General features: G+C 41.4%; 1 protein-coding gene across 1 annotated transcript; it reads right to left on the minus strand.

The window, feature by feature from the left end:
• Positions 1–1,498: 1,498 nt before the first annotated feature.
• greb1 (growth regulating estrogen receptor binding 1) lies at positions 1,499–28,548 on the minus strand. The gene is made up of 34 exons (XM_050043726.1): positions 28,402–28,548; positions 22,676–22,836; positions 22,439–22,546; positions 21,563–21,739; positions 20,979–21,161; positions 19,072–19,185; positions 18,725–18,862; positions 16,578–16,739; positions 16,302–16,424; positions 14,383–14,568; positions 12,950–13,086; positions 12,347–12,623; positions 12,110–12,238; positions 11,794–12,003; positions 10,727–10,924; positions 10,413–10,596; positions 10,071–10,254; positions 9,800–9,936; positions 9,326–9,677; positions 9,085–9,200; positions 8,704–8,909; positions 7,968–8,583; positions 7,670–7,826; positions 7,479–7,581; positions 7,080–7,235; positions 6,806–6,942; positions 6,542–6,703; positions 5,440–5,644; positions 4,974–5,136; positions 4,720–4,838; positions 3,742–3,974; positions 3,230–3,430; positions 2,929–3,067; positions 1,499–2,051 (listed from the first exon to the last, which is right to left on the minus strand). Exons 2-34 carry the CDS (start codon positions 22,827–22,829, stop codon positions 1,888–1,890), a joined length of 6,030 nt encoding a protein of 2,009 aa, XP_049899683.1. The 5' UTR covers positions 22,830–22,836; positions 28,402–28,548; the 3' UTR covers positions 1,499–1,887.
• Positions 28,549–72,089: the final 43,541 nt, after the last annotated feature.

Raw genomic sequence — 72,089 nt, forward strand, 5'->3', positions numbered from 1 at the left:
CAATACAAAGCTCATTTGGCATAAAAGAGAAAACAAACATTCTGTGTCCACAAAATCAGTCTCCCATTTATTGTCTATGGAGCTACTCCAGACTTTATACCCTATGACATCACAAGTTTGAGGACTTCCCTCTCTTGTTTCTGGCTTTAAGAGAGTAACTCATGTTCACAAATATTCCTAGGCTGGAAATAACTTATCAGAATTCTTAATGCAGGTGATGTTCCCCTTTAACCCTTACTGACACAAAACTGTTAAACATACAGTACATATTATTTTAGTTACCCAGGACCAGCTGTCGTTGAGGCTGTCATCCCCACTGTGGCTGCTGAAGTCTTGCTCTTCCTCGAGGGTCATGGCTCCATGTCTTGACAGACGCAGAGTGCGATCTGAGGTTCCTGTTCTCTTAATACTGGTTAAATCTCTTCAAGATGGTAAATGCTCTTCTGGTTAGCTCTGGACGAGTCCTTGACTCTTAACTTGAGTAGCTGGTACTTTTGCGACATGCAGTGTGTGTTTTAGACTAAATTTATCAACAAGCGTGTTCTTGGAATGGAGTACTCGGAGGAAATCTGAGAGGGTCCAGTGCTGCTGGACTCTACGTCTGGTCCATGTGCCCATCTGACGCCACTGTGTCCACATACACAAAGTCCAGCAAACAATCATAGATTGCGGATTTGTGCCACTGGTAACATATGAAAGTAACATTATACAGTAAATAACGCATCAATTATTTTTTTTCAGTACTTAAATACTATATTTGCATGTACTCTGTAGCCTATCTGTCAGTCAGAAATAATTATGAGCAACTCCAGTAAGACTGGTCATGACAGTCATAAAATATTACTTTGAGCACACATCAACTTTGTTTATGCCCTGTTTTTGATTTTAAGTTACAGTTAAAGTTAAAGTCCAGACTGAGGGACAAACAAACACAGAAACACACAAGAAATTCAAAATGTCTGTACATTTATACAATTAAAGGCATACAAAACTGTACATTGCAAAATGCTTCCAACACACAGTGGATTTGTGTTACTTCAGCAGTTACAAATAAAGTCATCGTACAGGCTACAGAGCATAAAGCATAGCAAATGTTGAACATCCAAACACAACACTGTTACTTGTACACACAGTGGATAAGTACTTTTTTTTTTTGTTTTTTACAAAATGCAAATCTGACAAAAATATATTCAAAATACAGAATTTCAATATGTAAAAAGAGACATGCAAAACAAACTTCTACAAAAATCACCCAATTAAAACGTTTGTTGCCAAAAACCGGCTACCATTGCACACAAATGATTGTGTCGACCCTTTTTTAAAAGCTTCTCATATTCACAAGGTGGTGTGCAGGACACTGTGAGATTGCAACACAAACGTGAACACAGCTGAAACTGCAAACACAAATAAAATACAAAAGCAGTTTATCATTTCCAGTTTTGTTTACATCCCCTCCTTCAAAAATACAATCAAGATTTTGTGTTTTGATCAGGAGGACTTTCTTTTTTTTTTTTTTACAATTTTACTATTTATCACTACATTTCTCTACAATGTACAATCAAAACAAAATAAATTCAAGAAAACCAACTGTAGTGGATCAAAAAGATGACTCTTCTAAGGTTACTGTGAAAGTGATTTATGAAGTGGTGCATTAACCACAATAATGGTAAACAATCTTTTGCTAACTCAGATAAAAAACGACTCAATAAAGTCCACATAACAAAAAAAAAAAATTGCAAAATTATTTCCTTGTTTCCTTGGCCATGTCACATCATGTTAGTGCGTAGTGTCATGCTACAAAAACACTATATTTTTTCTCTTTGGCAATTTAAGTGATTTCAGTCCTGACTGTGACTCGTTGCAGCTCACTGTATCCGTGTGTTTCAGTCAAATATGTTTCCCTGTCAGGAAGAAGAGCGGTCGGTCCTCCTTGGCGTTGGCAGTCTGGAACTCATCGCTGAGCCTGAACCTCCACTCCTCCTCCAGCTCCAGCCTGCCCACCGTCTGCCTCAAGGAGCTACGGTCTGCACTGATGACACACAGAGTCGCACCTGGAGGGAAGTACACAGAAGGGAGGGACATAGTGACTTAAACATCAAATAATTTTCTGACTTAATTGAATAGACAGTAGGGGTCGTTGGCTGGAACTGATCCGATGACACTGCAGTTATATGGTAATGCCTCTCAGCCACTTTTCCACAGGGGCTTCGATATGTGTTTTTCTGACTTAAACGTTGCATGTAGCTCTTTTAGAAATTCAGAATGAGATTCAAGAATTATAGCTTGCTCTTTACAATACATTATTGCATATGCACCATCTGTAAGGGCCCTGACACATCGAGTCAAGTCAATATTGGGCTGTAGGAGAGCATCCGTTACCCAAGTCTTGGTGGTGTCCCACAGCTATGACCCTTGTTGGCTTTATTTTAGCCGATTCAACATGTTGAATCGACATTCAAAATTTGGATCAATGGTGGGGACAGCAGAACACGCTGATGAAAGAAATCACTCTGATTGGCAGTTCAGTTCAATGCAGGAGAAGAGAAACTAAAGTGAGTACAATAAACAAACAGTAAAGTCAAGATAGAGTGAGATCATAACATAATGTAAGGTTTAAATAAAAACTTTTTAGCCACTGAGCTCTCTAACAGAAATGTTTCCTGATGGTTTGTGTTATTGTTCACTGGCTGTCTGCTGGTGTGGGGAGTTATTTCCTTTTCCGCAGTCGCAGAACCTACATGCTGGTTGGCTGTCAGCAATGGTCTTTGTGGTGTGTTCATGTGCAACTTTTTGGCCTAGACACAGGCAACCTAACCTGACAGTTGGCTTTCATTGCTGCTAGTTCTTTAAAGTCAGTTTGGTGTGTCTGGGCCTTAACACACATACCAGTATATGTTTTCATCGTCTTTATTTAGTCTGCGTTTGTACCTTTGAGAAAGGTGAACTTCTTGAGGAACCCAGGAGTCACAAAGGAGTCTGTGAAACAGAGAAGAAGGCCGCTGAACAGCAGGCCTGTGGTGCTGATGTTGACTGAGTGAGGTCTGGAACTCACGAAACACACCGTCACCTGCAGGAAGCAAGAAGAGGGTGACTACTGGAATGTATGGGTATAAGAACCTATACATCTGTTCAGAGGTTAATCATTTATCATGAACAAACAGACAATAATATGTGTGTGTGTGTGTGTGTGTGTGTGTGTGTGTGTGTGTGTGTGTGTGTGTGTGTGTACCTCAGGTCCCAGATTAAGATAACAGTCCACAGAAAGTACAGGGTGTGTGTAGTTCTTGGTGCTGAGGGGAAACAGCTTCTGGCTGGTGTGTTGAAGGTACTTTTCCAGGAGGAGCTGAGCTGGTGTCGCCAAGAAAAGGTGCTTGCTGTCCGGGGCACAGATGTACTGCGAGGGCCCCACTGAGGTGGGAACATCTGTCATCTGGAGACATTTCAAACTTTTGTTTAATAACCTTTGTTGCCATTAAGTTTTGTGACTAAAATATCTGTCATTAACTGATACATACTTACACAAATTCATATTTAGATTGATTAGTCGACAATGTATCAGTTTCCAAACAAAGTAAAGCCTATAGTCAAATTCAATATTTTTATAGATTTCTTTTTTGTTCCTGTGTAGCTGCAAATGTGGCATTCATAAAGTAATAATCATCAAGTATTCTACAAATCTGTGTCTTTATTCTGCTCCTTGAGAGATACGTGGTCGTGTTCTTGTGTGTTTTCAGCATTTACCTTGGTCTTGATAATAAACGTCCTGTATCCTCCTATGGCGATCTGCTTCTTCATGACACTGAAGCTGTTAAAGCGGCACACGAGCAACCCGGCACTGTGTAGCCTCAGGGTGAAGTCCACATCGTGACAGGTGAAGCGGTTTTGGTCGTATTGGACATTCTGGCTCCGGTCGACATTGAGAAGTAGAAAGTCATGAAGCTGACCTCTGGAGAAGGGCTCGCTCTGTTTATGACCTGGATGGATCAAAATAAATGCATGTTGGTGCACAACAGACTCCTCATTAGAGTCTGGCTCCGACTGAGGTTAAAACGTATCCCTCCTACGTTCCCTCTAATGTTAGTGTTAGCCATCTTTATGAGCGCTGCTCTTTTACCAAAAGAATTTTCATTCAGAATTTTCTGCATGAGGGAGAAAGAGTGGACCTGCTTCCAGACCCTTTATCCTTTTAAAATAAAACCTTTTCATATGGGAGACCATGTTTCAAAATATTAATCATAACAGAGTATTTCACATGAAAACGTATCTGGAGGGGGACCTGAAAGACCTGAGATATAGCCAGACATATAGTAATTATACTTTAAAATGATATTTGTAAAATCTTTAAGGTAAACAAGCTTACACTGAAAAGATAGGATCGTAACAATTTGTATCCACAGTCGAGACATGAGGCATCTACAGAAAGCACAGTCTGCCCTGAATGTTTCATAGCAACTTAATGAGCAGAAACAGGAGTAGCTCATTATTTTGAAGTATCCTCTGCAGTCCAATACAACAGCCTTACAATACTTACTGTACTATGTTTGTAGAGCTTATACTGTTCCATTGTGTGTGTCATTACACTGTATTGCAATATTTTGAGATTGTAGTTTGTTAAAATAAGTCAAGTTAAGTCAATTTGATTAGTATTTACAAAGACTGAAAATACAGTCTGACTATGATTCTTGACTTTTTCAGGTTGCTGACATCACGACCCCTAACCTGCAAATCCACGGCTGCTCCACTTCCTGATCCCGCACAGTCCAAAGTGGGCCAGGTCTGGACAGGCCTCCATGTGCTGTAAGATCTGCTTCAGTGACACAGTGTGTTCCGCTGGACCACTGACCACAGCAGAAAGGAAACAGAAACTATATCAAAACCTACTCATAAAATGAATTAGCAAATCCTTACTTCTAATAAAGGTGACAGTCATTTCATCCAACACAGTTTTTCATATAAATATTGTTTGTATGTACTTGCGTGCGTCGAGGTCCACTGTGTTCCACATAACACAGGAGTCATCTGCCAGGATGATGAAGGGCCATACATCGCCTGCCGGACCCCCTCCCTCCAAACGCCGACTGCGCTCCAGCTCCAAGTTGTGATACGACAGCTCTTTAATCAGGAAGTGAGCAGCACCTGCAGAAGAACGGGAAGAGGTTATAAAGGTGGTATAAAGACAGTATGAAGACAATTAATACCGACTTTTCAGTAATGTATGAGTCAGTGTAACTGCTAAGCATGCCTATAATAAAAACCTATGAAATAAAATTTCTAATAAAATTTACTAAAATTTTTTATTCCCAGATAATATCAAGCAACTTTGGGTAGAATTATTATCTGTTTCTACCGAATTATTTGTGCTTTCCTGATGAACGTATTCAGATCCCAGTGCATCCCTAGTCCCTACATAGGGCTCTAACGGCAGTTATAGTAAAATACCTATTCCAGCTCCGTTGAAGACAGTGGGCAGCACAAGCATGATGTGATTGGGCCAGTACTTCTTATACACAGCCATCTCATACTCTTTGACCACCAGGATATGCAGATGTGAGGCTCCATCCATAGCGTGGTACAGGTTAAACAGACCATGCTCATGACGTCCGGTGGTTGGGGTGAAGATTGGACTCTTGATACAGTCTGGGCTCTGGGGAAGGTGAAATGAATAATGAAAACATTTAAGTAGTATCAACAATGAAAAAATGTGTTCAGATGTTATCTGGCTGGTGTGCTGGTCAGAGGTTGTGATTTTAGATCTTTACTAAATTTACAAAATATCCTCTCAAACAGAAATCTGCTCTGCACATATTTTTTTAACCAACCAATGGGCTATGGCAATCCATTTCCCATAAGAACAGTTTAAGGCATAGTCTACCCTGTAGCACCACCTAGTGGAGCTCAAGGATGTTACACTGTGGTTACCCTGCAAATCACCTCTAATGTGTTGAGGTATGTGCATCTGTACCTAAAAGGGATTAACCAAAACACAGACTCTTTCTAAACTAGAATTTAAATATTTCATAATATCAGCATTCTTTTGTTATGTGAGGAAGGGTCAATCAATGATACACATCACTTTTTATCTAGTTTAATTTTTTATTTTTAACATTTCTATACATGTTTTCTATATCGTAAGATTAGCAGTAACAGGACAATCTTAGCACCACCACCTGATGTCGGAATTTGAGGGGCTGTATCTAACAATTTCTGCAAGTTCCTAAAACCGACAATCCAACATTCACACTCACATCATGCAGCAATTGGCCAGCTGTATGGAGTTGAGAAACTAAGATGGGTTTGAAGTTCTCTCTCGTGCTCTTTTGACATATGTTACACAACTGTTTCTGTCACTGTCTTGTGTGTTACACTAAGACTGCTAGTGACAGAGACACTGTATGAAATTTAGCTCCCTTCTACCCAAATTTAAGCGGTTATCTCACCCCTCTCTCTACAACTATCAGCCTCTGAGTGTGGCTGTTTTTAACAGTTTGTAATGCTAGTATTCAAGGTTCAGTCATTTAGGTTCCACTCAGGAAGGACTCACCCAATCAGAGGTGAGAGGCAGCCGCATGCTCTCCAGCTGACCTCCCGGTTGGCTGAAGCTGAAGTAGTGCTCTTTAGACTTTGGGATGATGAAGTAGAGCTGGATCTCTTCACCGAGCAGTAGATGGGTGAATGTGAAGGCATGCAGTGTTGACTCATACATCTGAATATAACATTAGAGAGGACATACATTATCACCTGTGACATTTACACTTCAAAAGCAGTGTGTGAGATTGTCTGTGTGTGTTTGTTGTGTTCTGCTGACCTGGTATCTGGGGTTGAAGCCCAAGTACTGATGACACTGTTCACAGTGGTGGTAGGTGTTATAGGCTGCGTATTTAGACAGCTTGATCCTAGATGTCCGCCGACGTAGGTAAACATCCTCCTGGCGCACAGGGTTTCCTTGGAGAGACAACAGGGGCAAACAACAATATCATAATTTACGGGTTACTTCTGATGATTTGTTTTACAAGATGAATGTTCTGTGAACACAATTGGCTGTGTTAAATTATTGACGTCTATTTTCTGACTGTGCCTACCCTCAGTGCTGGGTTTATATCCAGGGTTGTAGACAGAGCTGATGTCATCATATTTGGGGTCATGGATGGTGTAGTCGAAGGGCATCGTCCTCAGAATGTCTGGATTGGGCCAGGAAGCATTGGGTGGGTGGTACTGCACCCCCTCCGCCTGTGCACCTAAATAAACACATTACAAGTGAATGCATTACACAGGAGTTTACAACTGGTGAATATTTAACATCAGAACCTATTCTGGACTAGGGATGCTGATTTTCACACAGATTAATTACCTCATGGCAGTAATGTAATCGGTGTGTGCCTGAACACTGCAACACCAGAAACACCAACTACTACAGCACGCCTATTCTGGATGCATTCTGACAAAATCCTAGATACGCTAGAATACTGTTAGGTACTGACTGTAGTTGATCTCTTCTTCATCGTAGATATCCACCTCCATCAGCCTGATCAGCATCCGAGACAGAATACCCAGGAAGTGCAGGTACGCTCCTGTCTTACCCACCTGACCATAGAAAAAACAAAAGGGACATTATTGTAAATATACAGCATGGCATGAGCTTGAACAAAAGATAGAGATAAGAAGAAATTACCTGTGGGGGTCCACTGAGCAGCAGTCTGCGAGGGTGAAAGTTGTCACTTCGTCCTTCAGTGCGATTGCTGCTGTCCATGTGGTAGGAGCGGGGGACTGTCCACTGGCGATAGTACAGTGACTGTTCTGTACATGTCATCATCTTACTCAGCAAGGGCCTGCACACAAAAGAGACAGTTATAAAATCCCCCTATGATGGATGAAGATGTACTAATTCAGCTTAATACATCAAGCCCACTGTTCAGAGTTTGATTCATATGATCATGGTTGGGTACCATTCACATTTAAATCGGTTTTACCTGAAGCTGCTTGCCCACGCGACAGACATGTGTGGCAGGAATGAGGTACATCGTGGAAGCCCGCTGCTGTCACTGGCTGTGATAATATCGTACAGGGCACGAGGGAGGAGCACAGAAGGCGGGCGACTCACTCCACGTGCCCAGGAGCAGCTCAGATGAGGAGAGGAGGCTCGCGGGGACAAGGAGCCAGAGGAGGTGGATTTGGAGTGTTGGCGACGAGACTGGGGAGGGGGAGGAGGCTGAGGTTGAGGGTGAGGCATCTGCATCTGGGAGAGGGACTGATGATGGGGGAGTGTTTGAGCGTAAGGTTGGGAACTTGTTTGCGGTAATAGCTGATTTGGATTCTGGGGTTGTGGCTGCAGCTGGGAGATCGGTTGGGCCTGGGAATAACTCTGCGCTTGAAGTTGGATTTGTTGGTGTAGCGCAGGCTGAGGATATGGAAAAGGCTGAAACGGGGCCAATGGTTGAAGTTGAGTCTGTGATTGTGAGGAAGATGGTGTGGTGTCGATGGTCCCTTTCTGGACATTTGGAGAGGTGGTGCTTTGGGCAGGGAAGGGATCTACAGCACCACTGTCTGACTGCTGGAGCGGCTGACTGCATGACAGAGGGGAGTCCCCTGGAAATGAAAGGAAGAAAAATAGAGTAAGAAAACAATCAGTTGAGCTATCCCTTCAGAGTATGAACATTAAACGAATTTTTGAATCTCAAAGAACAGCTCATGTGCATCTCATCTCACCATTCTCCTGTCCCTCCTCCTCCTCATTGTCAGTGCTGCTGAGTTTCTCTGCATCACTCTCCAGCAGGTCACTTCCTGGTCCAGGGTTGTGTGGGGGTCGTGACTCTGCCCTCACTAGATAAGCAGCTAGTCCTAACTCTTGTTCAAGTGTGGTTCGCTGAAGGTAGGAGCAGCTTATCACTCTGAGATCACAATACTTCAGTGACCTGTGGAGAGAATGAATTCACTGTTTTAACTCCAGTTTGCAAGTCTCAATGTTACACATCAAACCTATTTTCATTCCTATAAAGTTAACACTTGGTGGTGAAACTGCAGTACAGCGAGGGTTGGGGACAAAGGGTCAGTGTTTTAGGTCAGAAGTTAGGAGCTCAGTGTCTGTACCTGGGCAGTGATTCCCCCAGTGGCTCTGCTCCTGACAGGATCAAGATGCAAGGAAGGGCCTCTAGCTCCAGGTACGTCCTAGGAACCCAGTCAGCATCCTGGATCTTCAGCCATGTCTGCAGGACACACAAATACAGAACACATACAATTTTCACAGTCAGTAAGTTTCTCTACTTGTAAGCTCATCCATCTATAAACTCATTTATCCTGTGTTTTATGATATTATGAACTACTACCCCACCTTGAGCTGATCAATGAAGCTCTGTCCAATATTTAAAGCTTGATTTGGATTCCCGAGTATGATTTCAAAACTCTCCTCCAGACCCAGCTGCCTCCTCACTCTGGACAGCCGTCGGTGGGCCCATGCTGCCAGAGCCAAAGACGGGATCCTCAGCAGGACCATGTGACCATGGTGGGCGGGACATTGCTGGGCAGCAGTGAGCAGTGATTGCACGATCTCTAAGGTCTCCACAGAGGTGTGTTTGTGGAGATTGTGGGAGCTGCCGATTCTGCCAGATGCAGCCATCAGAGCCACACAGTAGTGCTGGATCAAAACTGTAGTCCGGATCACAGCACTGTGCAGCTTGGGGAACCTGGGACGGAGAGATTGTTAGGGCTTCTTTCTCTATATATTATGTAGGCCTGCAAGTAATTCAATCTTGCTTGTTAGGAATAGGATATTTGAGTAGACTAAGCATGTATGTGTTTGTGCTACCTTTCTTCCAGGGCAGATGCCATGCTTTCAAAGGAGGAATCATATCGCATCAGAGGCAGGCTGCTCCCTGAACGGGTCGACTCTAAGAGCTCTGACACACCAAAATAGCGCGTCTTCTCATGATACAGGTCCACATCCTGCACACACACACACACACAAACACACAATGTCACAGGTGTACACTCCCAATCATTTTTTGTCAACTTCTAGATATAAGTCATCAGTGTGTGTTGAATACAGAGTGTTTATCACACACAGACTTCCATCTTACGTTACTGTATGCAGAGGGCCAGTGGATCTCGTTGTACGGGCTGATGCGGGTAAACTGTGTCTGCAGAGCGAAGGGGAAGGAGGTGACGTGGAGAATTAGGATGTTTGGAGCGTCTCTGACATGTCGGGAGTTTAACAGCTGGTCCACCAGACCCAAATCACTGTCTGAGCTGCTGCGGGGTGCACTGAATAAGAGAAAGTGACAGAGAGTCAGAAAAAGAAAGAATACATGCCTCATTGCTTAGTTGATGCTTTTGTTGTGCCAGGTTGCTTTGATGAACGATAAAAAGTGAATGGAGTGATTGTCTGATCTCTTTCTCATTCTCACACACCAAACACACACCTGTTGATGTCCCAGTGGGCGTGGTCATGGACCAGGATGTAGAGTGTGTAGGAGTTGCTTTGTGCTTCCTGGATTAGGCTGTCAATTCGTGCCTGAGCGCTCTGATCCATCTTGACCACATAACGCTCAGCCTCCCGCTGAGACCCACACTCCTGGTCTGAACCTCCAAGCTCCTGAAGGACACCTGAGGTACGCAGCCAAAGAAAAAGAGGGTCAACATAAAAACCTATCATGTTGTGGGCATACACACAAATTAAAAAGATTCTTCTTGTCTTTCCTTTTAAGGCGACACAAATAAAAGACATGTAACTAACCAGAGCTCCAGAGGTGGAGAACAGTCTGCTGAAATGTGACCTCAGAGGGCGGTACCAGGATGAGGAAGCTGACCCTGTCGAAGGAACCAAGGTCCAGGTTCTGTGTGCTGGAGTCTGCGATGGCACAAACATGGGACAGCAGCTTTCTGGCTACTGCCAGCTGAATGGGACGAACCACACGCCACTCAACGAAGTATTCTACACAAAAAACCCCACAAATTCTTATCATCATATTCAACAAAAGATTTGTTTCACATATAACGATTGTCCTGATATCAGCTGTGCACAGTTACTGGCAAAAAGAGTAAAGAATTTGAAAATACATGCAGACTACTCTTCTATGTCTTAAAGCAAATCAAATGAATCCCAGGGAAAAGTTGCATCAGCAGTAAGTCAAAAGGCAAACTGAAGAAACATACAAAGTAAGACTGGGGCAAATAGGAAGTTCTCAATTTAGGAAATTAGTTCAAACACAGGATACAGTATGAATTAACCTGGCAGAACCTGTACAGGGTAAGATTACTTTACTTTTACTCGGAAGTAGATTTGGTTTGCAGTAGATGAGGGATCCATCTTGACACACATTTTACAAACAACACAGATAACAGACTGACATGATAAAAGTTCTCAAAGCTCCAATAATCACTGAACCACTTAAATAAAATAAATAAATACAGCAATGTTGCTTATGAGGCACATGTGCATTGTTGTTGCAAATCTTTCATCTCAGTAATGACTGAAAAGCAATACACAATACACATCATTCAATCAGTCACTCCCTCAGTGATGGACAGACCTTTGCATTTATAGGGCTGGCCTTGCATGCTGTGGTCTGGCCAAGATAAAACTGATGCAGTAAAAGATACAACAGAATAGATTCATCATGGTTTTGTCAATGTGGAAAAAGGACAGCCCAATTTTGAGTCAATAATTGTCCCAAGATATTTGTAAGACTGCTCACTGTCTGACTCTTAATGGATGACATCTGCCTGAAGCATTTTCACACTAAGGTGAGGTAAACAAATGCATTCATACACAATGTACACATCAAGCTGTCTGTGTCTCACCTGAACAGGTGTCTTTGGCACTTAAAGCTCTCTCTTTAGGGCTGGGCGAGTCTTTTGACTGTGTGTGTGAATCCTTTGGACTGCTTGTGTCTTTAGGACTGTGTGTGGTTTTAAGGCTCCTCTCTTCAGCTGATTCCTGACTACTGGATAAGGGAGATGGCTCGTTGCTGTCCACAGTGGCATTATCCAGCAGGGAATCCAAATCACCATCTGAGAAACAGAGAGGAACACTAGATGTTGGTAAACTATGAATAAAACACACAACAGTATGCCTGCACTGCACACACAAATGTGCATGTAAAAAGGGCAGACAGACCTTGTCCGAGGGAGTTGCAGTAGTGGATGAGTTCCTGGGCGACACCAGTGGAGAGCTGGTGATTGATTTCTTTCAGACCTTCACTGGGTGAGAACATATTTTCTGCCAAGGCACGACACTGGTGTTTACCTAAAACACACACAAATACACTGAATTAAAATCTGCTTTATTCTTTTAGTTTAATGTTCAGGACAATTTCACAACATTCGCACATACATAAAAAAACACAACTCCTACCTGTGACTACCACACAGGACTGCGTTTCCTGTCCTGGTGCAGTGACAATAATCACCACATAGTTGGTGTTTTCAAGCCGTCCTTCCATTAACCTGCTAAACGTTTGCTGGAGGCCTTGAGCCAAAGATCCAATCTGCTCCCCTAACACCACCACGCCCTCTCCACAGGACGAGGCAGCCAGCTGGGCGAGCCAAGGAAGCTGGCTGGGGGTCAGGGGTTGTTGGCTATGGGGAGGTAGGGAGAGATGCTGAGGGAGTCCAGGCAGGGTGGATTGGGTCTGGAGACAGAGTAGAAAAAGATGAGCAATTTGTGCATTTATTAAGTCTACTCTGCCTTGTCATCAGTTTTTGTTTCTGCAATATGCTGCAAGAAGATGGCTGCATGTTAAGCTAGATGGGAAGAGAGTAGCGCTTTCTGTGATGTTAAAAGGTGTGAATTGGTAATGTGTACAGCTTTACATGACTAAGGTTTCCTAAAACCCTGGGGCATAAATTTCACTTGTAAATGTGTTTGCTTATTTGAATTCTAAACTTTCTGTCAAGTTATTTTTTTTTAAGACTCAAACATTTGCCAACAGGACAATTCTAAGAAACCCTGTCTTACCTCTATGCCATAGTGCCTCCCTTGGGTGGCCGGTGTTTGAGGCTGCTGGTACTGTCTGATCTCACTGAGGTGGGACTCCCTCCATGACCTCATGAATATCTGCTCCAAGTCCTCTATCAGGGGCACCTGGTCAGGACCTTGGGTGAATATAGGTGAGAGAGAAAGAAACAAGTAAGTGCCAGTAGCTTTTTATGAAATATGTTTTTATTTAGAGGACTAACAATAGCAAGAGTGAGAAGACCTCAGCTTGATTCACATTTTCAATGTAGAAACTTTCCAAAACCACTTTATCACCATTTTATAAGAAATTTTCCCAATTCAAATTTGTATAGGATTAACCACCTGACCCAGTTCAATGGGTTCACTTAGGAGTTAGCATTACCAGGGCAACCTTTCATCGCTGCGGGACAGACTGAGATGTAATGTGTGCTTCAGCTAAATTTCTCTGAAGTTGACTGTTTGACCCAGGACTCACTCACCAATCTAACCTTTGATCACAGTTGAAGACACACAGGTGATTTAGATCAGCTATTAAGTACAGTTTGTCACACACAGACAAATGAACAAGACTTTCAGAAAATTTCAGTCTTTTGAAAAGCATTTTCATGTATTTTCCACTTATTCATACTTTTAGCTAGAAGCTCAAGTCAAACCTTACAGTGGTCCATATCTTTAAAACATCATGGACATTATTCAGCTTTTAAGGCCAGCAACTGAGGTCCACATCTTTTAATACATTATGGCTATCATTTAACTTTTCAATGACATTTATACTAATTAGAGCCATTCCCACTTTTTCAGCTATTCCTCCCTATTACTTCACCTTATTCTAACACATTTGCACCAGCAATTCAGTGTAGTGTAAGCCTCTACACAAATCTTAAATTATTTGACAGTATTGGTATCATTTAACTTTTCAGTAACATTCATATTACTTTGACCTGCTTCCACGTTTCAATCTAGTCCTACTGATTCATCTTATTCCTACAAATTTAAGTCAACATTTCAGTGTTGCGCCAGCTTTTCAAAAAGACTTAATATATTTCACAGTATTGATATCATGCAACTTTTCAATGACATTCATGCTAATTAGACCCATTATAACCTTTTCAACTATTCCTATCACTTTACCTTATTCTTACACATTAAAACCAGCAATTCAGTGTGGCATCAGTTTTTCATAAAAACTTAAATGTTATAACATATTCCACATCATTCATACATTAATTGTATTATTCAACATTTAGAGACAGCATTGCAGTGTAGCGTCAGCTTTTGAGCATGCAGCTTTCTATTTCTTAACTGTTATCCTGTCTGCCCCCCAGTGGTCATTATGAGACACAGCACTGATATCATCAAAAGGTCAATGAGTTGCCTCCTCTCTGGCTGCGTATGATTGAAGACTTTATGCAGGAAGAAGGTTTTAGACTGACCTAGCTGAACAAGGTAGTAGACTGTGAGTAGAATCTGCATCTCAGCCGACAATGGCTGAATGGGTGACGGGCCATAGTGCTGGTAGACTCTAGGGAGTGTCTGGGAGCTCAGGTAACAACTCTGAAGCAGAGAACTGACGAGCACTTCGCTGACATTTCCAGTCAGCTGGGGGAGTGAGCCATGACCTGTATCAATGAGAGGGAGACAGAGGAAACAGATGAACCCAGTGAGGAGGCTGAGATTATAACTTGGAGTGGGGGTAGTGGCTGAGGTGGTGGATTTGGCCATTAACCTTAAGGGTTAATGCTGATGTCATTCTGCAGATCCCCTCCTCCTCTTTTCCGCATGTTGATAGTGTGCAATATACCATAGCTTTTGAGAGAGACAACTTTTTTTAAAGGGGCATTTTGGGCCTGACTGTAACTCTTGTTGCAAAGAAACATTTCTAGCTGCAAGCTTGTGTTGAGTGAAGTTTATGACATTGGGCCACCCCAATTTGACGGTGATGGTAAGAATAATATAAAGCATATAGTGAATGATGAATTAACCCTCATGCATGAATCGTACATCAATTAAAGCCAGATTTTACGCAAGATCCATGATGATTAAAGCCCCGTAATGCGCATGTGCGAAAAGTCTCCGTTTTCAGAGGAACTGCATATTGCAAGTTTACATGACAATGGAGACGCTGCCGTTTCCAAAAAGTTGCACTCTGGAACCTATTTTCGAATCGTTGCGTTTTCAGGCACCCAAAACGCTGCTGTCGTGTAAACGATCGGCCAAAACGCAACTAAAGTTTACCGTTTTCAGTTGAAATCGTTGTCGTATAAACGGGGCGTGGCAAAAATACTGTCAATATTTTAATTTTAATTTTTGAGACCCCTCAAAGTTTCATAAACCATGTTTTCAGGGGAGCTAATGTCTTCTTCTTCTTAAGAAGAGCCAACTTCCCCTGGCTCCCCTGTAGTTTGCATCCTGCATGCTGAAGTGTCTTTGGACAAGATACAAAACCCAAAACTGCTCCTGATGTAAATGGATGGGAAAGTTCCCTTTTGGACGAAAGAATCTGCCAAATGAATGTAATGTAATACATGGATGGAAAAGCACGAGGCTTTGGCTAACAGCTGGATGGAAAAACGGTCGAACACTTTATGAAATTATGTAATGTGATAATCACAATGGACACGATGCACACAATTTCATCTGAGTCATAAAGGCTATCACCTGCTGTTTTATGACAAGAAAAGGACACATACATTTTATCATGAACTTTGTTAGATTTTATTTTATGGTTTGTGTTTCTTTGAGTTACTACATGAAAAGCTTCCACTGCAACAAACCCAAATAGAGACCAGTTGTTGTACAGGAGTGGTGGGAAAATGCAGTTCTTTCCACTCCCAAGGGAGAGAGAGGATAATAGTAGGGGTAGGGATGTACAATATAAGGCACAAAGAGCAGCTAAAGTGAAGGACAGGAACTGACAAGGTGGGTGGTTGGTGGGGTGAAGGGCAGATAGATGATGAATATGAAGTGAACACATAAAAGAAAATAAAAGGATGAAAGTACATACACCAGATATAAGAGGCAGTTTAGGACAAAGAGGATGGAGAAGGAAGGTGGATGATTTGACAGTTGATACAAAGGGGTGAAAGGTTGGAAGGGGAGGACAAAGAAGAGAAACAGCCTCAGGAGTAAGCCGACCTCTAACCTGTGAGGAGAAGCAAGCTAAACTGGCCATCTGTTGGGTAGTGACTGAAAACCTCACCTGTTCACCTGCCTGAGAAAGTCCAGTACTGACAGCTGGGTGGAAAAATGTTCACCAAACACCAGCTAGTCAATATTTACTTTGACTGATGAGTTAGGCAACACTGTAACAGGTACACATAATATTGTACAGAGTGAGTGTGCTCCATCTGACCTTTGAAGATGACAGGTTGCAGTCTGCAGGTGTGTAGGAGCTGATCAGGGATTGTCACTGACAGGCCTGGGGGGGATAGAGGGGTTAAGGACCCTTGTGATGAAGTCAGCGGGGCTGCAGTCTCTGGAGAAAGCACAAAAAAATATTTAAACACTGCAAGCAACACACAACTGTTTTATTTACACATATAACAATAAATAAATATCTCAAATTTCCTGATACATTTCTCCCTTTATCTTTTCTGTCTATATGCTGTGTCTCTTCTCCTCTTTTTACCTGATCTGGATCCATTTGTGATTACAGAAGGCACTGATAATGCTGATGAGGCTGATGAAGATGGTGGTGTCTTCACAGTGCTCTCTGGCAGATTGTTGGCAGCTGACTCAGGCGACCAGCCCTTGTGCCTCTTTTTTGGAGGACCAGCATTTGCATGGGACCCTGCAGGATAAAGAACAGGATCACATAGAGTATTAGCTTAAAAGTTTGTATTTTATATTTTTAATGTTTACAATGTAGTCAGTGAGCTTGCCACCAAGATAGTTTTTCACAATTTTTTTATATTTACAGTCTGAACTTACAAGAACTGAAATACTTATTTATTTTGTCATCGGTACATTTATTATAAAAAATGTTTTATTTTTTCTTCCTATTTTACAGTTTTCTACTTTGTCCCCAGCTACGGGATGTTGTTGCTGCTTTAATATGCTTTAGGAAAGATTTACTGTACCGCAGATGAGTCACTTTTCTTATTCTAATAACCCCCAAATCAACAGAACATCCACTATGTTGATGTTTTAGAATGGCCCGCTGTTGATACTGTAATGAAAACAGTTGTATTTTAGTCATACATTAACCTGTCTCTTCCTCTTCCTCTCAAACTCTGTTGAAATGCAGTAATAGGGAGACACATAAAAGGTCCACTTGTTAAAAGGGACCATGAAAAAAACAACATCGACAGGAAGGAAGCTTTTCATTCAGCGGGAAGGCAGGGAAAGAGACGAGACAGAGAGGGAATTTTACAACCCTGGTTAATGGAGGTGACAGACAGAGGGAGAGGGAGAAAGACAAAGGACAACCCCCAACACACAATGCAGCTGCCTGTATGGCAAGGGTGTTATAACACACACACACACACACACACACACACAAACACACACACACACACACACACACAGTGTGGGCTGCTGGTGGTAGGGGCGCTGCCTTTTAGAGGCGTGAAGAAACCCAGGGGAGGGGCTTAATGACAACAGACACAAACTGACCATGCTTACATGCACACAAGAGGCCACAACAGTGAGAAATTATGCTACACTTTAGATGAGCTACACCATCCTGATAGCAATAAACACCAGTTTACATGCAGGTAGTCACTGTGTTATCAGATTCCATAAGTAACTTTTCAGTTTTGCCTTTTTCTTTTAGATGATCTCTGCTGCTGTCTCTTTGCTGCTGAAATATCCCAGCTGTGGGACGAATAAAAGATAATCTTCTCTATTGTATCTTCACAAGCATTGTTAATTAATATTGAGGAACTTTTACTGTCATGTTGAAAACTGACATTATTTGGGGTCATGAAATAGATCTTCTGTCCTTGCGTTCAAGAAAAAAGATAGATTTACATCCACATAGGTGGAACAAAATGTTCAGTTTAAGGTCCGATACGTAGGATTTAGTGGCATCTAGCGATGTGGTTGCAGAGCCTCAACTTATCCAGTATGCCAAGACTATAGGAGAACGACTGTCGCTGACACAAAAACGTGAATGTCCCCATAGTTCCCATCTCTTTGGAAGAGGACCTGCTCCCTATATAGATAGAAACCGCTCATTCTAAGGTAACAAAAACAGATTCTGAGTTTCAGGTCATTATAAACTAATGAAAACATAGTTATGAATATTATATACCATTTCTGCTAATAGATGCCTCTGAATGATACCCACTGGACCTTTACTATCTCTCCCTGGTATAACATTTATGGTAAAATGACACAGGATATTTAAAAAAGTTATGTAAAATGTTAATGTAGAAGTGCCAGGACATTTGTGGAGTGAAGTGCATATCTGAGAGGGACTTGGGTTTCTCATTTACACAGTGTTTCAGCAATCAGGATGCTGCACAAAGCCAGAGATAATCTGACTGCAGATGTTTAGAAATCTCACTTTCTGTAGTGAAGAAAGTGAAAAAAGTGCAGAAATAAGGTGCATTTGATATAGTTTCTGTTCAGTATAGAGATTTTATGTTTTTTGTGTAGTACTGTAGGATGTGAAAGACGTAAGGGCTAGCAAAACTGTTTCTACTTTTTCTACACAAACATAACATACACATGAAATAACAACTGTTCAAATGACATGTCATACAGGACAGGACATACACTTCCTTCTGGATATCAACTGGATTATAGAGCTGAAGTCTGCACAATCTGTACCTGTAGCCGTGGGTCTCCCAGGCCCTGACTGATTTAAAGGTGGCTGGGCGATGGAGGGAACAGCATGGTTGCCATTTGTCAGCGAGTGGGGGACGTCAGCTATTTGTGGTAGACCTGTTGGGTCTACATTTGATCCTGCTGTTCCCAGATAGATAGACAGACAAAGATAAATCAGTAATATTGATAACTGAAACTTTTCATAACAAATATGTCTGTGATTATGGCGTATTGTGTCCATCTTTCTGTTACAAGTGAGAACACAAACAAACCACCAAGACAACAGAACAATTTTTGATGAGAACATCAACTCTGCAACAAATCTCTGTGTTTGCATTAGTGTGTGTTACCTGTGTAGCTGCCAGGTGTGAGTGTTGGATGAGTCAGTGACATGTTTGGTGGCTGTTCATCTGATGTCGCATGGCCTTCTGAGAGGCTGGGCCCCAACGGTCTCATCCTGCCATCTGAAACACACACAGATGCATTGACAAAGTCATTTCATATCCATGGAGATAGAAACTTTCCAGTGGCTAGGATTTTGCTACTGGACTGTTGGGACACTTCTGACTAATAACAGAGGCTGTTCCAAAAAGTAAGTTCACCAACTTTTCTGAGTAAAGCCAGGAAGTCACTCAGATTTAGAACCATGATCTGATCCAGATAACTCAGCAAACCTGCTTCTTAAAACAGGCTGGACTTAATAATACAACACTGCTCTGGAGTGAGTAAATGGCCCTGCAGCAGAGGAGGAGACAGTGAATGACTGGTATGGAGGTATTCAGGAATGAGTGTGTGTGATAGATGGATATTGTTTCTGTTTCTAACTGCATGTCACACACTGTATGCTTCTCCCTCTCTCCTATTTCATACTCCTCTCATACCAAAGCAAGGGTCCAGGAAAATAGTGTGTTTTCTTTTCGTGAGAAATGAGCCAAGACAAGTTATCCAACCTATGTCACTGACGGTGAACAGACACTGGGTTCCAAGTCTGACGCTGCTCAGCTTCAGTATTGAAAACATTAAGAACAACTTGTTCATTAGTTTCTATGGTAACTTTAGGGCAACAGTGGGATCACTGTAGGATTACTATGGTAACCTTTCAGTATTAAGCAGACAACAGGATGTGGTTAGAAACACTAAGAGAACATAATATCCACGTGGTTGGTGTTCTTTCTCGGAGGCCTTTTCACCAGGTGGTGTCCGATCACACCATTTTAATTTGATGGGTTACCTCCAGATTGTGGCCTCTGTGTATACTGTGTAGTCTCACCTTTCACCTGTCCTTAAGGCCGGACCTGTCCTCGAGGCTTTGCTACCTGTCCATCTGGTCAGACCCGTACACTCATTGTTTCCCAATCAATACAAGTCAGACTTTTGGACATTTGTAAGACAATAAAAGAGCTAATGGTAAAGGCCCTTTAACCTAATGCATGTGTTGTGCCTGTTAAGGGTAAGGAACAACCTCTGGGACTGAAAAATGAAGCCAACATGCAGGTGCCAAAAACTGCAGTTCTTCGAATGGCCACTTGAGGCTGGCCATCCACAAGAACCCCATGATAGAATGCCCAACTTTACAGCTGAAATAAGCATGTTTACAGCCTGGTACAAAACATGTTTTGGTCTCTATAGCTAATTTTCCCTTTCATGACAACTGTACAGGTGGTGAATTTCAATATAACTCACCTGTTGACATTTTATTAAGGAGTAATTAAAATGACGCATAATTCAGGGCAGAGTGACAGGTGACAGGTTATCTGCCGATAGCGTCCTCTGCTTCTCAGTTACTTAAATCCATCCCTGACTCCCCCACAGCACCAGCCTCCCCACCAAACATAGCCTCTTCTGACCAAAAAAACATGATGGCAACAGCCGTATTGCCAAACTTGAGGCTTTAAAACATGAGTCCACAAACCAATTGGTGACATCATGGTAGTTATGTCCATTATTTTTACAGTCTATGGTTAGGGGAAGGGGAAAAATTCGTTACAGCTTAGTATTACGATATTTTACGTGGCAATACTGTACTGATACACAGATGGCAAGTAACACTTTTGTCATTGTAGCAAACCATCTGGCTTGTTAAGTTATGCACTTATACCTCTCACCTAAACCATTTTATTCATGCTTTGTTCATCTTCATCTTCAATGAACCTCTCCACTGCTGAGCCATCAGTGCAACACAGAAGGGACAGCACTGCCTTTAATGTGAACATACAAGTAAGTTTCAAAAAACAAATCACTCCAGTCCATTTCCTACCGTGTCCTCTCCAGCAGATGGGAGCTCCTTTGACCAGCACACCCTGGTTGTTTCGGTATAGATGGTACTTCAAGTGCTTCTGTTTCTTGGGCTGGGTGCTAAGCTTTAGGTTAATGTGGTTGGAGAACTCTGTGAAGTAGCGAAAGCCTTTCTCTCCACAGCCCATACAGTTCCCCGAGAAGCCTGGATGGAGCACATGAACAGAAAATGTACTATTACGACAGGCTTCATTTTATCTTTCTTCATTCACACATCATGCAACCATCTCGATCATGTCAAAAATGCACTGTCATCAACTTTAAAGCAATTGTTCAACATTTGTATTATATGTGAGAGTGTTTTTTAAATTTGGACAGAGCCTGTGTTGCTGTTCCCCTTTGTCTTCAGTAGTCACGTTAAGGTAGGCTTAGACACAAGATGAATTTTATCACCTCACTCTTGGAAAGAAAGAAAATGAAAGTATGTCCCAAAAATGGTGAACTATTCCTTTAAAACAAGTCCTGAAAGTTGATATTTTCAGAGTTTTTGACTTTTCAACAAGAGTGATGATATTTTTTTGTTTCTCTGTGAATCTCCTGCCTCACCCAGCAGTGCGTTGTGACCCCGTTCGTCAGGCAGGAAGCGACGGTCTACAGCACACACCAGCAGGGTCTCAGAGAGGGAGGGGGACTTCACCCCAACCAACATGAACCCAGGGGGCACATCCAGGGGATCTGATGCCAGTGAGGACAGACGCAGGTCCCTGCCTGCCTGACAGAAGCCTGTGGGGATGAAAAGACAAGATGGGACAACTATTTAAACAAAATGATCTGGAAGCTTTTCTATGACTTTTAGATAACTTTATCTTACTGTAGCATAAATAAGAACAGCCCTGACAGACACTATGTAAACAGCTGATGTGGATACTTTTCTGCTGCTTTTTCGTCATTGAGATTTCTAGTACAGGCAAATTCAAAACTCATTCAAAACTGTTTTTCTTTGGTTTTAACACTGCAAAGTCATCCATTGGTTTGTGGATGGCATTTTGGTGGTTGTCATCTTGTTTGTTTGGAGCCAAGAGTGATGATATTTAGATGAGAGGGTGGAGCGGTGAAGGTGCGAGGGGTGGATCTGGCTGAGAATCCGACGACACCAGCAGCACTCAGTCTTTTTCATTTTAACCCAAAGCACGCTCTTCTTCCTAAACCTAACCAACAAAGGGCTTTTGGGCACACAACGTTGCTTTGAAGATGATGTCATGGCAGTTTTTCGTGACATTGCTATGACGCTATGATGGTCAGCTTAGGGTCTTGCCTACACTGACGGGGTACTATCTGCAGTGGAAAATGAAACTGAGAAAAAAAAAAAAAAAGTGGTACCAAAAGTGAGTAGAATAGAGTCAAAGACAAAAGTAAATGTGGCCCTTTGTGTGATGTTTTTTAGATTTCTTTGAGCACACATATATGTGTATGTGTACAAACCATCTGTGGTGCAGCAGCCCTCAGGTGGGGGCTTCATCTGATAGGGTATTGGGGGGCTGTTAGACTCTGAGCCATCTTCATCGTCTTCATCATCATTCTCTGTGCGGCCTGTCGGGGACATACATAAAGAAATATGCAATTTTAATGGTGAACGAGAATGAAAAAATTATACCTATGCAATTTAGTCAGAGGAGATAGGCACTTCAGCTGAACCCGTCAGCACACCCTGCAACCCACCATCATGTGCCAATGGCTGCTCTGTCTCAAGGTACAGCTGTGAGAAGACAGGTCGAGGAACTACAGTGTTCGACCTCAGCGATGCCTCAATGGAGTTATGGAGGACCTCCTCAAAGCGCGTGGTCCGCAGCTGGCCTGCATAGGAGTTCCCCATTGGTGTCCTGCAAAGACACAGGAGCCTTGTGTTGGACAATCAAGATATACGTGTTAACTGATGTAATTTGTTTTTGTTTGCATTAATAATTTACTAATGTAATGTTTTTTCTGTCCAGTTAAACTTTTACTACACGGATAGTCACACTTTGGTTCTTTTTCAGGATCTCTAAGTACAGATTTACCAGCTGCTCCATTACACTGTAAAACTGAGTATCTAAGTTGCTTTCTTAAGTTTAATCTTGAGAAAGTAACATGAAATATAGAATTCATTCCTGTGATATGTGACCGACAAGATCCTTTGGAAAAAGAAAGGGATAATAAAAGAAAAAACTAGGAAAAATATTATGAAAAAGACAGGATACTAAGACACACACACACACACACACACACACACACACACTCTACAAATGAGTAACTGACAAACCTAGTAGCATGTGACTCACTGACAGGTCATCTTAATGAAAAGACTAGCCTGTCAGATTACAGGCTTAACGCTGTGTTTTACACTACAGGTTAGCAGGACTACAGCTTCCCATAGATGTTCTTGTAAACAACAGAACCAAAGACAGTATGAAACAAACAACAGCAATTTGATAAGACCTTAAAAATATTAACTTTCACTGTCTCTGTAAGCACGCTTCACAAAACAATGCACCCTAGACAGCAAAAACATTTATGCAATTTAATTTAAACTTTTTTGTAACCTGGTTCGCCATCCTTTTTCATGAAACGTCCCTGAAGAAGCAAACACAACAATAAAAATAGTCCTAATTTTTTAACTCTCTACATGGCTCCACATTTGTATGACTTCACAATTATTTCCCCACATCCCATTGTCATAAAAATGGGGGCAAACTCAGGGTGAACAAATGTAAAACAGCAGCCGTGACACAGTTTTAGCTTAAAAACTAACCTGAAACTATAAAAAATATCATTATTATTGCCACTGCCAGTGGAAAAAACATGCTGACCAAAACAAGAAAAGAGGAGCAACAACAAATATAACAAACAAACAAAACTTTTTTTTACAGTTACAATCACACCACCCTGCTTATAAAAAAAAGACATGTACTTTGATAATAATAAGGGACCCTTCTGTAAGTGAAGCATTAGCTACAGATGCTACCAGCTACACGAGTTTAGATTTTCTCTAGTTGTCTGCATGTTGTCAAATAATGTTCCACATGCTGATGTAAACAGGCCAAGTCCTGTGAAAGTGCTCTCAGTTTACGTAATATTTTCCTCTTGAAATTCATGTTGGAGATGGAAACACACACAAACACACTCTCTCCCTCTCTGTCCCTATCTCTCTCTCTCTCACACACACACACACCTTACGAGCCACCTTCTGCTTCCACACTTTCATATGTAAAGAAGCAGCGCAGACTTTTAATGCCTTGCACCACTTTGTAGGGAGACAGAGGACGGAAGACAAAAAGCCCTGTCATAACACAGCCGGCGCTGAGAGGAAGTAATCACACCTTCTACCAAAGAACAGACTGATCTTTTTACAACCAGAGGAAGAGGAGACAGGGAGGAGATGAAAGCTAGGAGGTGTATTCCACCTTTTATTGAATCTCGACCAAAATCCTTTACTACTGACCAACTGTGATTCAGATAACCAAGTACTGTAAATGTTAACCTGAAGGCATTTTACATGCTTAATTACATGGTTACTGTTGCTCTACATTTAAGAGGTTAACATAAAATTTAAAAAAATTGTAAAACATCAAAGAGTGAATTGTCTGCAGGTACTGATGCAGGTGTGTCTACTGTAATGTTTAACACTGTGCTTTAAAATCTAAGGGCTGTGAGGAAGCACATGAGCCATGCTGCGCATTTGTACATTTTAATCTCTGCTTGGCACAGCGTTATACACATCCCACATTTATTTTTAAAGAATATCTGTTCCTAACGAAACCCGAAACACCTGTGATGCATAAAAGAAGACATGTAGCAGAGATGAGAGATTCTTTTACCCCCCATTTAAGGGTTTTTTTGGGGAAGGGATTTTTTTCCTTATCCACTGTGAGGGTCTAAAGACAGAGGGTGCTGAATGCTGTACAGATTTTAAAGCCCCCTGAGCCAAACTGTGATTTGTGATTAAGGCTATATAAATAAAACTGACTTGACATGACAGAAATAAGCGGAATGATAAAACTTTTAACGAAGCTTTGTTGATCTTTTCTCCTCCCATCTCCCCCTCCTTCCTCTCTCCCTGACATGGAAGTGGGAGATCCTTTCATCTCCCCCCTCCTCTTTTTCTCTGCTCCTCTTTCTTTCACCCTGGGGAGAGAGACACTATTGTGGTGTTTTATGACCTCTTGGACCCCCTCTACACCACCACCACCACCACCACCATCCCCAAACACCCAATGTTACACATACAAACCTGTAGTTAGGATCCCTTTAAAGTTTGAGCCCCATGCAACCCAAGGATAACACTATCACATCATAGCTTTTCCAAGTATTTTAACACTTTAAAGGAGTTCTTAAATTTTTTGGATAATAATTCATGGCAAGATAAATAAGGCTGATCTGCAAATACTTTCTAAGACAGCCTTAACCTTCTGTGAGTCTTTGTAATTCTGGAAATGATGAAGTAAAATCCGTTGTTAGCATCTTATTGTTTGGAACCAAAGATATTTTGTATGAAAAAGTATTTGAATTTACTGCTAAATGTCACTACACATCACCTGTCAGGACTTAACACTGCTCAGCGCCTTGCTAATATATGCAAACCCTCATATACATGCTCTCTGCTTTTAAGGCACTGATGTATTAGTTTGAGGGATATCTCATGACCGCAAGGTCAAAGGTGAGACCTGATGACAATGTTTAAGCAAGACTTTGATGTGGCTTATACTTCCAACATGTGCACACACACATATGTGGATGTGCACACACACATACACACCCACACACACGCTCTCCCATGGGCTCAGGCTCAGTGGACACAAAGGGCTTGTCTTGAGGGGTGAAAGGTCATTCTGGGAGAGGTCAGATAAGAACCCCAGGCTCTCTCTCTGTTGATCAGGCCCACATACTAGTCTCTCACACACACACACACACACACACACACACACACACGGCATCACTGCTATCCTTTCTTTCTGTTCGGACTGACAAGCAGAGTTGGGGTCTCCAACCTTCACCCTTGCACCTTCAGTAGCGGATCATGTTACACAGTTACACACACAAAGGCAGACATGCACAGTTAAGTGAATGTGTGCATACGAATATGCATAATATGTACAAACACACATCAGCAGAAACTGTGCTTGTGTGTGTGTGTGTGTGTGTCAGTGTGAGTGAGAGATAAGGCTGAGGAATGTCGAGCAGTGTCAGCTGGTCAGTGCAGCATCTCTTTCAGCCATGAAAAGTAGAATTGGGACAGAAAAAGTTCCAGCTTCGCAGATGCTCTGTAGCCACTGACCCACAGCCAAGCACATATGCAAAGAGATGTCAGTTGTTAACACACACACACACACACACACACAAGCAGCCCCTCAGATGGGTTCATCACTGACCAGTGACCCACAGCAAATGCTCTCATTCACAGTTTGCTCAACAGACATCGGATCGATGGCCAGCTAGCCAACTGGCCAACTGTTCAGCCAGCCTTTCAGCTATGCATCCGCACACTCACGCACACATGCTGAACTGGTCAGCCTCTCAGCTAACCTGTCAACTCTGCCAAAACACTGCTTCTCCTATTACTGCCCTGCAGGCACCTTCTAACATTTACAAGCATTGCAATGAACTTATTCCTGTATGTGCCATGTTTACAATCTCAAATTATCCAGTATGCTATAGCAACACATTGTCACCTGTGAGCTACATTAAGGTAATACAGGCAAACATAAAGATATGCTGTCTTCTGCAGGACAGTGTGTGACTACTGTACAGGACACTATCTATCTGCTAGAGTTAGTATTAAAAAAATCACTAGAACACACCACCAAGCTCCAACTTCCTGACTATTTAATGACTGCTCTGCCTGTTGCTTCGCTATCTTGCTCCACGTCCTTGAGCAGTTTTTTTTCTCTTCTGCTCTCACCTACTTGCACAACTTCAGGGAATCTTGTGTTGTCTACAGGCATGTAAATCTTGCTGTGTGTGTACCTTAGTATGGATTTAAACACTGAAGCTGCAAGAGGCATCACAAACTTAAACTGGATCATGAAAGAGCTGAAATACCCCCGTTATGATTAGTTGCTGTACATCAAGCAGTGTTTTATGTGACTTAACATGCACTATGCTTTTGCACCTTGTTGTTTTATATTGTCCTTGTCTTCTGTTTATCTCTTTGCACTTACATGTTTGTACTTCTTTTCTTTGGTTTTAAATGTAAAGCATCTTTGAGAGCTGTAAAAGCGCTGTATAAATAAAATGTATTATTATTACATGTATTAAATCTGTTATTAGCAATTATTCACACATCTAACACAGCATCATATGTTAGGAGCAGCAGCAGGAGTCAGTACATGCACACTGTGCATACCCAAACTGCAGCAGCTCTATCTATCTCTGTGTATGTCTCCACAAAACATAAAACAGCCAGGGTTGCAAATTGGCACCAGTCACCAGCCGAATGCTGGTAAAAAATGCAACTGCTGGGAAAAGGTATAATCTATTGAGCTTTGGTAGATTTTGGACAGTGGCACAGTGGCAGGTGGACAAAAAAAGAGTTAATTTCCAACCCTGATAACAGTCATAAACACCAGGGTCAATATCACCATGTTAATAAAACAATAATGAAGGAGCTCTTGGAGACGTGCCGCCTATTTATATCCTTTTATAGCACATTTCAAAGAATAAATGAAAAAACACTTAACAGAGCTACCCTTAAAACTGTGTGTTCCCAACACAGATGTATCTATAAGCATGCAATTATTCTATTACATACTGCAGTTTTATATAAGGGCAATTACACTGAAATGTCTGTAAATTTTCTGTTACAAGTTTTAAAAGTAGCCAAAATTGCTTGACCAAAATACATTTTTGCAATGCTAAATATTAATTCAAGAGCTGCATTTGAAGTTATAACCTCGTGAAAATATGTTTCTGAGAAGACAGAAAAAAAATGACCAGGTAATGCATGACATGCAGGAATTATCTAACGTTATTGTTGCTGGAAAAATCACACATTAATATAGCCTAGCATGTTACCCGTTTACAAAGTTAAAGGGGGTTTGAGAACATGTAGCCCAGGATATTAGCTAGCCAAGGAAAAGACAAAATGGGGCATTTTTATAAGAAACGGGTTCATAGTTAAAACCTCAAACGCCACACTACACACACAACTGTCCTTTACAGCGTAAAGACGATGAAAATAACACGAATAAAGTGTGAAAAGTGGAGTTTTCCAACAAAACGTCCACATTTAACAAGTAGCTAAAACACACAGCTGCACAGTTTCTGAGACATAATTAGAAGTGATTGTTTCTTGTTTCCTAACAGCATCTGCAACAGACTGGGCGGTCATCACTAACAGGACAGTGAAGGTAACATACTCTCTACCTGAAGGCAACACCACGGTGAAACAACACAATGTGAAAATAACTTACCTCTACTATCCAGCGGGAGAAGCGCGGTAACTATTCTTCATGAAAAGCCTGAAAGTTGATCCGACGCGCTGTCACCATGTCTCCGGCGCGAGACCTACGGCGGGACTGGGTGTCGCGCGTGTCATCACCTCTGATCCTCAGGAACGGTCCCTCCCCCCTTCCTCCACTGAAATGGTATGGTCCGAGCGAGACTGACTCCTCTCACTATCTGCGCCTCAACTAATGTCTCTTCTCAAAGGTGATGCTGTGTCATTACTTATGTCATATTTTGTTTATTGTGATTAACAGAACGGCTGCAACACAAAGGTGGAAATTAATATCTTTGAAAACCGTAAAAGTGAGGCTACAGGATACATCAGGTATTTATGACATAACACATAGGCCTAACATATAATCAAATGTAGTCAGTGGTCTGAGGTGTGTATGAGCATACTTTATACCACTCCTGTTCTCCCTGAGTCGTGATCTGGTTAGTACTAACTAATAAGACCAAATAAACTCCTGCTCATACTATGTTTCTTAGCCTATTTGTTGAATTAGTCATAATAATGATAATAACTTTATTTATATAGCACAATTCATGCATAAAATGCAACACAAAGTGCTGAACATAAAAGACAATCAAAATATGTGTGATAGAGGAAAAAAAAGATGATAAAGACATGTAATAAGATAATAAATAAATACATAAAACGATAAAGTAAAATACAATTAAAACTACAGGCTTAAAGATATAACAACCATTAGTTAAAAATACATTTGAGGAGAAAGCACTGGTAAAAAGATGTGTCTTAAGGTTAAGTTTAAAAGTTTCAACAGATGTAGAGCCCCTAAGACCCTCAGGCAGACTGTTCCACAGTTTAGGGGCTGTAGGCCAATAGTGGAATTCCTTATAACCCTCAGCACAATTGTCAGTTTTCACCCTTAAGTAAAAATGCATTGAACATGCAAGAATCAGATCTGACCAGACTGAACTGATACAGTATACCAGACTCATCTTGCCTAAATAAAATAAGATAAAAAAAACATCCTAGGAACATGCAACGTCCACCTGTAGATTAGGAAAGAACCTGTCTAAAATAAATCCTTCCAATTTTCAGTAGATATAAATCATACTTAGTTAGAACAGATAAGAAACTTTGGGGCTTTTCCCTAACCTAAAGTAAGAACATTAGAACAAATATGGTGCATATCCAGGGAGAGTAGTTAATTATTATTTATCATTTATTTTTATTGAGTTGCTTGAAGTCATTTTGAAAATATAGCCCCTAAAATAAGAAGTGTGTTGAGGCATTATTTAGCAGCTTTATTCAACCATTCTGTTTTTTTAAGCCATTTTTATCATGTGGGCATTATTCACTAAATTAAATCAATATATACAGCCAAAGAACAAGCATTTGTGTCAGATGAGTTTCAAGATGATGGGTTTAATCTGTATAACATAGGACACTTTCTGTTCAGATCATTAACGCCACATAAAAGTTTTAAAGGTTAGAATGTGTAGCAGCAAACCATCTTTTCTTAGGAAACAAAATGTCAGTAACAAAAACTTAAACGGAACCAGTTAACTGTGTGAGTTTCAAGTAGACTCGGTTATGATCATTTAAAGACTTATGTCGTCCTCTACTGGACAAAAAGTGGACTTACAAGGAGGAGAGGAGAGGAGAGGAGAGGAGAGGAGAGGAGAGGAGAGGAGAGGCTACATAATTTTGTTACTTTGTGTAGCAACACTTCACCTCCACCACATAGTCTAATTCCTGAACATAGATGGCATCCCAACTCAGCTGATGAAAAACTTGCTCTGACTTTTGTGATGAGTTTTACTTTTTATTACTTGACTATTTTGATTTCTTAACTGGCAAACACTAATCCAGCTGCTGAACTAAAACCTGACTCTACTGAGAGTCAAAGAATATCTGTCCACCATACGACCCCTCTCTTTGTCTCCACCAACATGGGCAGAATTATGAATATGTGACATGAGTACGTCACAGTCTCAGTGGAGAGATCCCACCTTCGCAGCAGCACAAATGTTCATGTCTCATTCAGCAGCTCCTCTCTCTCCCAGTCAATCTGTCATGCTGATGGGCTGAGAGAGAGAGAGGCCCCCTGAACCCCCCCTGTGCTAAATGTCCCCGTGGCCACACCAGACCAGCAGACAGACAGGTCAGTACATAAGGGGCATCATAGCTTTAATACCTAAGTTTTCCATGTTGGTATGGATGTCTTCCCTTTACATTATGGTAAAGTGCAGTGAAAAGTGTTTGATGAGGTGGAGAGATGGCTAATCATGGCTTTTCAAACTCTGCGCCTAAAGATACACATCCTAATATTCCAATACTGTGATCCCATCTGCCATGCAAAGTCAACAGTTCAGCAATCAGAAGATTACAGGTCACCATCAGTGATTTCGATATGTTAGGAAACCTTGACTCTGGGTTTCTTTTTTTTTTTTGTAGATTCATCTCGTGAGATTAACTTTGTTTTCAGGTCACAATCCCACAAAACACAGAATAAAAACTTCATGGACAACAAACCTAATTATGGTTGGGGTTTTGCTGTAGGTGGACTTAATCCTTACTCAGTCCTTTGGGTGCTGCAGTCTTTGGGAGTTTAAAAACTAAAACTACAGCACAACATCAGATTATATTGCAAGACACCTTAAAATAATGGCACCAGGGACTTCGTTCTTTCTTCGTCCATCTTTTTCTGTCAGTCATGGCAACATTTTACTCACCAGTTTCACTGCTGAGGTTTAGGGATGCAGCAGCTCTGCTCGACACAGCTTTGCAGTTTAGAGGTTTAGGGCAAGAGAGGAGTCAGACAATCACATAAATTATGAACAAATTTTATGTTAAATCATATTTCCCCCTCAACTTATATTTTGAATAAACAAAGCTGAAATGTACATCATCCTAGTCAACTGCATTCAAAACTTGTGTGCACAGTTGTGGCAGTTAATGTTAAAGTTGAAGATAAACTATGACTTATTTACTATGTTAAATTATTAAATTGTACATCATGAATATACAAATAAATAAACTAAAATAGGTTAAATCAGCGTACAGATACAAATTAACACAACTATAGAAACTGTATTTTATAAATACAGCCATACACGGGGCCTGTGACACTTATATTTTGCCATGAAAACAATCACTCAAAGCCGCTCTTTTATCTCAGATTTATTATATGTGGCTCTCTGTTCTATCCCTCAGCAATGAAATGTTGTTGCAGTAGATGAAGGGTGCCGCACACATCTGAGAGTTTGGTCTCTTCTTCTGAACCTTTTTCTTTAGCAATGAAGTTTGTCAAAGTGCTGAGAGCATGGAAGCCCTGTCTCGGCTTTGGGAGTAACTACCAAGGTCAGTGGTTTTCCAGCATTTGGCTAGGAGCTTCTGCAATTCAACCGATCCTCTTCTCTCTTTGAAATCCAGGTTGGCACTAGTCTTGTTTGTGTTTTGCTCTAAAAGCTTCACTAGAAAAGACTTTTTTTCATGAGACTGATTTATTTACAATAAATGAGATCATACTCTGTATTAGAACTGTTTCTCTGATGAGAAAACTGACGGCAGCTGAAATGGTTCATCCATCTGCTAAAATCATAATGTCATTTAATTCATGAAGAATTCATTCATTTATTAGTTGCAAAGACTCTTACGACTCTTATTCCAAAGCGATACCTAAATCATAAAATGCAGAGGGTATTTATAAAAGGCATAACAGTTTTCCACTGCGGTCCTCCCTCCTAATTACAGCTTACATTTTGTCACTGGGAATCTCATACTTCATCCTTTCTGCTGCCCCAACTGGGCAGTGCCAATCTGTACAGTGGCATAGCCATGCCACGCCAACACAACATCCCCTGATGGGAGAACAGGTGTTGGACAGGGTCCAGTGGAGCAGAGCGGAGCGGGCTGCCATGATATATCAGATGAACCGGCCAGCACCGTCTCCTCTGGCCCGAGGGAGGGGGACCCAGCCATTTATTATTGTGTGTCTGTGTGTGTGTGTGTGTGTGTGTGTGTGTGTGTGTGCGCGCACAGAGGTTCTGTGAGGGCAGCAGCAGTACCACAATAAGCCCCAACAAAACTGATTGGGACCCAAAGACCAACAGGGAGGCGGGCTAATCTGGGAAATCCCTGAACAAAAACTGTATATTTTTGCCTAAAGCGATTAAGAAAATGTTCTGCCCACACAGGGTGTGCTGTTTTGACATTATGTACCATGATATGAGACAGAGTTTGTGCACAGGCCTTTTTATATTTTAGATTAACTGAAGAGTAAATCTGTCAGCACCGCATTATCAAAGCAAAAGTCATGTAGACAACCTATCTGTTAACTGTCAACCTCATCAAATGAAACACCAGGTTTTATTTATTTATTTTTAATGCTTAACACCTGAACATATTTTTCCTAAATTTTGGGTGGTCTTGAAACAGGTCCTGTTTCCTAACTCAGACCATAAGAATCTGGTTTATTGGGTTTTTGAGATCAGTTTCTTAAGTCCCTTTACTGCTAATTTTACAGCCAATATGACACTGGGTATGATGATTTGCTCAGTCGCTGTGGAGCCATATTGGCCTAGGCAAGGCTTGTAGTTCCTGTTAATGGGTTGAATATAATATTTTATGTCCCGTTGCTATAGCCACGGTGCTTAACTTGTGATGTAAAAATAGTCAGGCCCATTCATTTTAGTATAAATACTTCACTTCGCTTCAAGACACAGACTGAGCTGTATGTAAAACATGTCTATTTGAATGTGCCCCGGCAGAGGGAAAAGGTATTGCTACTTTACACATAATGACGGCCCAGGTCGTTTGGCTGAGAATAATGGCGGTTTCGCTGTAAAGCATATCACTCTCATTAGGTTTTTACACACTGGTCGTGCCTAACTGGAGATGCACTTGTCTGGACACGCACACACATGCATGAATTCACACACAGGGTGCACCTGCACACAGGCACACAAACACACACACACATATCCATCTCCAAAGTCATTAAATCCCTTTGAAAAGAGGCCTCATTTGAGAGAAGCAATAAAATTTTTAATCATTTTATTACCAAAAGAGTATTTAACAAGTGGGTAATGAAACGCCAAAGGCAGGTTAGCTGAGTTTAACCTTCATAGAGGAAGCCATGTATCACATGCTGCCCTGAGGCATGGTGGGACAGAAATGTCATCCTCCATTATCCACCATACCTGAAGTGTGGCGTTGTGCGGCTGGCAGGCAGGCGTCTCGCTCTGCAAGGCGAGGCTGACGGGAAATTAGGGGGAATTCAATTAATGGACGTTTTTTACGCACCAGGGAGAGGGCACAGCTGCACACACACCTTAATGCGCGATGCACACACATTGTAGCAAATGTAACACCCTTGTGAACGCATGCACACGTACCTCAAAGCATATCCTGCACATCTCACACTGTGAGGGGCAACTGATGGGACAGGAGAGCAGGAGGAACACACACATGTTCCTCTCCTGGTGTACAAGTCTCTTTCTTGAGCGCTCTTCTTATACCGCTACTACTTAACTTCCTGTCTTCCTCACTCTGTGAGTCGGTTCTATTGAATCCCCTTCTCTCTCCGTCTCTCTCCTTGAGGTGATTGTATAGCGGGCCGCTCCGCTGCTTTCCCTCAGCAGGTCAATTAAGGAGAAAATGAGGCAGAGGGGGACACTCTCAGTCTGTCACCATAAAAGAACCATACCTACCTACCTACCTACCTACCTGCCTGCCAATTGCTCATATAATATACCGTTAAACTGCCCTGGAGTGCAAGTGCAAGTCTGACTGTGTGTGCATGTGAGAGGAGCGAGAGTCAGGTAGAAAAGCAAAAAGGGAGGGGTGAGTCATATATGTTCCTCTTAGAGTACGAAAAAAAGTGGTATTGCCAGAGAAGCAATCGCCCGGTCCTTAAGGGAGGGGAAATAAACCAGCCACCTCTGATAGCACCAAATACAGGCCCATACATTACATCTCGCAATTTCTTTGACACACAGGAATAATTTATGGCTGATAACAAAAATACTCTATTTTCAATAACAAGCTTCTGCGGTACTTAGAGGGACTGGCCCCCAAAGTTAATTGAAAAGTGTCCTGGCTCTCATTTGCATAAGAAACACATTTAAAGGTGAAAAATTATAAATAAATATGCGGCCACCTGTGAAATATGGCTTTTGGCCTGCTGGTCATTTATAACTTTGCCTTTAATTACGTGACAGGCTGGGGTTCTGCAGCTGTAATGAGAGGCTGGAGTGATGGAGAGGAGTGTGTGAGAGACAGAGGGCTATAGGTCATTTAGTGTGTGAACAGACAAACATGCAACACAGACGCACACAGATGGACAGACGCACACGCAGGTAGAAAGAGAGCGTAAATGTGCGGACACACACAAGCTAAATCTTTTTGCCTGGACGTCCAGACTGTGGGTGTATTTTTTCTCTATCAAAGAACAGATATGTGATTCAAATAGTGACCTCTGTGATGTGAGTGTTGTGGATGATTTGGCCCTCGGATCATCCCAGTCTAAATAATTGGACAAGCTAGTGACAACACCTAATTTTTTCATCAGACATGATTTATTTTCCCTTTTATTTCTTGCACAAAATTGAATATAAACACAGAAAAGCAAAACAAAAAGTTGAGAAGCAGACCACAGAGGATAAATACAGAGTTGGAAAAAACATCTGTCAATTCCCTTCCTCAATCCAGAGAAATATGTGATCCTTTTTTTTGAATACTCATTAATTAATTCAAACATATTTTTATATATTAAAGTATATTTATCATAATTTTCCCCAATTTTAGAACTTACAATATAGGCTACCCTGACTGGTGTTTTATCCTGTAATGATTCACTGCATTTTTAAAGACAGACATCAAACTGCTCTGCATATGTTGTATTTTTAGATGCTATCAAATTTCTGTCAGACACCCAGGCATGTTAAGTGACAGACATGTTGGCAGTTAAAGTGTCACACAAAGTCAGGCAGAGAGACAGCCAGGTGAGCACAACAGAACATCAGACAGATAGTTAGACAAAAGACTGGGTGGTGGTATATGCGGCGTGTTGCACTTCTCTCTTGGTGTCTCCTCCCTCCCTCCCTCCCTTCCTCCCTCCTTCTCTTTTATGCATAAAGAAAACAGCTTGCATTGCCCTGCAGGTACTACCAGAGCGCTGTGCCGCCACGCACCGCTTTCACTTTCACCTTCACACCTTCTCTGCGGTCACTTCCCGGTAGAGCTTGCGTCGCAGCAGCGGCACTTCCTGGGGTGTTCTTTCTCTCTCTCCTCATCTCCTTTTTTTTTTTTTTTTAAACCCCCTCTTTCTCCATCTCTGAATAGCAGAAGGGAAAAGAGGGAGGGAGGCACAAGCATGCCCCGGCCCGGCTCACTAAGTCCTATTATAAGTAGAAGAAGGCGATATTTCACCATTTCACCCCCCAGAAATATTACAAGATAGACAAGCAAGCGGGGGCTAATCCCTGGGATGAAATTAGCAGCGGAGGGGTTAGCGGCAGGATGGAGGGATGATAGAAAGGGGGGTTGGGGTGGGTAGCTGAGCCCAGCTTGAGGCAACTCGTCCACAGGGATAATTACAAGATGCTCCTGGGATCTGTCTGTCTGTCTGTTGGCTGTGCTGGGCTGGCCTTCATTTTTGATGGCTCTATTTTCAACAAGGGGGACTAGTTCTTTCCCTCGCTTTGAGAGAGAGAGAGTGTGTGTGTGTGTGTGTGTGTGTGTGTTGCCCTTTCTTTCTGTGTCTCCAGTGCTTCAGATACATAGTAAAAGCTATTAAAATTGAAATTGTTCTAGAGGCTGTGAGCGAACGGGGGAGAGAAGCGACACACTCAACCCCCATGACAGACTGTTTAATAATGGGTGGACTGCGTGTGTGTGTGTGTGTGTGGTAAGCGAGCCAATGACCCAACTGGCAGGCCTGGTGTGAATACTTCCTCTTACTTCAAGCTGCCTTTTTTTTAGAAATATTACAATTTGGATATTGTTCCTGAAATTCGCCCTAAGTTTCACTACATTTAAAGACTTTAACACGATCTCTTCTCTTTAATCCCTCAACATTAAAAGACTCACTAAACTTCAGAATCAGTTTGCAGAGGGGCCACACAGAAAACAAGTGCCTCTGTTAAGTGTCTACCTGTCTACGACAACAGTACCTGTACTTTTTTTGCCTTAGTTTTTCCCCCGTAAACATCATTATTGATGAAAATTACACATAAAAGAAATATAATTAAAAGCTACTGCAAAAGCAGTGAAGGATCGCAGTTATTTTAATTTCATTACACTATAAGCGAGTGAGTCCCCCTCTCCTCTTCCCTCTCTGGTCAGTGGTGGGAGGTGAGCATGGCAGCAGAAAGCTTTGACCAGCATACTGACCCCTCTCTAGGGAAACAATGACTTTGAGAACGCTGGAACACACACACACACACACACACACACACACGAAATGAAGAATGGAATGGGCAAACTCATTCATCACTTTAACAAATATAACAGGCTATTGTAGGAGCCCGCAAAATAGGAGACAAAAGCTAAAGCAGTTGCACTTAGGCCAATGGCTGCATTCACTCACCCACATAAGTTTACCCCCCGCATGCAACACACACACACACATGCAAGCACAAAATCTATATTGATATGCAGTTGAGTGCATTCCACAAATTGAAAATGATGCAACTTCGCTTTGACACTTTGATCTAAAAGTTGTTTAGTTACAAATGTGAACACACTCAAAGCAAACGTTGTAAATGCATTGCTTTTAAACTGACCTGATTTGCCCTCATTGCGATTATGACAGCCAATTAAAATAAAAAGAACCCATTTAAGGCATGTAAATTAGAAAGCCTGACGTTTATTTTTTCAACTTGATAGAGACTCAGTGTGACAGCAACATACCAAAGTCAGTGACATAATTGTCTTGTAAAACATACTTCAGTTTTAGTCTTCCAGCAGCCAAAGACCCACTCACTGCACAACACTTTCACATAGTGAGTCCAGTTCTTTAGAGAAGATGTCCCTTTTTGATGTATTAAATTCTATTTATATTGAGTGTATGTGTGCTGGCACTAATCAAACATCACAGCCATTACTCAGTGTGTACCTCCCCTTGAGCGTGTCGCTGAGTCTAAAAATGTTTGTCTCTTTTAAATCCAGCAAATGGGAGTTGGAGATTTGGGTTGCAGCTGAGGTGGTCCTCACAGGACCTGTAGATGGTGCTCTATACAAGGAAATGACACCGGACTTTGATGGAATGCGGACCGGAGCGCAGGATAAATGTGTGTGTGTCTGTGTGTGTGAGAGCAAAGAGGGAGAAATAGAAAAATAGAGCAAGAAAGATGGAAAGTGTGTGTGTGTGTGTGTGTGTGTGTTAGAGATAGAGTGGAATAGGGAGAGAGAGGTGTACAGTACCTGATGTTACAGAATAGTCTAATGACCGTCCTTCTTTGTCTTTGAGCTGGCAGACAGAGTCATCCAGCACATTCAGCACCAGAATAGCTACAGAACAACCACGCATAAAGTGAAGTTATAAACAAAAAAGAGCACACTAGATCATCGAGACAGGCAGTGCCAGGATGACATTTTCCTTCTGATAACTGCAACCTCTCACATAATTCACAAATTCATCCAAATGCTCAGTCTGGAAGCTCCTGTGGGTTCAATTAGTTTTGAAAGGTATTGCTTCGCTCCTAAACTTCTTGTAAGGGTGTGCAGGTAAACGGAACAAGCTGAATATGTAACACTATAACATGTTTACACCTTAAATAACTTAAAACAGGCCTACACACACAGAGTGGGAAATAATACACCTCCATAATTTAGTGGTGGAATTAAAGCACGTAGTTAAACAGCTTTTTAAAATGACATTTAACATAGAGTTTAATATTTTCCCAATAATCAGAATGATTCCTTTTTACTGAAGCCACATCATCATGCAGTATCCATCATGTGTATTTCCTCTTCTCAGTAATTAAATATAAGAAGTGGTGAATTGTGACTTGAAATACTAATATGGGGAAAACACTGGACAGGTGGTGTATTTGTCTTGTGGTGTCACCACGTCTAACGGTGTGATTAGTAAATTTAGTCAAGGTCAGGTGAGTAATTGGCCCGGTGGTTGCAGGCAGCTGTGTCACATTTTGTTACGTGTAGTTACATAGTAATTACACTGTAATTATAGAAGAAAAGAAAGCAGCAAAATAATTGCCGTAATGTGACGACTGCAGTGATTTAATTCCTTGTCATGTCGAGTCACATAAAAATGCATTTGATTTCATGACAACCATTAAATGTTTTTTTCGAGAGCAATTACACATGAAATGGCATCACACACTATTTCCTCTTTATAATATTTCACACATTGCGGATAAACATTTCAAAAACTGCCACAGTCTAATTATGTGAGCCACAGAGTCACACAAATGTCATATTGTTTGTTATCCAGCTTTTGAATGAAGACGTTTCAGGGTAAAACCTTGTGTCAGTGGCAGTGACATTCATCTGACTGGGATCCCAGCCTAAAAATAGAGTTACAGATGTGACCAAATAACATGCACGGTGCTGCGATCTTGACAATGACCTGCATGTTGCAAAAGCATGCACGTGTAGCCAAAATGCATACATGCAAGCATATACAAAAAAAGATAAAAATTAAAAAGAGATAGAAAGACTGGAAGTGCTTAGTGGCAGATTTTCTGCACACACAAGCCACATTTTTCCCAAATGTGAATATGCAGAGCTAATAAAATAAATAATCACTAGAAATATTATTCAAGTGCATTCTAAACAGTTTATTTTATTTTTTTAGCTGACATTGTCTTAAGTGAATCTCATTTAAATCAGATGATTAAACGTCTGGCTGATAATCCATGCACAGATCGTGAGAAAAGACAAACGCCAGGCTGAGTCTCAATCAAACTGGCTTTTTTTAGAGTCCCTCAACATTTGGTTTGAATAAAATATACATATGCAGAAATTAAAGATGTTAGATACTTTGTCTTTTAAGAATTTAGTCGCTGATTAAAAATTGCAGAAGACTTTTGGACCATATGCTGTCTTAGTGCCGACAGTACAGTCATAATTTAACAGTAGCTGCAGATGCATGATCGCGGATGTCCTACCCTGCACTGAATATAAAAAAGGTGCCCTTGACAATGACTCAGCCTTTCTGTATTGATGCTTTCTGTACTTATTTAATTGAACCTTTCTGAGATGTATTCTTTGTGCTGTATTAGTTTAGAAGCAGGAGAAGCAGGTGAGGATTTCAGACACACAGAACTTGTCTTCCCTTCCATCTTCTCATAAATTATTTAAAGTCTTTAAAATACTCCACTAACAAGGGCAACATCCCCATTCTTCTTCAAATAATTATAGAAAACCAAGTCAGACTTTGTTAATATTTTTCATTACACTTTATATGATATTGATAATATCACACACAGCTGCTATTATTCCTGTGTTGCTCTGTATGTCCACATCCTATAGCTGCTCTTAAAAGGTATTAGGAAATTTTAGCATTTTAATCTTTCATTCGTGTAACTTATTTCATTTGCCGCCTCCAGGGAGGTCAGAGGGAAAGGTGAATAATAAAATGGCACTCATGGGAACCTGTGAGGGTCCAGCCTCTTGCTCAAGGACACTACAGCAGGGAAAGTGGTTGCTAAAGACATGAACCAACTGCCGTGACACACCTGTAACATACACGACTGAATATTTAAAAAGCAGCGCTGCATATGCACACATATGCAAATAATTATTTTGTGGTGAAGGAAATGTTTTTTCCTAAACAGACATACTGTGTATGTGATGTGAAGCTTTGTTAATGTGTCCTGAAAGGGTCAAAAAGGTGTTTCTGTCGTTCATTTTAAAAGCATAAGATTCCATATTTATTTCTTGCTGAATAACTTGTGCACATGCCAACAGAAAATATGTCATATTTTTAATTTCCTTCATCTTGTTTATAGTTCAGACAGGCTTTGACTTGACCATCATCACCTTCATACCCCCTCAAGGTGTCTCTCACATATAAGGACACACACACACACACACTCAGCACTGGCTCTTTAGCACTCACCATTTTACTGTTCAGCATGTCCCACTCAGCAGTGTATGAAAATAAAGACAGCGCCCTTGACAAAGACACTCCAATGTTGCGAGTCCGCTTTCTTTTTTTCTTTTAAGTTTTCTGATTAGATTCTTTGCTCAACATTTCTTTAGCAAAACTGTGGTGCTGCTCACAGACAGCTACACTGCTTAAATGTGGACTTTGTCAAATGGCATATTGAAGTCACCATTTGTCCCTTAGTGTAATTTATTTATTTTTTAATTTACTTCATTACTACAAATAATGCTGAAAATTAAGTCAATAAATTTACTGTCAAATTCTGTTTTCATGATCATAATTTAATTATCAAATCTATTACTTTTACTATTATTATTGTCAGTAGTAGTAGCCATAGTATTTGTATTACAATTAGTGTTATAAGATGTGTATTAAATGTTAAAAAGTAGTTAGTTTGATGATTTATTAACAACTGATTGCAGCGTTAAATACAAAAAAAATTGAGATTAGGGTTGAAATTAAGCTTCAAGAAATCAGACATAATAGTACATAGTAAAGCATAAGATATTAAAATATTTCACAGCCAATTAATTATATTATGTAAGTTAGTTTTTTATATTTGCATGGCATTTTAAAAAACATATCCACTGTGCTGTTTTTAGCTTTTCATTGTCTTTAACTTGAACTTATGTTTTAAGTGTTATTATGTTTGATTTCTTTTAAAAGATTTTACTTCTTTTTTATTCATTTTTTTTTACTGTTACTTAGAAGTATCAGTTAAACACCTTTATATTTATGACACGTCTCCAGCCTGCATGAATCCAGGCGTGCAGCCGCACACTCTCTTCCTCCCTGTCTCAACGCTCTGACTTTGTTGTGTGCGTAATAGTTCCTAACGGTTACAACTAATGAATTGACCAGCCTCGGGGAGGTATATATAAACCTATTAGCTTTAATAAAGTCTGAAGGTATAAAATTACTCTCTGAGGTATTTCACTATACACTTAGTACTCTCCCCAACCTAATAATACCAGCTTCTTTTCCAAGTACATTGTCGTGCACTTTGATTGCATTCTGGGGTCTGTCTGCACAATTATTTTCAATTTAACCACTTAGAGGACGGAGGAGAGAGAGAGGGAGGAGAAAGAAAGAGTGTGGCTGAGATGTGGTGTCTCCCTGCTTTGAGATGCACGTAACCTCGGAGTCAACTCGGATATGGAGAGAGATGGAGGCGGAATGAGAGAGGGAACGAGAGGAATTACACAAATAGAGGGAAATGGAGAATAACAGAGAATGCAGAGGGGGACTAATGAAGAGAGAACATGATGGGAGACAGACAGACATGGAGAGACGAGGAGATATGAATTCCCTCCAGTTAGCTGAGTATGTGTATGTGTGCTCATTTGGCTGCCTCCTAATCCCTGATTCAATTTCCAGCCTTTAAACATGACGAATTACATTCCTGTCCTCACCTAATGCTTTTAACACATCCCTATAAGAGGCCTTAATCAGGTGAGATGGGCCCCAATGCTGCTGGCTGTACACACACACACACACACACACACACACACACACACACATACACACACACAGGCTGATTAGCCTAGCCACGGTGCTAGCCACCCTGGATAAGCCACCAGGTGGATAATGTGCTGCTTTAGCGCCTTAATTACGCCATAATCTGTTCAGCGCCTCAACCCCCTGCACAGAAGGACAGAGAGAGTGGGGGTGGTGGAGGTGTGGGGTGGTGGGAGGTAAGGGGGACAAGACGGGACAAGAGAAGAGTGGTGGGTGGAGGGAGAAGGGGAGTTGGGAGAAGGAGAGGAAAAGAAGCCCGGAGGCACTCTGCTTCTTCACCTATACCTCCTTCCCCCCTCATCTCATCTCTAAACTGTCTCTCGTCCTGCTGTGTTTTACCTGCTTGTCTTTCCTTCTTTCCCTTCCTTCCTTGCCTCCTAAATTCCTTCACACACACCCCCAGACACACTTTTGAACCTGTTTTGTTGCCTAACACACCCCAACTCTCAGTCTCTGGCCAGTCTCCCTCAGCTTCTGTTTCCTGTGCATCTTGAAGCTCTACTGTATTTCATGTCACCCTCCCGCTCTCCTTCTTTTCATCCCTCCACCTCCCCACCATCCCGCTCTCCTTCTTTTCATCCCTCCACCTCCCCACCACCACCACCAGCACCACCTCTCCCTGGCTGTTCTCTCCCTCCATCCACCTCTCTCCTTTAGTTGCTGTGTGTCTCAGTATCTCGGGTCCTCCTGTACCCTGTACCTGTCACTGTGTGGCTGTTCTCTCCCTCCATCCACCTCTCTCCTTTAGTTGCTGTGTGTCTCAGTATCTCGGGTCCTCCTGTACCCTGTACCTGTCACTGTGCACAGCCCTTTGACAAATCACGTGAAGGGCAGACTGAGTTTTGTAGGACGAGACAAAGCTTAAACATATGGCTGCCATGTCCCCAGGTGCTCTGCTGTGCGCTGTAGCAAGTCCCTGGGAGTCCTTATATATAACATTAGCTACCTGTCTGTCTGCCAGGCTAGCTGCCTTTCTTTCAGACAGACAGAAAGGCAGCTAGCCTGTCTGTCTGCCAGGCTAGCTGCCTTTCTGTCTGTCTGTTTCTGTGTGTTCGTCTTCTCACTGTCTGTCTGTTTGAGACGCATAATCTCACTATGAGCCTTACAACTGTTTTTCATCAACCCTCTGTCTGTTTGGGTGGTTGTCGGCCTTACTGACTCTTTCATTGACTTTCAACCCCTTAATGTGGTAAATGTATTGGTTCACATTAATAGTGACTATAAAAGCAATTAAAATATTCTGTAAAGTCTCTATTTGAGAGATGCTTTTTAAGAATATTCTACTACGATAACAATGTCATCTGAGTAACAGTGAGTTTGACTTTGAAGGGGGATTTATACACATGTGGCAGACCCTACGCCATAGCCTATGCATGTGGCCTGCACCGTTGTGAGCATTTATACTTGTGTGGTGGTGTGTCTGTGTCACTCTGCAGTTACACCTCCAAAACACTAGTTGGCAGTGGGGTTTCTGTGAGGTGCAGTAAAGTTTAATTGATTAAAAACACACATTAAACATGGCTTAATAGAGTCCTTTTTAGACACAAGTACACAAATCAGCTTCACTATAACTCGCAGTGTTCACAGATAAAACACTTGTCTTTATCTGGACACATTTTCCCCACAAATACAATATGCTAACATCATTAGCACAAGCCTATAGCGTTTTGCATTGTATAAATTAGCCTAGCGGCTAGCTGACTTTTCTCTGCTCATATGAAGCCAGGGACAACAATAACATTTAACAAAGGTAATATTACAAAATTTGGCTCTATTACAACTCACAAGGGTCACCGACAAAACAACTGTCTTATACTAAACACGTTTTCCAAACAATTATAACATGCTCACGTTATTAGCACAAGCCCAGGGGTGTAACTATAGACAGCGCAGGCAGTGCGGTTGCGCTGCGGCCCATGGGGTGGAGGGGCCCGACTGCCACCTGGAAATATGCCTGTATTCAAAGAAGAACTCACATTAAAACAAAAATGGTGCTATTTTCCATACATGTCCTAAATAAGGCAAACCCATCTCCATCATGGTTTTCTGGTTTTGTAAAACAGTGTCAATCTATAACAAATTATTAACTTATTCTACATGAACTATTTAAAAAACTATAATTTACCAATAAAAAACTATCAAGTTAAACTAATAATTTCCTATTTTCTTTTGTAGATTTGTCTAATACAGATATGTAATGATGATTGCTGTGTAATATGTATGTTAATGTGTCCAATATCAAGTATCTGCAAGTGGATGTTGCGTAAAAGCGGCAGTAAGACACACTGTTGCTAAAATATATATATACACCTAAAACTGTGTTTGTGTGTGCTTCATAACTTGTAACTAAGGCGTAATAGGGCCCCTCATAATAGCGTGCACTGGAGCCCATTGTAACTACCTTACGCCACTGCACAAGCCTATGGCATTTTATATTGTGTAAATTAGCCTAGCGACGAGCCGAGATTTCAGCTACTCATATGAAGCCAGGATAAATCACACAGGACTTAAAATGCTTTTTTTATGGGGGCTTTACTGTCTTCACAATTTATTGTTTTTTATCTGTGAAATAAAAATAAATAAAAGCTTGAGAAACAGATAGGAGGTCTGCGTCGCCGCAACACGTAGTTACATTTCTGGGGAGGTGCACATCAGGTTAAGGCATAGGTTATGGCGTAGGCTCTACATTGACGCAGAGCCTACGCCATAGGTACAGTGTCGATTCGACTCAGAAGTATAAATCCCGCGATTGCATGCCAAAATGTCAAAAGCCTCTTTTGACTTGTTGAGCAACAAAACTGAGCCATTGTGAGGCAGGTCATGTAAACCAAAATGTTTTTATCTAATGCATCATTTTGTTCTCTCAAGACTGAACGAATTCAGTTGAATTTTTTGTTTTAACTTGATAGCTCAAAATTGGCAAGAAAACCATACATATGACCCAGTAATATTGTTTTTATCAGTGCCTGCTGGTTACTGTTCCTTCTGAAGTACACACACTCGCACACACAGACACACATACACACACACACAAGTAAATCACATCAGTTTTTCCCGCTAATGAAGATGAAGTGAGATATGAGTGTTTTCTCACTGCACTCGATGCCAATAAAGTGCCCCATTTAATGCCAATTAGCCACTGAACCTCAATTTGTGTCATGTTATTTTTTCTTTTGAGTCTTTCTTTGTTCTCATAATATCAGTCAACACAGGAGAAGAAATGTCTTTCCTTTGCTCAGCACTTTAATACAAAGAGACATGCACATGTAGGTTCTGGTAAATCTAAACACACTCAGATCACAGTGAAAAGTTTACCTCAACACATGCAGACTTCAGCACATGCTTTAAAGGGCCACTAATACATTTTCCATGCTTTAGTAATTATGGATTTGTTCCCAAGGTGTAATGTAAAGGAGTTCCTTGTGGAGCAGCTATGTGCATCAGTGTCTTACAGCTCTTTGTTTTGACAGTAAAGAAGTGCATTGTGCTGCAGGGGTGGTTTAAGGAGTTATACAGGATGCTTTAGTATTTTTTTATGCTGTAAACTTGTCACCACTCGAATTCAAGCTGAAAACTCCAAGTAACAAACTTTAACTGTGATAAACACATTTCAAGTCTACTTGGGGAGAGTAAAATAAAAAAGGTCAAAACTTGAGACCATCTTGTACTTCCGGCCCCAATGGTTGGACCACACCGATCTTCAAACTCAGCACACCCTTTCAGTGTCTCTTACCGACGCACAAGGCGTCTGTAGGGGACAAACAGCTGTCTCCTGGGTGAAACACGTAACACATGATTAACGTTGTCAGACAGTTACAGTTAGGTTCAGGCAAAAACTAATTGGCTAGGTTTAGAAAAAAAACACGTTTTGAGTTTTAAAAAAAAGTATGTAACATGATGTTAATATGTCACAAAAGAGACCTAAGTATTTCATTTGTTTTCATTTATTTGAGTTGGAAGAAATCATCTTAATGTAGTTATAGTGGTAAAACTCCCAAAACAGGGGCAGAGACATTTCTCTCTTTTTTTTTTTTTTTTTAACACTCCTGCCACATTATCCCCACCACGCATGGGTGCCATCTTTCTCATGTCAGCTGTCTGTTTCACCAGTAGAGACTGACCTCTGGTGGTGCGTGCCGTGCACTACACCGCCTCAATACAGCATCTCCATATCAGTTTCGTACACAGAGGAGCATTAGTATTTTTGACAAAGCTGAAATGCATACCTTTGGTATATCTAAATAGCCCGGTATACCATAATACCACCCAAGCCAAAATCGCCTGTAGTAGCGGACAGTGGAGCAATGAAGAAAATCTGGAAACAGAGAGCAACCTGATCATTTTGGATCTCATGCTATTAGCTGTGTGGAATAATAACTTGTTTGAGACTCAAAAGTCACTGTAAAATTGTACTCAGGACTCCAGACTTGAAACCTACTTGTGACCTAAAGCTAACGCTAATGGTTTCAGTGAGACGGGCTATCAGCACATCAAAATTTATATTAAAATCAAATAATAACAAGGTAATTAATGATACTGGTTGACACATAGTCAACTCTACCAGTATCACTCTACCAGATTTATGGCCATCCAGTTAATGTTGACAGCTGGTACCACATGCTGTTAAAACTACCAAAACAATACTTACATATTAGCTGATAAATGTCATTCGTAGCTCTTATTTTTGTTTAACAATAAATTCCTGACATTGGTGGCAGGAAATAAGACAAGGAGACAGGAGGTTACTGAGCTAAATGTAAAACTGTTCTTTTTATTGAATATATAAAAAAGTAATATTTTAGGAATCCAAGGCGCCCAGTGACCTTACACTTTATTTAACAGTTGCACATTCTGTGCTTGTAGGTTATGTTTTCTCTTCTATATTCTGCATAGACACATCTCCCGTGGAGGAATGTGTCACTGCTGAGACTGATCTTACATAAACAGCATTTCCTAATGGTATTATATGTTGGAGTCCCCCCTCTCCATGAGCCCTTAGTCTGAAATATCAGATAGATATAAGAGTGCAAGAGAAAAGGGGAAGGTAGGCAGCAGGAGGAAGAGAGAGGAGAGACCACGTTTGTCCTACAAAGTTTTGAAGTTCTTTCCTTTTCCAAACTTTCCGTGTATTTGCTGTCATGCAGAATAATTTTGGGCTTTGCTCGTCTCCGGGGCAATGGCCTCAGGGGCAGGTGGACCCCCATGGGGGACAGGTGTCAGGCAGGTGTGCACGAGTGTGTGTGTGTATGTGTGTGTGTGTCAGTGAGTAATGGCGCTATCAACTGGCCTCCACGATCCATCATGCGCGTCCCTGGCCTCGCACCTCTAGGGCCGAAGCACACGTGCACACAGGCACATTTAAATGAGCGAACACACGCCCACACACATACACATACACTCATATATGCACATACATACAGGCCTACACAAGCAGATGTACTTAAGCATGAGAACACTGAGCGCACCAATCAGATGTTCTTTCTCCCCTGCAGACACACACACACACACACACACACAGTAAACATACACTTCATACACAGACTGTATGTTATGTTACCATTTTAAGACTTGTGTGAAATAAGAGAGCATGTTGAGATAAAGTTTCAAGATTGTTATTGAAAAGTTTTGGTTGCTTTATGCTTCTCAGTGCCGCACACACAGCCCCTGCAAAAACTGCATCTCCATCAGCAGAGGGCAAACATTTCAAGAGGTGGTCTAGATTTCAATCGGCCAATCCCAGACACTTGCTGCTTCAAAGCCAATGCTACTAAAACTTAATTAAACACTAATCGTGAGCGCTGTTGTATTGTTTAGTTTGTTTGAGAATGAAAAGAGGCCATTTTAAATTCTCACGACCAAACATCACCCTTCACTTCCGGCTTTTTTCTCTCAGTTCATTTATTTTTTGTCTATTTTGTTTCCTTCTCTTTTTCTCTCTTCGTCCGTCGTCTTCCTTCATGTAGCAGAAAATCTTTCTGAACAAATCACTCTGTTCAGTTATTATCTCAACGGGGGAGGGTGGTATTATAATTAACAAAACAATAAAAGTTTATTAATGAACATTAAAATGCAAAATAGCAGGAAGAGAAGACGGTGGGTGCTATCAATCAAAAGGAAGTGACTCCCCCGCTTTTTTGAGTCTTAATTAGCCGTCCGCTCATTAATGGGATGAGTGTGTTTGTGTGTGTGGGTGCAGGGGAGGTTACAAAAGGACTTTAATTGATCAGTGGCCCCTAAATGGGCTATCAGCAAGTTGGAGACAAAAAAAATGTAATTTATAGAACGGTGTCAGTTTTATTTCCGCACCAACTAATTATGAATGCCAAGGAGTGTAGCTTCTACTTGGTTTAGGGCTTTGTCCAATCAGCCGAAGGCAGCAGGAACATTAGCCTTTACGTTAGGCTGCAGGTAACCATTGCAATAACTCTGATGCTTTACACTATGCTAATAGTTAAACTCACCAAAAGTTCAGCTAACTGATGGTCAAGCAAAAAATAAGTAAAATAAATAAATAAAATAATAATGAATATACAATAGGCTATGAAAAAAAATAATGGACACTATGACAGAAATGTTCAGGCCTCAACTCCGTCCATTATTTTTCTATAACAAGATATCTTGTCCTGCATAACTGCCTACATAAACTGCCCTGTAAATCCCAGTCTATACCTTTTATTATGCTGCTGTTAAATCCTGTATTTTCATCATCTAGGCCTGTAGAGACCAGGGAAACAGCCAGCTCTGTTCTTTGGCTCTGTTTAGAGACGACAAAATGCACCTACCAGCTCTTTTGACACCAATTAACATGTTGTACATCATTTGTTTTATTTGTGCAAAAGTGTAACAACGTCAAATTTGCCATTTAACGGAGGTATCAGTGCCAGGCAACCATCGCAGACTCCAAGAAGTTACTGGTCTTAAATAAATATGATTCATTTGTCTGATGAATCTTAGTCATAAAGTGAAATTTTACAGAGCTGAAATTAAGTTCTGTTAAAGGAGTACTTAACACCCAAATGGCCATTTGTGTATCAATTACTCCCCCAGTGTTTCATTTGTTTTTCTTTCATGCCTCCAGTAAATAAAGGATCTAAAAACTGAGAAAATTGTTGACAGTGTTAAACAACAGCAAAACTATATCACAACATTTGCCAACAAATTTGAACACATGTGCAGTATAATCCAAGTCACATTTACAAAGTCGTATGCTCAATACTTCTCAAACAGACAGCCCAATGGAGAACTGAACCAAAGGTGAAAGCCCCGTTTTCACCAAACACTTTTGGTATGGTACCTTTGGAACCAAAAGTAACCCTTCAGACATGGTACCTAGACCCTAGGTCCGTTTAGTGTTTTCACCGCAAACAGTACCCTTAAATGTGGGTGGGGTTGTTGTCACTCACTGCTCCATCAAGCACTCACTGTATTTCCTCCTTTATCAGTCTGCACCTCGTTTATCGTCCACAGAACGGGCACGCCAACATTTTCAGAATAAAACAGAACAGCCTGGCGTGAGAGTCTGTCTCGACGGGATATTTAAAAATAGGGGTTTTGTGCATTTTATCCTTTGTTAAGTAAGCTCAGGGGTTTAGTGTTGCCGGAGTCCACAGGAACAACGCTCTGCAAAGCTTTTTTTTTCTTCGAGTGAGGAATGGGATATGTGCAGAAGTCATCACATAATCTGGTCGAAATTAATATATATTTTTAAATGCTTAAAGATCCACTCATTACTAATAGTGTACGTCATCCAGGAGAGACAATAAAAACTGATGGAATGGTCAAAGTTGTCACAGTGAAATTTAAGGTGTGTTGATGGATTCATATCGCCAACTCATACGCTGAGCAACGAAAGTTAACGTTCCACCTTAAAAGTCGCCGGCAGTCAGCCCAGTGAATTAAGTTATTTCTTTTATCTGACTCTGCTGCAAGAGGCAGCAAAACATGCTTTTATTTTACAGTTACAATTTACTATGTGTATAACTCTCCATGGTATGAACAGTGGTTACATGAGCCTCAAAACCAGTTATTGACCAATCAACAGACTGTAGTATTCACAGCTCCACCTTTTAGTACCAGATCTGTGTGCTAGGTACCCCAACAGAGGGGGGACCAAATATGGGGACAGTATGGAACGATTCCATTTGTACCATCCACACCTTTTCACAGTGGAAACTGAAAAAAAGCGTACCATTATTTGGCTGTTGGCTTTTATTTTGAGTGCATGAGAAACCAATAAACATCTGTGAATATATATATGTATATGTTATATTTGAGATTGTGTGGGTTAGGGTGCCATGAAAAAAAATCCATAGTCTAATAACAATTGGGAACTACTACTGTTATAAAGCTATGTATTAGGATGATTCTTCATCACTCTCAGAACAGCAGTTGTGCATCATGACATTGCTGCTCCTCTATTTGATTTAAAGCAGTCAATACAGAGAAACTGAGAAGACAGAGCGATGGTGTGGAGTGACATGACACAACATCTGAGTTGAGTGCAGAAGATCACAAGCATGTCCTGCACCTTAAACCAGTATGACACCAGGCTGCTGTAATAAAGCTATATTTAACAGTATACTTTGAACCAATCAGAAGCTGCCTCTCTTTTCCCTCCTATATCTCTCTCTCACACACACACAGGCTCACAAATTCACACATTATTACACCCGCACAGACTCACCTGCACACATATACAACCCAGCTCGATTTATAATAGTTGGCATGACCCTGTGCCCCCTCTCAGGGAGGAACTAAGAGAGTTCAAATCGTGGCCTAATTACGCCCCGCTCCGCTTCGCTCCCTCCGCCCTGTGCTCTCAGAAAGTAGAGCGCACGGCTGCAGCACACACAAAAGCACCAACACGCACACATGCTCTGCTTTCAGAACAGACGGCCTGTTTCGGAACGAACTCCCCTGCTTCTGTTGCACACACACACACACACACACACACACAATCATGCACACACTTAGGCAACGGTTCTCTCCCACAAATCTTGCCTTATGTGGCACTCTGTATCAATTACACACACACAGACACACTCACTTGCTGGGTCAACCTACATTTTTCTTTCGGTGAGACCCAGTCACTGTACTGGGAGTTCACAAAATGTTAATTCACATGCTTGAAAAAAAAAATGCCAAAAAAAAAAATAATCAAAGGAGCGTGAGTGATACTTAAGTCTGTAGATAAGATTATTCAAATCTTTGTATAGCTTAACAAAATGTGTGACAAACAACTGAAGTTAACAAAATATCAGATAAGTGTTTGACAGCCATGGTTCAGTTTGACTTTTCTCACAGTCCAACTCTAGGATGAACTCTAGGTGAGGGTATATACGGTACACCGAATATGCAAGGAAAATGAAGGAGGTCACTTAGGACGTGGCCTAAGCCGTTGTGAACACTAAAACTTGTGCGGTGGTGTGTCATTCTACAGTTACACCTCCAAAACACTAGTTGGCGATGGTGTTTCTGTAAAGTGCTGTAAAGTTTAGTTGATTTAAAACACACCCAAAACACACATTAAACATTGCTTAATAGCGACAGTTCAAATTATAAGTACACAAATTGGCTTCTCTATTACTTGCAGAACTTGCAGACAAAGCACTTGTCTTTTGCTGGACACATTTTCCCCACAAATACAACATGCTAATGTTAATAGCACAAGTCTATGGCATTTTATATTGTATAAATTAGTCTAGCGGCTAGCAGATTTTTCCTCTACTCATATGAAGCCAGGGACAACAGCAACATTTAACAAAGGTAATACTTCAAACTTGGCTCTATCACAAGATTAACCGACAAAACAATTGTCCTAATAAACCCGTTCTCCAAACAAATATAACATGCTAACATTATTAGCACAATCCTAGGGCCTTTTACACTGTATAAATTAGCCTAATGACTAGTGGAGATTTCAACTACTCATATGAAGCCAGGTTAAATCCCACAGGACTTAACATGCTTTTTTTTATGGGAGCTTTATTGTCTTCACAATTTATTGTGTCTTATCTGTGAAATAAAAGTAAATAAAAGCTTTGTTTCCAGTGCGTCGACGTTGAGCCTATGCTCTAGGTATGGCGTTGATTCAGTGTAGAAGTATAAATCCCGCTTTACTGCTGATAATGGGATGCCATCATCACAGAAATGTATTGCCCCCCTCCCTTTCCAGTTTCCCCCTGGTTAACACTGTTAGCTCTGTCAGCACTGTGGCTGTTGGTTAGTGCTGTTTATGGAGTTAGCTCAGTTTTAGACACCTCCATGTTGAAAACCGTGTGCAGACAACCCATACGCTCTGAATTTTTGTTTGCATTGGTGGGAGTTTGCTGCTTCAGGTACCAATGAGAAGATGAAGTATGATTTGGGAAGTCCAGTTGGAGAAAAAGATACATGAGTTTGAAGGCTTTGATGTCTTAACACTGCCCAGCTGTTTCTAATACTATGACAAAGGATTTTGTAACTATTATAGTGACAGTCATTTTATCTTGGTGATGGTGAGGTGAGTACAGTACTCAGGTTACAAAGTAGTCTTGCAGAGATGAGGCTAATGCTGCACCATGCTGGATGATGTTTGAAAAATATAACTGAATTGCCTTCAAACTGTTACTTTTTAAGAATTTAGTTCTATAGACCCAGGTTTCACTGAGTGTTCTGAATACATAACTATTCAGCTCCAGTATTAAGAGTTTTGCCACTGAGAGCACCGAGGCCCGAAACGTCTCCAGTGCATCCTGACAGCTTACTGACAAGCTCAAGTTTCCAGGAAACAAAAACAAAATCCGGGTTCTGACGAATGTTCTTAACCATCAAAATGTAGTTGAAGGAAGGAAAAAAATGAAATCACTGGAGGCGTAAAACGTTCCAGACCTCTCAATGTCACAACTTTCCAGACTCAAAGCTTTGGTTTAGAGTCTGACTGCGTTTGAGGATTGGCAAGCTTAAAGTTGTAAAAAATCTGCCTGCAGAAGTTTAATTTTCATTCCCTATCAAACACACACACACACACACACACACACACACAGGTAATCTCTGTCAGTGTGTGAGAGGAGAGCAGACCTGATGAAAGAGAACAGGAGTAAATTGGACGCTGAGTGTTTGATAACTTCATTTCTTCTTCTCCTTGCATTTCTGCCATATGCTCACTCTTCCCTCCCCCCAGGTTGTTCAGTGACATTCTGCACTTCTTCCCACATGTCCCCTGGTTCAAACAAAGATTACTGTAAAATAAAATCAAAATACAGATATAGAGTAAAACAGAGGGAGAATGGGGGAAACAGAAAACCAAAGCAGACTGAGATATGGAGTAAGTGTGAATAGTGTGTGTGAGCATGTGTGTGGGTTGGTGGAGTAAGTGTGAATAGTGTGTGTGAGCATGTGTGTGGGTTGGTGTGTATGTGTGTGTGTGTGAGGTCTCGCAAGAGAGAGCGAGAGAGATTTGAATTGGCCCAGTGGAGTCGCAGCAACTCGGCGGCTCTATTCTATTTTTGCCTTTTTTCTCCGGCCAGACCCACAGGCTTTTCCCACAGAGCTGCCACAATACATACAGTACCACCTCCTCTATATATGTGTGCACGTGCACGCACATGTGTGTGTATGTGCATGACTTTGACCTGTCCTTGAGAAGATGTGGCTTCCACTGAAACTGTCGGGAGAGAAAGAAACAGAAAGAAAGAGAGAGAAAGAGAAATGGCAGAAAAGAGGAAAAAGGGAAAGAAAGAAACTTGACAATTCCCCCTTATTAATTTTGTTTTCTGGCTGATAAAGATGTAATCTCAGATGTCGTAGACTTTTTGACATTTTAAAAAGCATCTATAAATGAATGATTGGAACAGAGAATAAAGCTTTGTGTACAGTATGTAACCTACTGCAGGGCTGGAGGTGATGGTAACTGTGAGGTGAACATGTAGTCATGAGAACCACAAGTTCTTGTTATAGTGGCCACACCATAGAAATAGAATACACTCTCATTTTTGCTTCTAATGGTGTTGGAAAGATGGTGTGACATGATTTTTGGTTTGTTGTGTCCTAAGTCTGTTTAGATGCTGTCATATCTGCTTAGTCATTTGAACAAATTACAGTATTCAAGATACATTTTTCAAGGGGTCACAAAGAAATCTGTCAACTTTGGAAAAAGAGACATCTTGGAAAAATCTGTACTCTTTAACCATTTGCACCATAACACTATCAGCTTGAATATAACCCAGCGCAGCATCGTATGGTGTCGGCACAGATTGTGAACAACATTGAGTATCATACACGATAATCCATTGTTTTATTCCATGTAGTGTGTCATAGTAGATGACAACAGACGCCACATCTGGGACGACTCATGACATCCCGACAAAAAGTCTAGCATGTTTGATTTTCTTTTTGTCGTTCACTACTGCGCCCGTCACAGCTGTCACTTTGACCAATAGAAACACAGAACGATCTGCTGCCATAGACAACTGTACAGCAACAACACCCCAGGGTTTTTGATATTTCCTCTAGGGATGTTACCACACAGAGTAGAAAAGGAAAAATGATGGTGTGAAACAGCAGAACTCTGTACTCGTTATTGAGATCAACAGAACAGATTTAAGACACTGGCTAGCCAGTTAGCACATCAACAAAACAACTCGATGTTAAAAGAACAAAAGATATTGATTGTGCGCTAGCGAACAACAACAAAAACAATTACAAACTGTTTCTGCTAAAGCTCAATGGCTAAAAAAATAATCTTACCTAATATAACAAGTTTGTTTTGATCTTATGCCATCTTGACTTTAGTTATTTATTTACTTTGCTTACTTCCCTTTCTCTTCTCGTGCACTGAGCTGAACTGCCAATCAGAGGGATTTCATTCACCATTGGACTCCGCCTTCTCTGATGCAGATGCTACTTGCTAAATCAGCCAAAAAAAAAAAGCGAAGTTCAATAAGGGCTGACTAGTGCCAGTGGTGCAGGACACACCGCAAAAACTAAGGCACCAGACTTTCATCAATGGCCTGATACTGACTGTAAGCAAACTGGCTGGTTGGTTGTGTCAGAGCTGTTAACTCTTTGTGGATACTTGCAAGCTGGATTTTCCCTCCACTTCCCTTTATCAGTGTAGAGTTAATATGATCCTGCAGCGTAATATGTCCCTGTCTCATTTCACTGCATGCTCACTGCTTGACTACATGGTAATGTAATTGTTTCATGGACACACATACAAAGCCTTGTACACACATGTGCTCACACACAAACACACAGTCGAAGCAGTCTCTTTGATGGAAATATGACAGGACAGACGAATGTGATTCGATTCTGTCTACAAGCCTGCCTGTGACGATGAACGCCAACTCTGACTGCAAGTGGAGCTGATGATATGGCACATCGCTCCGTGTGTGCGCATGTTTGCTCTGTGTTGACATCTCACTTCAAGGAGCATAGACAGAGGGATTGAGATTAATGAATGGAGGAGCAACAGAGGAAGGGAAGAGGGGTGAGGAGAGGTAAGGAGAGACAGAGCAGGAGGAACGGGGGAGAAGAGGAGGGGAGATAAAAAGACTAGAGAGAGATCTGATAAGAGATGTGGCAAAGTTGATGTATCGTAGGTAGTAGTACATAGTCGTAGTACAGTGTGCATCTCTTTGTCTGTGTGCGTATAGTCTGCTCTTGTTTATATGTCATGGTATATGTGCACGTGTGCTTTTGTATGTTATACAGTGGGTACCCTAGATTCTGGGGGGCCCCAAGCAAAGAAGTTGCACAGTTACACCCAATGCTGTACGTAGGACAGTTACAGGTAGCTCACTGAGTGTTCTAAAGGTATCTAGCTGTAAGATGGTACCTTGAAAGGGCCCTTCCTATAGGGTTTTTGGGGTAGCGGTGGTGCACTGTATAGTGCCTTTATGGGAGATTTAAGGGGGTTTATAGTTGTCTCATATTATTTTGGGGGGCCCCAAATATTTGCCTGGTTTGCCTCTCCTGACGGACTGCCCCTGATCTGATAACCTACTAAGTGGTCAGTTCTCACCAGGACAATTAATTAATTCTTTTTTAAATGACTTCAATTACCTTTAAAAGGATAAATCAATAATCGCAATTATTCACACTGGACATAAACAGCACTCTACTGGGCAAACAACGTTAAATGTGTGTGTATATACATGCATGTGTGTGCACATCTGTTTCAGCACACACACACATATGCATTTGTGTGTGTAAATGGATTCTTTTGGTAATTTGGCATCCATTATAAATGTGCCGCAAATGTCTTTTTAAGCTGTTGGGGGTAATTACTGTTTGTATGAGTGTGTATCAACCCCCAATGGCAGCATGTGTGGTAGGCTTCTGTATGTGTGTGTGAGTGTGTGTGCGCATGCTTTATCCCTAAGGGAATTTTTTTTTTCTCCTGTTGAAAATCAACTGTCTATCTCTACAGCAGGCTGCCAATATTTCAGTCTGCTGTGTAATTAATTATTTATTTAATAAACTGTGTGTGTGTTCGTGTGTGTGTGTGTGTGTGTGTGTGTGTGTGTGTGTGTCAGCATCTAGAAAAGGAAGGTCTCATCTCATTCAGGTATTGATGTGCTTCAACCTTGACGCCTTCCTTTCTCACACCACACACACACACACACACACACACACACACACACATATGTGCCTACAGTATACCTGACTGGAGCGAAGCAAGGTGTAATGGAACTCAATTCATTGGGAAGCAGTGCTGAGAATAGATCACTCATTACTTGTCCCGAGGTCACTGCGCACACACACCTGGCTGCAGGTGGCTGCTGGCATACATCGTGTCTACCTTCATCCTGAATCATGGCAGCAGATGCTTTTCCATTGGCGGTCTATGGCACAAAGAGAACATCATGAAGCCAACACTGCTGGGCCGAGGGCTCAATTTACAGTAGTGCTACTAGTAAAGTTGAATTTTATCGCACTAAAATTTCTGTTTTCTTTCTTTCTTTCTTTTTTTTAATCACAGTATTACTGATCAGATTTTGGCTGGCTTTATGCACAAACAGACAGAAATATATCAGTGTGGTTGTCATCATGTCACAGTACGAAAAGCACCGGTATAAATAATTAATTTAAATGATGGCTGAATTAATGCTTCAGTTTTAATTTCCTGGTATTACTGGAACTACTTACAGTATCATGGGTGCCAAATTAGCCAGAGCGAGTGAATACAACTGTGCGTTCAAGATAACACACACTTTAACAAAAATATTAATAACATGTAGCAGATTTAACTTTTTTTTTAACCTACAATTCAATTTGACAGTTTATTTTGTCTTTACGTATTATTAGATTAAATAGAGTAGTTTGTGTGTGTGGGTGTGTGTGTGTGTGTTTGTTTGGAGTCAGACGTAGCTCCGTATGTGGTGTCTGCTGAAAAGAACATCTCTGATCTCATCTGCCACAAAAGTGACATGTGTTGGTCTGTGTGTAAGTGTGTGTTGATGTGTGTGTGCAGAGTGCCAGTCAGGGTGAGGGGCCTTCATCACACTGCTGATGACCTGTCTACTCCAGTCAGACCCCAGTGGGTGTGTGTGTTTGTGTGTGTGTGTGTGTGTGTGTAATGGGGGGTGGGAGGGAGTCTGAAAATGTCACTTGGCACTTTTCCCTGCAGCTGCATCTTTGACCTGACGATACCCTCAACACCCACACACACACACCCACACACACACACACACAAAACATACGCATGCATATTCCCGTTTTTCTTATGCTCTGTTTTCAGAAATAAATACTGTTAACAGATAGATAGTGAATGACTAGCAGTACACAGAGACTTATAATTGTCCCTGTCACACTAACGTAATATCACAGACAGGTGACTCAGTGGAAGTGTCTGTGATAGTTACCTGTGTAATCTCACAGTGAGGAGTTTGGTGTTGTATTACCAGTCAGTGTGATGTGATTACCAGTGTTTTGGCAGTTAATGTTACATTATTGACGCAGGTTTTAAAGTCGCAGTATTGACATTGTAAGGGTAGTAGTGGGCTAATTGATCAACCACTTGCTTAATGCTGACAATGTTAAGAACATGTTGGAACTCCATTAGCAGGACACTCTGAACAGTCTGGTAACACGCACACACACACACACAGGGATTAACCTACATCAAGGGATTCGGGGATCCACCTAGAATGTTTTTTTAAAGAATACATGAACAAAATTTTAAAAACAAAACAAAAAATTATCTTATGCCTACTTCAGATCAGAGACGAATCAGCTGGCTTGGTGCTTGCAAATCTGAACTTGAGCATTAGGTGTGAACCGTCTGATGCATCCAGACACTACCCAGTTATCTAGTATACTATATATCTGGCTGGCCGTCACAGTGGTATTGTGATTAGCATTGTTGCCTCACAGCAAGAGGGTTCCTGGTTCGAACCCAGGGTGGGAGACCTTCTGTGTGGAGTTTGCATGTTCTTTCCATGTCGACGTGGGTTTTCTTTGGGTACTCCGGTTTCCTTCCTCAGTCCAAAGACATGCACGTCAGGTGATTTGGTGACTCTAAATTGGCCATAGGTGTGAATGGCTGTCTGTCTCTATGTGTCAGCCCCGCGATAGTCTGGCGAGCAGCCCAGGGTGTACCCCAACTCTTGCTCAATGTCAGGTGGAATAGGCTCCAGCCCCCCCATGACCCCTAACAGGATAAACGGTTACAGAAAATGTAGGAATGAATGAATGGACCTGTCGGGGACATTGTTGGCGAGCCACAGCCAATGAGAGCGCAAGACTCTGGTTGAGGACAGGGAAAAGAGGTGGTACAGCATTTTGCAAGGTGTGTGTGTTTCAGAGGGCAAGAAGGAAGAAGACAGAGAGAAGGTGGAAGGTGGACTGTTGCACACAGTGTGTCTGTATGTTAGTAGCCTAATAACTAACTTGAAGCGCTGCTTTGCCACTTTCTGACTTCGATATTTTCTAGACCCACTGTGGTTCAACCCATACCTCACATGACCGACTCATCTGGGATTCCACCCGGTGAAAGATCTTGTACTGTATCATGTAGTGTAGTGTGATGTCAGCTTTAGATACTCTGCGTTAAGGATATATTTTGGTCACAAGGTTCTAAGCATTATTAATAAGACAACTTTAACTTACCTCTCTCTTTCTCTTGCACCTCTCTGAGATGTTATGCAACTAAAAGCAACACCGTGTGTTGGTCTGCGATCAGTTTCCTCTCTGCCTCTCTCTTTCTCTGTCTCTCTTTCTCTCTAAGATGCCAACCATAATGGCAGTGCCAGGCAGGTGATGGTGATGCCAAGCTGGAATGACACGCGCTCACACACACACAAGCATACACCAACGTATCCCTACGGACGCTCTTAATTAGACTCCACCCGTCCCCCATGGTCCCTGTGGCAGGCGAGACAAAGGGAGGCTCACTCGTTTGGACGTGTGAGTGTGTCTGTGTGTGTGTGTGTGTATTGTGTGTTTGTGTCTGAGGGGCCTATCTTTAGCAGATGCTCATACCTCTCCCGTCTCTCTGTGTGCGGAGCAGTGGTGCTATCATTAAAGTGTCATTGAGAAGTGGCACCACTTAATTTTAGCTGCTCTCACTGGGGGCACTGAGGGAGACGCTGGAGACTGAGTGGGGAGGGGGAGAGAGAGGGAGAAGAAATGGAGACAGAGAGGGACGCTGGGAGAAAGATACAAAGGTTAGATGGAAGGGATTAGGAGAGGAAAAGCATGTAGGTTTAAGAGAACCTTGATAAGAAAACTTACCGCAGCCACAGGCTCAACTATGTCTCCACAGGAGCAACACGGAGAAGAGTGACTGATCCAATGCGATAAGGTTTGCTCAAACTGCAACACCTGGTAACAACTCGTATTCTTGCTTGTGTGTTTTGTTCCCAAACAACTCTAACAAGACTGAGTTTCCTGATCGGGGCTCTGTTACTTTGTCAAGGTTTGTAATGAAGTTCGGGTTGCATAGAGAGCTCGGTGCACTGCATCTTGACAAAACACAAGAAAATGGACAAATATCTTCACCATATTGACTCCACAATTTTGCATTTAGAAACAAAACCGCAACGTCCCTGGTTCAATTCCAGAAGGAGACCTTTGTTGCATCTTACACCCACTTCTCGCTTCTTCATTTCCAGTCTACAATGAAATACAGGCAGAAATGCCAAAACAAAGATTTAAATAAAAAATGCAGCAAATAGAAAACACTTGCAAATGTTCTTCTGCTTTCAGTACTTTCCACCAAACTCAACTGAGAACATTAAAAATGTTTAAATCTGCTGAATAAAAATGTACTAACTTTGCTAACCATGGCAGAAACTTCTGCAGCTGCTTCACAGGAAACGTCTTCCGGAGGAATCAGAGGGCATACTCTTCGAGCCAAAACCAGTTCTGCATAAAACAAGCTGCATAATACTGATTCATGTTTTCTAGAGTTTATGTGACGAAAAGAGAATGAAACATAATATGATAAACAAAAAAAAGAGCAAGAAAGAAGGAATGTAGGAGGAAAAGAGTGAAAATTACAGCGAGCAAGGGAGTACATTACACCTCTCTCAGCAATTTCCCAAACAACTGATTGCCTTGAGATGAGTTACATGAGACACACACGCACACACACACATCCTGGTGGCGTCGGGCTCAGTAATGAATCCATGTCTCGGGGACGTCAGGTGAGAAGCAGCACTTCCTATGGAGAACCCAAAATAACCAAGTGGTCGAGTGCTTGGAAGAGAAAAGGCAAACGGACATTCAGAGATACTGTGTACCTGTAGAGTGATAGATAAGTGAGCGTATTGTCATCCATGAGACAAACATTTGAAATGCCAAGGCATGTGATGTATATTTATGCGTATATTACATTTTCATAGGGCCTTCCTGACTTTTCCCATCGATTTATTGACCTTGACCTTGCTATCCTCACTTTTTCCCTCCCTCCGTCCCACTTGTCTGTCTGCCCGATGTGTCAGTAAAACGTTAGCACATTGTCGTTGTCTTCAAGAGCAGGTATAGACTTGTTAATCCTGCCCCCATCCCATCCACCCTCCGCTGCTATCTGCTATTTAGATTTTGTCTGGAAGGCTAATGTATTTTCATAAGGCAGTTGCCAACACATACAGAACATTCTTCCACAGTTTCCACAAACTGTTACTTTTACTGGAGGGACTTTTAAAAGTTTTTTTTTTTTTGACACACAATCTTCTCTTTCTCACCTCTCCAGCCTGCCATCACGTTCTCATTCCTCCATCTTCATTCAAGGTCTTTTAGTTTTTAATGCTGGATAGTTTTTGTAAAGTTTTACAACTTACTCAGCTTTAGAAAATGCTGTGAATTTATGCAAGATTGTATTTAGTTAAAGTGTATCCTATTAATTCAGAACACTTTGTCCTGCAGGAGTAATGCTTTTAGAAAGCCCCCGTGAGTTGGGGTGATGAACCGAAAGGAAGTTGACAAGACAAATGGTGGCACAGACGTATCATCACAACAATGCTGAATTATATTAAAAACGATAATGAGATGGTACCTAAGCACAAATTAAGTGGACCAAAAGCTTGTTTTTGACTGCTACAAAAGCAATTTCAGTTCAAAAACAATATCAGCGGTTGTGATAATCCTTTAAGATCAGTATCACCCACACTATTATGAATACAAAGCATCTGTCTCAGTCCTGATCCCATCCAGGATGTCCTTCTTTCTTATTTTACTACACACTTCCAATAGTCTCCTCTCTCTCACCTCTCCTTGCAGCCACCCACTGGTCCCTCCACCCTCATTCTCTCCTTGTTTGACACTCACTGTCATACAGGTTTGGCATCTGCTCCCTGAACCGCCTCCCACATGTCTCCTTACCTTATCCCATTACAACTCCATATAGTCCTGTACTCACTTTACATCTCTGTCCTTCTCCTTTTTTTAAAATCTCTGTCTGCATGCTGTGTCTGTGTCTCATCTCATACCATGTGGTGTACTTGATAGGGCAGCTGACTCCAAAGTCCTTATATGAATCTCTGTGTGTTGCTGGCTGGGGTTTGATGGTTGCTCTTTGGTTGTTGGGACCCCTTGTGTCTCTTAGACCTTATTCTCTCAGCATGAGATCTGTCTTTAACCCTCTCTGTTAACTTTGTCCGTGGCATGTACCATAAAAGTGCAGACATAACATAATTCATTTCTATAGAACACGGTAGAGGTGAGACTCTACCAGCTTCTGATCTGATTTTTTTGTGGCACTATAGAATATCATTCAAGAGGCTTACTGTAGGAGCTGCTTTATACAATGAATTTGCATGGTAATACAAATCTGAAACATAAAATGTATGCACTTTGTGATTAATCTAAACATATGAAAGTTTCATTTTGCACTTTTTTCACCATTTTCCACCGTCTCTTAAACTGAAACTTTAACTGAAACCATGGTGGGCTGGCCAAACAAACACAAGACTTTCGCCCAAGAGATGGGTGTTTGTGACACAAAGTCCATGTTGACTTCTTTTTATAACAAAGTAGCACAGTATGTTAGTATGTGTAGCAAACTCCGCTCGCGCCATGTGTGACGTGATGTATGTGACATTACAAAATATGATGGGTTTTTTTCTCAACCTAAACACCTCGATCTGTTGCCTCAACCTAACCACAATGTTTTGCAGTGTAAGGGCGAATGATCATAAAGATAAGTGTTTGAATATGGAGACTGTTCAGACAATAAAGGCCCGTTTCCACCAAACACTTTCAGTATGGTACCTTTGGAACCAAAAGTAACCCTCCTGACATGGTACTTAGACCCTAGGTCAGCTTAGAGTTTCCATGGGGTTGTTGTGACTCACTGCTCCGTCCAGCACTTGGACAGAGCATTGTATTTCCTCCTTTATTCGTCTGCACCTTGTTTATCGTCCACAGAATGGGGTTGCACGCCAACATTTTCTGAACAAAACAGAACAGGCTGCAGTGAGAGCCTCTCTTGGTGGGATATTAAAAAATAGCGGGTGTGTGCATTTAGTCCTTCTAAGGCAAGTCCAGGGGTTTAGTGTTTCCGGAGCCAACAGAATTATGCAATGCAAAATTAATATATACTTACTCTTGAGGATCCACTTATTACTAAATGTGTATGTCATCCGAGAGATACAGTAAAAACTTAAGTAATGGTCAAAGTTGTCGTATTGAAATTTGAGGTGCGCTGATGGATTTATATCGTCAGCTCAGGCACTGACTAAAATTAGAGGTAAACATTCCACACTGCTGCAAGAGCCAACAAAACATCCATCAGTATACCCTTCTAGAAAGGAAATACAGAGAGTTGTTGCTACAGAGATGACACACCATCTCATCTTCTCACATTGGTATAAACTGGCAAGTTACAGAATATTGCAGACCGGCATTTTAACTCATCTCATTGTGAATCTTTGGTCTGAATAGGGCTTAACGGAATGTAGTCCTTCTAAGGGGAAGGATCAAGTTGTTGTAGCTAGTGTGTTAGCAAAAACTTGCCCACAACCACACATAGCAACACACAAAGATAATACATAAAGCAACATGAGTATCACAGTGAAGTACTGTTTATAACCACCTAAGAAAAATGTCCAGAATTTACTCTCGAGAGCTGTTTGACACTCTCGGTGCTTTCTGTACTAACTTCGGCTGTCTGACATTTTGCGCAGGTTGGGTAGAGGACAGTCTGAGCTTGTATGGAGGTTGTATTTTCTAAAAGCCATGATGCGACCTCAATGTCACACGGCTGGTTATACTAGTGATTGTGCCATACTACGACAGTGATGTCTTCAGGGAAGTGTAATGTAATGAGTCTTCAGTTGGTGTTTGACTGCTGTGTTTGTGCCTTTGGACCACTAATTAATGGTCCAACATGTTTCCATTGTACTCAGAGCAAACCAGCATTTAATCACAGAGGGTGATTTGTCATGGCTGCAACATCTGTCCCTTACAAGTATTACTGCACTCTACATCCTCTGTGTGTGTGTGTGCGTGTGTGTGCCTGTGTGTGTATCAGGATGCAATGAGAGGAGATAACTGGAAAGGAGAAAAGACCACATTGTATGAGAAAGGAGAAGAAAGAAAGAAAAACTGGAAAATAATGTAAAAAAAAAATAGAGATTAAACAGTAGAGATAAAGAGGAGTGAAACAAGAAAAGTAGGGCAAAACACGAAGAAAAGAGGAGGAATGAGAATAAGATTGGAAATGGGAAAGGCACAGAGCAGTGAGGAAAAGAGAACTGAGAAGAAGGCGACGAGAGGTGAGAACGGAGACGAGCGGGGGACCTGAAGAAGGGATGAGAAAGGAGAGGATGAGGAGGAAAAAGGAGTGAGGCCCTCTTCATTTATTGCTCCAGTGGAGAAGAACGTAGAGCTCTCTAATGGCGCTGCCGTGGTAATAACAATAAAAACCAGGAGAACAAGAGAAAAAGAGAGACGGAGAAAGAGAGACAAAAAAGAGAGAGGTTAGGACAGAGGGGGAAACATAAAGCATGATTGTTTTCTTTCTACATTTCCATATTTCCCCATCTAGCTCCCCCTCTCTCTTCCACTCTCTGCACCCTCCACCCAACACACACACTTTCACTCTCTTCCTCTATTCTGTCTTTCCGCTGTTGGCGCTGTGTGTCCTTGCTCTATGCTTTGTTAGGCAGGGCAGTGGCACTGCTGTAGTTGCTGTGTCAGGGCTTTCTATTGGTGGTGATTAATGTATGGAGATGGACTGATCGTCACCAGCCACCAACAATATTCTCACCGCCGGCACAGTAGAGGTGCACACAGGGGGTAGCGGACATGGAGACAGCCTGCACGCGGGTGTCAGCGGCACTGAATCGTTGTATTTGGACACACATCCGACACACATACAAAAGTGCATTCCATTCAAGAAAGAAAAGTCTTTTTATGATAAAAATGATCTTTAAATTATGGAAAATTATCCACATCTCAGAATTACAGGATGAAGATCATGGAATTTAGAGAAAGATCTCGCAAGTGCATGATAAATATCTGAAGATGACGAGGCAAAGATCTTTAGTTCTAGTCAGCAGGTCACCTGCAAGACGCATCGCAGGGTGTTTCTCTCATATTAATGAAATCTTTACCTCACAATTATGAAATTTAGAGTCATAGTTACAAGATACAGAAGTCTAACCACAGCACTGTGACAACAGCATTCAGCCATGATCTTGGTGTCCCATCGCTCTGGTTCAGTGAGCGTTCATTTCTGAATTGTTTGGCGTAATTTTACCCCATTAAACCTGCTTGCAAGCCTCTTTTTTTCATCATCTCTGTGTGTAGTAATCTGTTTTCATGCCACAGCAAGGGCTCAACTTGAAAAGCAAAACTTTTTCCAAAGAGTCCCAACATGACAAATCTCTCCTTTGGGGCTCAATAGACAAGAACATCACACCTCTTGTGTTAAAAATAATATCATTCCCAACTAAAGATGCACTAATAGCAACGCAATTTTACACAAACGACATTATCAGGCCAGGGGTGGCCTCATTACATCAGGTCTTTATGAATGAATCTGAAAAACTGTGTGGTGCTGAAAAACAGAACTATAAAATAAGATGGAGCGCGAAAACAGTTGTTATTTAATGAGTGTAATTAACAAGTAAAATTTGTGCGATATCTGAGCAGCAAATGGCGTGCCAGCTTGGCATTTCTGCCCACACTGCATGTGTGTGTGTGTGTGTGTGTGTGTGTGTGTGTGTATTGTGATTAGGCCACTGAGACAGTAGATAAATTAGCTTTGGGAAGAAAATGAAAGTGCAAGATATACTGGATTGCCCTGTGAGAGTTCATGTTGTAAGTAGCCACACACGCTCACACTCACACACACACACACACACACACACAAACGAACACACTAAACCTTCCCTCCCTTCCTTCCTATCCACCTTCCCATCCATCAGGCCATCTCAGGGAGCTGCCCGCGGTTCCACTGGCTGGTTTAATTGTTAATGCTAATTGCTATTTATTGGCTCAGATGCAAATGATAGGCTGGCCAAAGTGAAATTTTATGAGGAGTGAACTCCCCCTCTCACACAAATTGAAAAAGTGAAACAAGAGGAAGAGGGAAATGAGGCGAGAAGAGAGGAGCTTAATGGCGGCTCTTTAATGGCAGAGAGCAAAAATTAAGACTGATTTAAGACACGGAGCTAAATCCCCCCCAAAATCCTTTGTGATCCCCTCTCAGGGAGACACCCATTTGGCACAGGAGGAGAAGAGAAAAGAGGAGAGGAGAAATTTGGAATTGATTTAGTCTTGAAAGCTTGTCAATATCACATGTTAAAATCTGTCTAATTATTTGGATTTTTAATTTAATATGAGAGTAAATTAGCCTGCAGCTCTTGACCCTGAAACACCTTTAAAAGTAAATAAGTTCCGAAACAAACAAATCTGATTAGATTATACAGGTAGGTCAGTGAGTGTGTTGGTCCGTAGGTAGGTAGGTAGGTAGGTAGGTAGGTCGGTCGGTAGGTGGTCGGTTGGTTGGTTGGTTGGTTGGTTGGTTTGTATGTCAGTCAGTCAGCTGGTAGGTTGGTCGGTTGGTAGGTAGGTAGGTAGGTAGGTAGATTGGTTGTTTAGTCTGTCAGTCCATAAGTCGGTCCGTAGTTAGGTAGGTAGGTAGGTAGATAGATTGGTTGGTTGGTTGGTCTGTCAGTCAATCAGCTGACCGGTTGGTAGGTAGGTGGGTGGGTGGGTAGGTTGGTCGGTAGGTTGGTTGGTTGGTTGGTCTGTATGTCAGTCAGTCAGTTGGTAGGTCGGTCAGTTGGTAGGTAGGTAGATTGGTTGTTTAGTCTGTCAGTCCATAAGTCGACCCGTAGGTAGGCAGGTAGGTTGGTGGGTAGGTAGGTAGGTCAGTAGATTGGTTGGCTGGTCTGTCAGTCAATCAGTCAGTCGGTTGGTAGGTAGGTACGTAGGTAGGTAGGTCAGTTGGTCTGTCAATCGGTTGGTCGGTAGGTAGGTGGGTTGGTTGGTTGGTCTGTCAGTCAATCAGTCAGTCGGTCGGTTGGTAGGTACATAGATAGGTAGGTAGGTCAGTCTGTCACTTGGTAGGTTGGTATATAGGTAAGTCAGTAGGTAGGTCTGTCAGTAGGTAGGTAGGTTGGTAAGTAGATTAATGGATAGGTAGGGAGGTTGTTCAGTCAGTTGGTAGGTCGACTGGTCGGTACAAAGGAAGCTAGAAAGATAGATAGACACCACTCCCACTTGATAACGGCAAAGACTCAGTGGAATAATTGTATTAGAGGGGAGCATATGGAGAATGACACTGGGCTGAGGTCAAACTTAGCCAGCGGCTGCCTCTCACTGGCTCCCTATATACCAACCCAGCCTGCACTTCAACATCCACTTTCTAATACACTCTAAAAGGCAAAGCAGTATTTGCACAGCACATTATCTTAATGTAAGCCTGAGAATGCATGTGTGTGTGTGTGTGTGTGTGTGTGTGTGTGTGTGTGTGTGTGTGTGCCTTCTCTACCAGAGTCCAATCCCAGGACAAGCTCTACGGTCCTGTGTGACACAACAGTGTCCTCTTTTTAGGCTCGCTCATTTGTTTTCCATCCATCCATTACTCCCGTCCTCCCTCCTCTCCATCCCTCGCTCCATCACTCCATCTGATTGAAGGATCTTCTCTCCATCCTCAAGGTGTGATCGCCCCACCAATTAAAGACCAATCCAATCGCATCTGAGCTTCTGCGTGTTTATGTGTGGGGGGAGCTGTGCATGTGTGTGTCTGCATGTATACACTTATATGTATGAGAATGCATGCACACGTGTGTGTGTGTGTGTGTGTGTGTGTGTGTGTGAGAGAGAGAGAGATGTGAGATCTGGGAGGTTAATGCAGTTAGGGTTATTTCACAGTCCATTAAGAAGCTTATGTTGACCTCCTGACCCTAAAGCCAACAACACAGAATCCATTATCATGACAATAGGACTGTGTGTGCACGCACGCATGTGTGTATGACTGTGGACTCCATTGACATGGTTATGCTATGTGGAAACCTAAGCTAGCATGAGAGTGATGATCACAGTGGGAGAAAGATACGGACAGCCAGAAAGAACAACTTCCTGTTGTGTGTGTGTGTGTCTGTGTGTGATCACTGAAGGTTTGGTCAGTCCATTGTGGCCCGTAAAGTCATTTGTACCATTATAGTTTACAGAGAAGAGGAAGGACAATCAGTGGCCATGCAAAAAGGAACAGAAGATGCTGACGCCAGACTTTTTTTTTTTCCTTTTTTTGGGGTGGTGGAGGGTGGTGGAGAATTTGATTCAATTACGTAGAGAGCAAAACCTAGTAGTCGCCGTACGTGCTGGAGTGTGGTGTGTGTGTGTGTGACAGATGAAGCTATCACTGGAAAAAGAAGTTTGTCAGCTGTGAAGGCAACCTGAGTAACTGCTGCAAAAAAGCCTGACTGTAAAAAGAACGGTGTTTCCCACCTTGCCTCAACACTACGTCTCTGTGTAAAATAAAGATTTCTGGAATCTTATATTGATTAATTTTGTTGTCCAAAAATGCTATGATCAGTAACATGTAATTATAATAATTATTTATTTATTTATTTATGATTATTATTATTATTTTTTACAAATTCCAAAATTCAAAACATTTTTTTTTTTTTGCGTTCATTACCTTGGTAGAAAAAAAAAGAGAAATAATATGACACTTAATGGTCCATGATCTGGGAAGAGTTTATTTAACTGAATTTGTAAAGCACTATGTTTTGGGTTGAAGTGTAGAAAAACAGATAAAGGTTTTATTATCTAACCCCCTCTCTAACTGTATCAAAATATATATATCAATTATAAGCATTTTATAAATGTTTACATTTTCGAAGTGCAAATGTTGCCTCCTCTTTCACAAAGATAAAAGAGTAATAAGTTGTCATTTCTGAATGGTGTATGTACTAAAATTCATGAAACAATCTAATAATTCATGACAATAAATCATCCCACTCGGAGTCAATACCTCCTTCTCTCTATTTCTCTCCTGTAATTCATTTACTTCAATCTCTCTGTCTCTCTTTCACATCTGTTTATCCACTTATTTCCCTAACACTAGGCGGCTAACCCTGACCCTCACCTTGCCCCGCACTATCCACACCTCTAGGTTGGTTATTGATCCACATTTACACAGACACACACACACTCACGCACGCACACACACACACACACACACACACACACACGCACACTGAGGCCTGGCCGCTGTGTCCATGGCTAATGGAACAAAAAGGGCCAGTCTGGGTCTGGACGCGTTACAGTTTGGAGTCCTATAAATAAACTCACAGTTCCCTGGGGAGTGGCCAGATTGAATTTATTACATTTCTGGTCACAGCCTGAAAGATTTTATTTGTAAAGAACAAGATTCACACTTAGAGAATTAAGGCTACACAAACATCCTTACACTGTATAAAGACAAATGTAAGGATGTTAGTAGAAGAAAGTGATAACTGAAATGAACAATGATTGTACAAAATAGATAAACTGATACTGCAGCTACTTCATCAACCTTCTTTTCATTGCGTAACATGAGCTCTCTTTTAGCCGAAAACAACCTGACACCACAAGGCGCCACCAAAGATGTTTACGAGGTGCGTATAAGGAAGAATTTAACTTTTTAACACTTCCCTTCCCTGCTCACCCACACACACACACACACACACACACACACACACACACACACACACACACACACACATACATTGACAGACACACCTTAACTCTCCCCTTCCCCCCTCACCTCTGCTCTCCCCTCAGATGTTTTTTGGGTTGACTGTGCGTATGCTGAAATCAGTAAGTCATAGTACATGTTACACCCTGTGTGGTTGCCTACCATGTGCATCTGACAGTATGTAGTTATGTGAGTGTGTGTGACAGCACACACAGACAGTTGAAATTGATATCCCCGGCCGTGTCTTTGCATCCCAGGCAATATGTTGCCTGTTCAGGGACTTATCAAACTGATGGATGGTAGGGGGGCAGAGCCCTGGGGACCCCTGCGTTAATCAACCACACACACACACACACACACACACACTGGATACACACATTGCAACCAACTGAGCACTAACAACTTAAGGCAGGACAGTGTGCATGTGTCTACCTGTGTGTGTGTTTAGAATCAAAAACTTTGAATAACGGTTATGAAAACCTGCACACACTCTTGAAAAACACACATGCAAGCACTGTTGAATGCAACACATGCATGTAAACATACTGTACACACACACAAGCCCACAGTTCTTCACACTAGTGCACACAACCTTGTGTGTAAACTTTCCAGTCAGAAGAACCTCTGAGAACTGCAGAGCCATGTAGGATGAGAAGTAGCAACAGAAAGAGACAAAAGATGGCAGCAAGGGAACAGGGGAGAGAGGGAGAGATGTTGTAGGGCCAGAGGCAAACATTAAACCTTAAAAAAAAAAAAATTCAAGTGCTGTTAAAGTGTGCAAAAAAGTTTGAGATTTTGCAAACTACGCATAGTAGGTTTTTGTAAATACTATAAATACTGTAATTAAAAATAAAAACTGAAAAGAATTATCTTGGTTTAAACAGACATTATTCTTAATCTCTAATTTTTACCCTGTTTTCCTGCAATTTTTTATGTATTCACGTAAAAATTGGTCATTTAATAAATATTTATTTGCATTAATACAACATTGACACATCGTATTTCTACTCGATATATTATTTAAGATTTAAGGAGTAGTCAAGCAAAACATTTCCAGGATATTTTCTCACTTGTTTTTATGAGCGTATTTCTCACAACATAAGGACTCTAATGATCCTAAGATATGTGGTGCTTTATATTCATCTTCTTATCAAAAGCATTTCAATAATATTCATTTAATTCCTTCATCATTCCACAATCTGAATAAATCCATCCCTTATTTCAGCTTGATGTAGAAAATTGAATTTCAGCTGCACATTATTAAATTTCTATTTGAAACATTTGTCTTTGGTCCCGTGTAGTTTCACCTCTCTGCACCTAAGTGTGTGTGTGTGAGTATGCACACACTAACTCTGTTTTAATGACTCTGGAAGCTGTTTATCAGTGAAGGGTATACAATGCTCTGTTGTCAGTACTGTCCAAAAAACACTGGGACAAAAGAACACACACACACACACACACACACACACACTCACATATAGATGACGATGCTCAGTAAATTGTCCTTCACACGGCTCTCCCTGTATATCGACTGTGTGTCTTTTTTCCCAAGCTGACGTTATTGTCAAATTGTTTCTCAAACGGGACACAATTGAAAAGGCGGACAGTTGTTCAATGGCTCGAGTTTTACCATTGATTACCAATAGGGCCGTCTATTCGTCTGTCGGCTGGGGAAACGGGGAGAAACTCTGCTCTGCACTCGTCCCACGACCGCTCTTTTTATTTCAACACACACACACATGTACACAAATGCATACATGCACACATGCACACGCATACACACTAACAAAGGTAGGTATTTGTGTGCATGTGCACACATATCCCCTTTCATTTAAATATTGCCACTGTCCCAACGCATTCTATTACTTGATACAGTATGATACCCACAGATCAATTGAAGCCAAGGAGACTCCACACACACACACACACACACACACACACACACACACACTCACACCAGACTGTGTGTAGCCCACAGGCAGATGGTATCTGCAGTAGACGCTTGTTATTCTCAACAACTCTGATATGGAGATCATTAGCACAAGGAAAACACTAAAATACGTTGAAACACCTGAAGCGCACACACGAGATAAAACTTTTTACTTTGGAAATCACCATATTAAAGCAGCCACATGTGTGATTTCTCTCTGTAATATCTCGCTGTTAAATCATTGAACACACATGCTGCAGTTTAAAAAAACAAGAGAGCTTTTGGGACGTGAGGAACATTTTAAGGCAGGACCTGGAAATTTAACTCAAAATGTAAACTCTTAAACATAAATATAAAGAGGAAATTGCCGACATAATATTTCCCCTGGGACAGATATTGTATCTGTGGTGTTAAGCGGTGAAAAATACTGCTAGGTCCACAAACCTTAAGGTTATGTTCCTATGTTATATTTTAGTGACA

Source organism: Epinephelus moara, chromosome 1 (genome assembly GCF_006386435.1).
Source record: "Epinephelus moara isolate mb chromosome 1, YSFRI_EMoa_1.0, whole genome shotgun sequence".
Classification (NCBI taxonomy): Eukaryota; Metazoa; Chordata; class Actinopteri; order Perciformes; family Serranidae; genus Epinephelus; species Epinephelus moara.

What these genes read in the sequence shown, in the direction of transcription:
- greb1 (XM_050043726.1), bottom strand. Translation starts at nt 22,829, where the DNA reads ATGGGGAACTCCTATGCAGGCCAGCTGCGGACCACGCGCTTTGAGGAG. An exon ending in CTGGGGGAATCACTGCCCAG is followed by an intron (nt 8,910 to 9,084) that starts GTACAGACACTG and finishes TTCTCTCCACAG; the next exon opens with GTCACTGAAGTATTGTGATC. An exon ending in GGAGGAGGGACAGGAGAATG is followed by an intron (nt 8,584 to 8,703) that starts GTGAGATGAGAT and finishes TTTCATTTCCAG; the next exon opens with GGGACTCCCCTCTGTCATGC.